General features: G+C 36.0%; 1 long non-coding RNA gene and 1 pseudogene across 1 annotated transcript; both read left to right on the top strand.

Moving 5' to 3' along the window:
• Nucleotides 1–19,252: 19,252 nt before the first annotated feature.
• LOC116662471 lies at nt 19,253–71,235 on the top strand. The gene is made up of 9 exons (XR_004318432.1): nt 19,253–19,566; nt 31,915–31,954; nt 36,499–36,619; nt 49,728–51,064; nt 52,073–52,154; nt 56,171–56,451; nt 67,693–68,581; nt 69,384–69,557; nt 69,678–71,235. It is a non-coding gene; the product is annotated as an uncharacterized LOC116662471 (long non-coding RNA).
• LOC116662470 lies at nt 64,268–65,358 on the top strand (annotated as a pseudogene).
• Nucleotides 71,236–72,089: the final 854 nt, after the last annotated feature.

Genomic DNA, 72,089 nt, shown 5'->3' with positions numbered 1-72,089 from the left:
AGAAAGGCCATGAGGTGTGGGGGTTGGGTGTTCAGATTAGAAGTAGGTACACACTCCATAGACAGAGTGTGGTCCATCTCCAAAGAGGGAGAGAGAGAGACCGCAGCCTATTTCCTTTTTTTACTGGAAAGTGCTCCAGTATAGACTTCTCTGTTGTAGGAAACATAAATAGATTAAAAATTACTAACTCTAAAAGTTTGTTGACTTTTTTTTCTTTTTGCGTAGTGTTATGTAGCCCTCAGATAGAAAAATGATGACTTTCTCTAAATGCCTAGGCTTGAAGTTATGGTTAATTACCTTTTAGATTCCAAACAATTTTATTTAAATGTATGAAGATGATATACATACCTAAGAATGGCTTAATAACATTAACTTGAATTTTAGCTCTAACTTTAGATCTCCAAATAAGCATAATAAGAAACATTAACTGTTACAATGACTTGTTTAAGTTTCTTTCTCTTTATATTTTTGAAAAAAATTTTTGTAGTTGGTGTATGTAAACTTTTGCATAGAACTAACATCAGTGACATTCATAGTAATAATTACTCAGTTAAACTGACTTTATCCCAAAATGTTATATAGCATGTTGGGCTTCCTCCCTTTTAATCCTGCTATTGATTATTTATATGTAACTGAAGAGTCTGTGGGTGAGCCACTCATTAGTCATTCCCAGAGCATCACAATGTCATATACAAAAATAGATGTTACATTTAGAGGTTTGCTAACTCAGAAGTTTTCCTGAGATGCCTTATGTTTACAACTTTAAAAGGCAGAATTTAAATTCTGATTTTATAGAGGCCAGTATAAGCACAGTTATCTAAATTTGGCTTTCCAAGTAAGTATCATTACCAGGAAGCCTGAATGCCCACAAGATAGGCTGATGACAACTTGATTGTGTTCAGACATTTCCCAAATTAGTTGCTGTGCTTGAAAACTTGGCCAAGTGAGATTGACACAAGCTTTTCAGGGAACAGTGAAAAAAAAAATAAAAAAACAGAAGGTAGATAAAATTTGGGCCTTCTAATCTTTGACAGGCTTGCTTTAGCTCTCTCTACATGATGTTCTTTGTCTTATATTCTCTCTGCCCTGAAATTGTGACACAAAGGTTATGAAAAGCATGTGAAAATAGCTAGTGACTTATTAATGTCTGCTGTGACTTGAGCTCACAGAAGAGCACAGGATGGCTCCAGTAATCACCTTTCTTTCTGTATGTTGCAGCCAATCTCTTGAGCTGTCCAGAAGTGTCATATTCCTTCAGTGAAATCAGATCAGTGCATTAATATGCTCCTTTACTTCGAAGCTCATTGTTACTTGTCAAAGTAATATTTTGCTTAAACCAACTTTCCCTGAATATAAGAATGCAGATTACTCAATTCTTGAAATTCTGTTGCAGACTCTTTTCCAACACCCAATTTACACATGCATTGAAGTGATGGACACTTTTAACAAATAGAGTTTTCATTTATTTATATTCATCTGAATAGAATTGAAAAGACAATATTGAAACAGGTTTTTTTTTTTTAATGAAGTGGATCTAATAATTAACAGCCTCTTTACAATACTAAATTTTGAATCTTAAAAAAAAAAACCCTCTTTATATTCCATTTTAGGACATGATTGCCTTTTTCTTCTACCCTTAGTTGCTTTTTTTTTTTTAAGTAAGATTGTCACTTTTGTTGGCTCATATTTGAGCACATACACAAAGACTGTCCTTTTAGAGCCATGGCTTATTTTGTTTTTCCTTCCTTCAGAAATTGAGAGCAAGGCATTGTCAATAACAATAGTAATACAAACTTTGAGAACAAGTCTGTCATTTTTGCACACCATGATGGTATTGAATTTAGAAGATAAATGAGAGGAATTTTGGGGAACAACTTAACATTCCTAGAGCGAAACAATTCTTAGTTATCTTTGTAGGAAATAGAAGACAGCAAATAAAATGATATCTTTACCTTTATTTTTATGTTTTTGACTCTTCACTCTTCTTTCAAAACTATATCATCTGCCTAATAAAGGTATATATACATTTTGATTCTATTTATTCTGGGATAAAATTTTTGTTCAATATTACTGTTTTTTAACATCTATATTACTATTAGGAATTTTGATTGTACTAATGTGAAATAGATTAAGAGAGCAAATCATTAATCCAAGTCTTATGTTTCACTCAAATTATAATGAAACAAACTGATAATGTCATGTTTCAATATATAGTTATTAATAAAAGTAGTAATATTTAAATTTATTGTTTTACCATGCAGAAAGCATTATCCTAAGTACTTTTTATATACTATTTCTTTTTATCTTCACAACAAACTCTGACAGGGTTTTATTATTATTCCAGTTTTGCAGACAAAGAAACTATTTCAGAGATATAATAATTTATATATATATATGTATATATATACATATATATATAATGTGTATATATATAACTAGTTAATAGAAGGTTAACATTCTAATATTACAGAACAACCCAGAATTTATAATCATGTTTATACCTAATTGGCACCCATGTGACTCTTAAGCATTTGAAGACTTTCACTCTCCCTTAAATACACGGTATCCTAAAAGTCTAATAACTAATTATTCCAAGCCAAGAAAATAGAATGGATTGACTTCCATGGTAAATATGCATTAACACTGACTTAATATCTCTGTAAAGTTTTATATTATGACTGAAAATAGCTGTCTTCTGAAGAAATGATATATCTTAAGCATATTAAGTTCACACAGCCAAAGATCTGTTGAGACACTGATGAGGGAATCAAATACTACATCACATATTTTGTATCCTGTAAGCCTCCTAATAATCACACATAGTAGGAGGACACATACACACACACACACTTTGTAAAATATAAGAAAACCAGGGTTCTCAGAGATCAGGTTGCTCAGTGCTAACACTTTAACACTTTGATGATGGAGAACCTCAGATTAGTGTCTTATCTACAAACTGAAATTTTAGCACATTATTTAGTATGGTCCTTAATGGTAGTATTTAATTAAAACAGAATTACAGAAGAGTGATCAGCATTTAACTGTTCCTAAAATAATGTGCTTTGCTGTGAACATGAATTGAGTCCCTTTGTCCTTTGTATAAAAACTATTCCACAAAATGAATGTTCACCTTCCATTTGGCAATTTATTGTGGTTTATTTGCAGCACACCCACACATGGAAGATCATTCTCTCTTTTTATTTTCTTTAAATCACTGTCATATGCCAATGTTCTGTTGGCTAGCCACCAAAAAATATGTGTGATACACAAAGAGAATTTCTTAGTCAGCGAAATTTCTGGAAACAGATCTGGATTGAGTGAACTTAAACAAGTCTCTGTTTATCTAATTAGAGAGCTGTGTGAAGATTAAATGAACACCACACACACACACTCAACCCTTTTCATGGAGCATAGTAAGTACTTGGTAAGTGTTAACTTCAGTGTTTTTATGTCAGATCTTACATAAAGACTAGATTATCTCTGTGGTTGCTTTCATAATTGAGACAAATTGTTATAATTTGTGCTATTTTGCTATTAACACAAACTATCTCTCAAGTGAAATATGAAACTGAAAATTCTCATTGGGAAATTAAATACATTAAAAAAGAGGATGTAAACATTAGGTAGTAAGATCAGAAATCAGAGTGGCAGAGTTTTAGAGTTACTGTCTAAATTATTTCACAGATCATTCATATTTTTCAGTAAGAAGTTAACTTTAAAATATATACAAGAAAGCACCCTTGCACTACTGATTTCTAAGTGTTTTGGCATCAAGATCTGCCTGCCTTAGTGGACCTGACCCTCAGTATATTTGTCAAAGCATTTGCTGTGCAGTGACCATGCATCTATATCCTGGGTAGATGTAAGACTTCCATTGACTTGGAAATATCAAAAAATCTTATTATATTCTGGCACTTCTGTGATTTCTTAGAACTACTTCTTAGAAACCTTGTGCTAAAATTTTATAAGTTCTTATATGTTTGTATTGCTGTAGAGTGTACAAAAATGTTCACATGAATTACCCATATAATCCTGCAGACAGCTAGAGTAAAATTTTATACTCTTTAAAATTTGATGTAATGAACATTCATTAAGAGGCATGAAGTGATCCTGTCAGGTCTTGGTAATAAGTGTGAGAACAAAGCCTAATACTTTCTGGCTTTATTCTCTGTGCATCTTATCTATATCTTGCTGCTTCCTAAAAAGACCTAGAATGTAAATGGGATGCCTAGAAGCCACTTAGAAGTTCAGAATGTTTTAAAGACAAAAACAGGGGCTTTGATTTATGAGTCAATTCTTTGCTGGTTCTTTATTGGAATTTTCAATGATCCCTGTTCTGTTGTCAGATGACATATACCAGGAGAACTCTCAGTTTGGTTAGCCGGATGGTGCAGCCAGGAGACAGAGGGAAGACCCAAGTAGATTAAGTGTGGAGCTAGAGGCAGGCATATGTTTAGAATGCAAAGCTTCTATTCTCCATCCATGTTTCTGATGCTGGTTTACTCTCTCCAAATGTTTTACTCAGTTGCCAAAAAGTCTGCATAGAAATAATATTCATTTGTGCTTGCAGCATTCATTAATTACCCTGCATTTTCTCTGAATATCAAATAAATGCTCAAGTGAGATGAGATATAAAAGCAGCAGGCAGTGCAATCTAATTACCCAAGGAATAATGCCGGTTCACAGAGTAGCAACCGAATGGCTGAACCACAATGCCTGGTATACATGTATTTCTAGTTGCTTATGATTTGGAGTTTGGTTTGGTCATCACCTTTATAGAACCTAATGAATTGCTTGAAACAACACTTGGCTTTTTAAAATTTTACATGTTTGTACTTTGAACATAAATCTCATCGATCTTACTCTGAATGTCTCCATTGTAACAATCCTTCCTTGACTTGTCCTGTGATCCCTTGTACATGACCTCATATTTAATCACTCACACATTCCTTCTTCTTCTATTTCCATATCCTGTTTCCTCCTCTCTATAATTCTAGCCAGCTTAACATTTATTCCTTAAGTGACAGCATGCCTCAACATATTTTGCATTGTTTACTGATTCATTTATCCAGCTGAGCTACAGGGTGTCAGTGAACTGACTGCCAGATGACACATGTAATGCTGGCAGGCAAGGCATGGGAAAAATCAAGGGAATGTGGGTGGGCATTCTAGGTTGTTCAGTTGAGGAGATCTGTGTTACTCAATCAGTACCCTTTGCTTTAAAATTGCTCCTGGATTTATACACAGTGACACTTTCCAGAGCCATATATTTCTATCTGTGGTTATAATTGCAATTTTGATTTTTTATTGGGATTATAAACCTATCTCAGCTGGGTTTTCTTGTGTGGCTTCATTCTTGATGGTTGAAATGAGATTGATTTAGTATTATAACAATATTGCAGCTTAAAAATTTTTTGCATTCTACCTTAGGGTAGGTGGCTTCATTTACATTTTTAAAATAAGGTATTAGAGGGTATTGATTATAAGTTGCCATGCAGTGCAGGCTAATTTCATTTGATTCCATAGACTGCAAATCTCAGCCTTTCCTCAATAGGTAGTTTAAGTTAACTAAGAAGATAGCCTGTTACAACTACTGCCATTCAGCTTCATCTCTAACAATACACTTCTTCGCTCAGTAACTCTTTTCTGGGCCCCTTCTAAGTGCCAGACTCTCTGCAGGCTGCTGAGTGAGTGCAGGTGCTCTAGATGCCCTTGAGCCAGTGACAACTTGGTTTATGGTTCAGTAGCTCGATAGTCACTAGTGCCATTTTCCAAATAGTCCATTTCTTCTGGGAGTGTGTCAGAATTTCACCTCCTGTCTCTCTCATCCTTGTCTGGTGTGTGAAACCAGTTCAGCCCAATAGGTTGAAGTACAAGTGTCACCTCAGGTTGATTTTTTTGTTATGACACTAGGCAGTATCTCCTTCTGCCTGCTGCTGAAACCAGCAATGCTCTTAAGTAGGTAGGGGCTGTTTCATCAGCCTGGTTCTTAGAGTGAGGACACTGAAAACACAGAGAAGAGCCCACAGTTTATAAATGATAGGAATTTGGTGTGAGAAGAGATGGCGTTTTGTTTTTTAAGTTGCTGAGGTATGGAGGAATGCTGGTTACAGCTGTATAATCTTGGTTATCCTGATTGACATAGAAAGAACACTTTCAAATTGAATTGCAAACTTTATTTCAAAGGTTCCTCATGATGACTAGAAGACTTTCTCTTTCTCTCTCCCCCTGCTATATATGTGTGTGTGTAAATATATATATTATGTATATTAAATATAATATATACTATATGTCAATACAACATGTATAATCATTCTCTCTATCCTGTTTTTTATACATTATGCACTTATCTTTACCACTTAACACTGTTAATACATTTCAAGGTAACACGTATTTAGTGAGACCATTGACTTAGGTAAGAATATTATCATTTGTTCCCAGTCCTCCAAAATTATAACCTTTTTTCAAATAATTCATAAAATAAACATTTATAAACAAACCAAATACCATTAATTTTCTTATTAATATATCACTCTCAAGGGAGAATAGATGAATCTTTGAAATACATCTAAAATATTGATACTGGTTCTTGAGTCCTACTCAAATTCTGAGTCACAATAGAGATGGACTGTGGTTTCTAGTTGTTTTGGAAGTTTTAAAGTTGGAGGCTTCTTTTCTTTTCCTTATTGAGAAAACTGCTAGTAGCAAAAATGAATATGTGTTGGGGGAGGGTATAGCTCAAGTGGTAGAGTGCATGCCTGACATGCACAAGGTCCTGGGTTCAATCCCCAGTACCTCCTCCAAAATAAACAAACAAACAAACCTAATTACCTCCCTCCCCCCACAAAAAAAAAGAAGTAAAAAAAAAGAATATGTGTTTATCTTGGAACTATTGTGAAAAAAAGTTAATGCAAATACCATGAATGGAAAGCCATGTGCTCATGTCTGTCAGGCCCCTGCTGGGTATTATATATGCACTATTTCATTTAAGTCTCAAAATTATCCTGAAAATTGATACTATCCCTCCATTGTTTGACATCTCTCAGCTAATATATAGACCACAGCTCCATGCCATTTCTGACTACAAAAGCTAGCCTCTTTCCACTAAGTGGGCCCAAATAACAATGATTTGTTATCATAATAGCATATCTGTCATCTAACTACAGAGAACTGAGCTTGTCTTTGAATGCACATTTCCAAGATTTTTTTGATTTAAGAAAATTAGAAATTTACAAAAGTTTGCTGTCTTCATGATACATATATTTTATAATTAAATAAATATAAATAAAGTCACTGAGCTAATATCAGTAATAGTCTCCAGGAGGTAATTTTAAATCACTGAGCAGACAAGTGGTAATGTACGCCGTGCTCCGTCATCCCAGCTACACATGACTATATGCTACTCCTAAACTCCATAAATTCAAAAAGGAAACTCAAAGAGTCCATTTTTCACACAACACCCAGCCTTCCTTTGCATAAAAGCAAGAGGCTCTAGGGAACCTTATACATTAATACCCATATCAGTAAGGGAAATAAAACTGATTTGGCTAGAAGCATACAAAACTAGGGACATCTGAAAGATTTGTATTTCTGCCCTATTAACTGAAAAGTGTCCAACTCATTTTCCTTCATGCTGTGAATGAGAGTAACTGCAGTGGAGGCTATTCCTGTAGCTGTCACCAAATAACTTGTCTCATGGTGTAACCAAGGGATGGGACAGGATGTCATACCTCAAAATGAAATTAAAATAAAGATAGGATAAAAATATAAACAAAAGGATGATTTTATCTACTATAAAATTTGAAATAGTTGAGTTTTATCCCCAGGCAGCTTTTAAATCAACCTGGTGAATTCTGAATTATTAGTACCAGAAATAGTATTTGGCTTAAGTTTTCAATACCCTGACTTAATTCCTGCCAGATCTTTCTGTACTCATGCTGTAGAGTTGTGTATGCTGGAACAGTAAGTGACAAGTGAGTGGGGCCTCTCCCTCCCCATCACTTTTTCTGGCCTGAGTAGCATTGCCATTAACTACATGAAACAAATTATAGTAGTGAAACAGAAAGTATCCACTCTTTTGTTCAACCTATTTTCTTAGTTTCTTTAAGGTTTCTCTTTTGTGGTAATAATATTTAAAAAAAGGAGTCACATATAAATTTATTTAATTAATTAAGTCAAGAGGTTTTCCATCTTAATGAAACAAAGCTCCCATAAATGAGACAGTCTAGTCACTTTTCAGTGTTTTTCTAATGTCACAAATTCCCCTGCACTGTAATGGGGTTTTACATCATTGACATGCTCATGAGATTTTTATAATGTAAATCCATAGACATGATGTTACAATGTCAAATGAAATAAGCTATCAAGTTTATGGAGATGTATATCAAAGATGCAAATATTTCTAACCTGTAGATGTTGCAATGTTAAGATGATGGCAAATAATACCAGGGGATTTCTGGGGATACTATTTTCTTGAGCAAAAACAGTGCAAAAAAGAATGTCAGTACAGTTCTGTTGAGACACTGATCTGATTATCTGATTATAGAGGCTATAAATAAAAGAAAGATTGCTAATGTTTGTGTTCATTCAAGTTATTTTTTCTGTATTTGGGGAATTGATATTTTAATATACCCCATTGCAAAGCACTTAAGAGCATCTTGTATCTTAAAAGGAAAATTTCTGGTCTCATAAGAGCCCAAACCGAGAGGAAGGCAGGTTGTCCTTATTTTAATATCAAGAAGGCTATATTCTTTTACTCTATGCACTTTTTCTGAGTCTGATTATTATCTATGAAAGCAATCATTAATGTTCTCTGCTTCCATGCTTAAATTTTGGGTGTGGTTCAACTTTGGCAAAAAATCTGAGTGTGACATGGTCAAATGTGTTCATAAAACTTCTGAAGTATGATTTTTAAAAATGATGCATGACCTTAATTGGATAAATGATGAAAGAGGGGGAAAAGTGATTTAGTTAATTCTTTAACTAATTTATTGCCTTGAATTTAAGTGTATTTAAGATAATGCTACAAGGAGAATAATTTGACCCTACTGGGTAAAAGCAGTTATTTTGGGTGCCATTCATTTAAGTTTCTGCACAAGGATACAGTCCAAAATAAAATATTGAAATTCATGATTTTGAATTATGTGAGCTATTCAATCTTTACTGCTGTAGCACCAGACATAAGGAGTAATTTCCAACAATGACATTAGTAGAGTGATAATGAAGTGGTTGAGAGATCCTGTTGTATAACACCACTTGAAGAAATAATCAAAATAATATCATAGCCCCTCAGGAGGAAGAGGGACTTATATACACAAACACATATACTCAAAGTACTTTCAAGCATGTTTTATCTTCTTTTATCATAATATTCTTGTGATAGAGATAAGATCAAATATTATTCTTTTTTTTTACATGGGAAGACATTGTCGTTCCTTCTGATAATGTATTTAAGTAGAATCACATAAAATTTGTATACTTATATCTAAAATACCCCAGTTTTTACTTATTTCAAAGTAGTTTGAATATGCACCTAAAATGAGACTACTTTTCTTGAATATTCTACTTCTCTCTTTATATTACATTTCTCCACACACCAAATTGGGATTAAGTCTAGTTTTTAAATACCCCTATTTAGTTTTATTTAAAAATAAAATTCCACTTCTGGAGGACTGACACTACCAACATCATGACTTACTATAAAGCTACAGTAACCAAGACAGTGTGATATTGGCAAAAGAATAGACAAATAGATTGATGGACAGAATAGGGAACCCAGAGATAGGCCCATATAAATATAATCAATTGATCTTTGACAAAGGAGCAAAGGCAATGCCATAAAGCAAAGATAGTCTTTACAACAAATGGTACAGAAATGACTGGGCATTCACGTGCAAAAAATGAATACAGACACAGACCTTACACCTTTCACAAAAATTAACTCAGAATGAATCACAAACCTAAATGCAAAATGCAGAACTATAAACTCATAGAAGATAACATAGGAGAAAACCTAGATGACTTTCTGTATGACAATGACATTTTAGATTCAACAGCAAAGGCACAATTCATAAAAAAAAGGATAATCTGGACTTCATTAAAATCAAAAACTTCTGCCATGTAAATTATAATATTAAGAGAATGAGAAGAAAAGCCACAGACTGAGAGAAAATATTCGCAAAAGACACATCTAATAAGGGACTGTTATCTCAAATACATAAAGAGCTCTTTAAACTCAACAGTAACAAACAACTTGATTAAAAACTGATCAAAGACCTTCATAGACACCTCATTAAAGATATTTGGACAACAAATAAGCACATGACAAAGTGTTCCACATCACATGTTCTCAGGGAAATGGAAATTAAAATAACAGTGAGATACCACTACACACCTATCAGAAGGGCAAAAATCCAAAACACTGACAACACCAAATGCTGGCAAGGATGTGGAGCAATAAGAACTCTTCATTCATTGCTGGTGAGAGTTAAAAAATGGCATAACCACTTTGGAAGGCAGTTTGATAGTTTCATAGAAAACAAAACATACTCAAAATGTGATTGAGCAATTGCACTGTGTATTAGTGTTCTAAAGTGAAAAATAACCAATAGAAGATAGATATAGATACAGACATAGACATATAAGAGGAAATTTATGATTGGAATTGGCTAAAATGTTTTGAAGGCCAAAAAGATCCAAGAGCTACAGTCTGCAAGCTGGAGAATCAGGAAAACTGGTGGTGTAATTCCTCCCAAGTCCAAAGGCCTGAGAACCAGAACTCTGATGACTGATGGCAAGAGATGGGTGTTTCAGCTCCAGCAGAGAGAATTTACCCTTTCTTCATCTTTTTGATCTGTTCAGCCCCTCAAGAGATTATATGATGTCTCCCACATTGGTGAAAGGGATCTTCTTTCCTTAGTCTACAGATTCAAATGCTAATCTCCTCCAGAGACACCCTTACAGACACATTCAGAAATAATGTTTTACTAGCTATCTGGACATCTTGTAACCCATTCAAGTTGATAGCTACAATTAATCATTATACACTCCTTGGTATTTACCCAAAAGTATTAAAAACTTTTGTCCACACAAAAACCTGTACATGGATGTTTATAGCAGTCTTATTCATAATTGCCAAAACTTGGAAGCAACCAAGCTGTCCTTCAGTTAGGTGAATGGATAAATTGTGGTACACCTAGACAATGGAATATTATTAAGTGTTAAGAAAAAAAAGAAGCTATCAAGCCACGAAAAGACATGGATGAAACTTAAATGTATATTACTGAGTGAAAGAAACCAATCTGAAAAGTTTATGTACTGTATGTTTGTAACTGTATGACATTCTGAAACAGACAAAACTAAAGAGACAGTAAAAAGTTTAGTGGCTGCTAGGGCTTAGGGGAGAGTGAGAGTTGAATAGGTCGAGCACAGGATTTTTAAGGCAGTGAAACTATTCCATATGATTCTATAATGATGGACTCATGTCATTATACATTTGTCCAAGCCCATAGAATGTCCACTACCGAGGGCGAATGCCAATGTAAACTATGGACTTTGGATTATAATGATGTGTCAATATAAGTTCATCAACTGTAGTAACTGTACCACTTTGGTGGGGGCTGTTGATAATGGGAAAGGTTATGAATGATTGAATTAAAGGAGTGAATGGGAAATCTCTATACTTTCTGCTTAGTATTGCTCTGAACCTAAAACTGCTCTAAAAAATAAAGTCTGTTACTTAAAAATTTATATTTTTGGTAATTTGCCTGCTGTAAACTAGTACAGATTTGTTTTTATTCAGTATTTATGTTCCAGATAATTTTATTTCTTATAATAATGCTCTTTAAAAAGAAGTTATAAGTGCTGTTTTATAGGTATGAAATCTAAGACTTGGAGATGATGAGTAAATTCCCAAAATCAAATGGGCATAACTGAGAATATTCAAGGTATGAGTCTTGTGTGTGTTGGGCTCCAGAATCTGTGCCCTTCAAGGAGACTCATTGCTTCATGCATTCATCCAGCGATCCATCCAGTAAACATTTTTAGTGAGGAAAATATTTACTCAACCTTCCATTATTAATTGTGTTTTGTTCAGGGTATGAACAAACAATTCCTGGACTTTCTGTCTTCTTTCTACTGCTTGGCAAGCTGTGCCATATATTGTGGACTGGAATTAAGAATAAGAGAACTGATTATGTCTTCTGTAGAATTTTTATATTAAGAGTAAATAATGTCATTTGCAGCAACATGGATGGACCTGGAGATCATCATTCTAAGTGAAGTAAGCCAGAAAGAGAAAGAAAAATACCATATGATACCACTTATATGTGGAATCTAAAAAAACCAAAAAACAAAAAACAAGACAAATGAACTTACTTACAAAACAGAAACAGACTCACAGACATAGAAAACCAGTGTATGGTTACCATACCAAGGGGGTGGGAAGGGATAAATTAGGAACTTGAGATTTGCAGATACTAATTAATATATATAAAATAGATAAGCATGATTATATGGTATAGCACAGGGATCTATATTAATTATCTTGTAGTAACACACGGTAAAAAAATATGAAAACAACTATATGTATTTTCATGTATGACTGAAGCATTGTGCTATACACTAGAAATTGACACAACATTGTAAATTGACTATACTTCCATAAAATATATATATATGAAAGTTAACCCATGTAAACCTACATAAATGCAGGTGGGTTGTTAGGCCTTGATACAGTATCATTTTTTTTTGAAACTGAGCTTCTTTATTTTTATTTTTTAACATTTTTTATTGATTTATAATCATTTTACAATGTTGTGTCAAATTCCAGCATAGAGCACAATTTTTCAGTTATACATGAACATATATATATTCATTGTCACATTTTTTTCTCTGTGAGCTACCATAAGATCTTGTATATATTTCCCTGTGCTATACAGTATAATCTTGTTTATTCTACAATTTTGAAATCCCAGTCTATCTCTTCCCACCCCCCACCCCCTTGGCAACCACAAGTTTGTATTCTATGTCTGTGAGTCTATTTCTATTCTGTATTTATGCTTTGTTTGCTTGTTTGTTTGTTTTGTTTTAGATTCCACATAAGAGCGATCTCATATGGTATTTGTCTTTCTCTTTCTGGCTTACTTCACTTAGAATGACATTCTCCAGGAGCATCCACATTGCTGCAAATGGCATTATGTTGTCAGTTTTTATGGCTGAATAGTATTCCATTCTATGAATATACCACATCTTCTTTATCCAGTCATCTGTTGATGGACATTTAGGCTGTTTCCATGTCTTGGCTATTGTAAATAGTGCTGCTATGAACATTGGGGTGCAGATGTCATTTTGAAGTAGGGTTCCTTCTGGATATATGCCCAGGAGTGGAATTCCTGGGTCATATGGTAAGTCTATTTTAGTCTTTTGAGGAATCTCCATACTGTTTTCCACAGTGGCTGCACCAAACTGCATTCCCACCAGCAGTGTAGGACGGTTCCCTTTTCTCCACAGCCTCTCCAGCATTTGTCATTTGTGGACTTTTGAATCATGGCCATTCTGACTGGTGTGAGGAGATACCTCATTGTAGTTTTGATTTGCAATTCTCTGATAATTAGTGATATTGAGCATTCTTTCATGTGCCTTTTGATCATTTGTATGTCTTCCTTGGAGAATTGCTTGTTTAGGTCTTCTGCCCATTTTTGGATTGGATTTTTTTTTTCTTTCTTATTAAGTCATATGAGCTGCTTATATATTCTGGAGATCAAGCCTTTGTTGGTTTCATTTGCAAAAATTTTCTCCCATTCCATAAGTTGTCTTTTTGTTTTACTTATGGTTTCCTTCACTGTGCAGAAGCTTGTAATTTTCATTAGGTCCCATTTGTTTATTCTTGCTTTTATTTCTATTGCTTGAGTAGACTGTTGTAGGAGAACATTTTTGAGATGTATGTCAGATAATGTTTTGCCTATATTTTCTTTTAGGAGGTTTATTGTATCTTGTCTTATGTTTAAGTCTTTGATCCATTTTGAGTTTATTTTTGTGTATGGTGTAAGGGAGGGTTCTAGCTTCATTGCTTTGCATGCTGCTGTCCAGTTTTCCCAACACCATTTGCTGAAGAGACTGTCTTTATTCCATTGTATATTCTTGCCTCCTTTGTCAAAGATTAGTTGACCAAAAGTTTGTGGGTTCATTTCTGGGCTCTCTATTCTGTTCCATTGGTCTATATGTCTGTTTTTGTACCAATACCATGCTGTCTTGATGACTGTAGCTCTACAGTATTGTCTGAAGTCTGGGAGAGTTATTCCTCCACCCTCTTTCTTTTTCTTCAGTAATGCTCTGGCAATTCTAGGTCTTTGATGGTTCCATATAAATTTTATTATGATTTGTTCTAGTTCTGTGAAATATGTCCTGGGTAATTTGATAGGGATTGCATTAAATCTATAGATTGCCTTGGGCAGTGTGACCATTTTAACAATATTGATTCTTCCAATCCAAGAGCATGGGATATCTTTCCATTTTTTAAAGTCTTATTTAATTTCCTTCATCAACGGTTTGTTGTTTTCTGTGTATAATTCTTTCACCTCCTTGGTTAGATTTTTTCCTAGGTATTTTGTTACTTTGGGTGCTATTTTAAAGGGGATTGTTTCTTTACTTTCTTTTCCTGTTGATTCATCATTAGTGTAAAGAAATGAAACTCAGGTTTGAATGTTAATCTTGTAACCTGCTACCTTGCTGAATTCTTTGATTAGTTCTAGTAGTTTCTGTAGTTTTTTTAGGGTTTTCTATATATAGTATCATGTCATCTGCATATAGTGACACTTTTACGTCTTCTTTTCCAATTTGGATCCCTTTTATTTCTCTCTCTTGCCTGATTGCTGTGGCTAGGACTTCCAAGACTATGTTGAATAGGAGTGGTGATAGTGGGCATCCTTGTCTTGTCCCAGATTTTAGTGGGAAGCTTTTGAGTTTCTCACCATTGAGTACTATGCTGGCTGTAGGTTTGTCATATATAGCTTTTATTATGTTGATATATGTTCCCTCTATACCCACTTTGGTGAGAATTTGTATCATAAATGGGTGCTGAATTTTATCAAATGCTTTTTCTGCAAAAATTGAGATGATCATGTGGTTTTTGTCCTTTCTCTTGTTGATGTGATGTATTACATTGATTGATTTGCATATGTTGAACCATCCTTGTGTCCCTGGGATGAACCCCACTTGGTCATGATGTATAATCTTCTTTATGTGTTGTTGGATTCTATTTGCTAATATTTTGTTAAGGATTTTGGCATCTATGTTCATCAGTGATATTGGCCCACAATTCCCTTTTTTGGTAGTGTCTTTGCCTGGTTTTGGTGTCAGGGTGATGGTGGCTTCATAGAATGAATTTGGAAGTATTCCCTTCTTTTCAATCTTCTGGAAGAGTTTGAGAAGGACTGGTATGAGTTCTTCTTTGTATGTTTGGTAGAATTCCCCAGTGAAGCTGTCTGGTCCTGGATTTTTATTTGTAGGGAGGTTTTTTATTGCTATTTCTATTTCATTTCTATTGATCAGTTTGTTCAAGTGGTCAGTTTCTTCTTGATTCAGTCTTGGTGGACAGTATGTTTCCAGAAGCTTGTCCATCTCCTCTAGGTTATCCAGTTTGGTTCCATACAGTTTTTTCATAATATTCTCATATGATATTCTGTATTTCTATTTTATTTGTTGAAATTTCTCCATTTTCCTTTCTTATTTTGGTTTTTGTGCTCTCTCTTTTTTCTTCTTTGTGAGTTTGGCCAGAGTTTTGTTGATTTTATTTACTTTTTCAAAAACCAGCTTTTGGTTTGATTGATTTTTTCTGTGGTTTTTAAAATCTCTATATTATTTATTTCCTCCCTGATCTTTATAATTTCCTTCCTTCTGCTGCCTTTTGGGTTTTTTTGTTCTTTTTCTAGTTCTTTCAGCTGGTGGGTTAGATTGTTTATTTGGGATTATTATTCTTTTTTGAGGAAGGCCTGTATCACTATAAACTTCCCTCTTAGCACTGCCTTTGTTGTGTCCCATAAATTTCATGTGGTTATGCTTTCATTTTCATTTGTCTCAGGGTATTTTTTAATTTCAACTTTGATTTGCTCATTGACCCATTGGTTTTTTAATAGCATATTGTTTAATCTCCATGCTTTCATTTTTTTCTCCTTTGTTTCTCTGTTGTTGATTTCTAATTTCATGGCATTGTAGTCAGTAAAGATGCTTGAGATAATTTCTATCTTAAAATTGTTGAGGTTGCAAAGGGTTCTTTTAAACTAAAGCAATCAGTCATTTAAAGAAAAAAGGTTGTTCATATACATAATTTTGCTTTGTATTAATCTACTTTTTGTTCTCCATAAATCCAAGTTAATAGGAGTAGTACTCAAAGTAGATGATTTTAAAATTTATATAGAAATATTTTTATGGACATGATACATACTGCAACTGCTGCTGTATTATGAGATGATGCTTTATAGGATTTCATGAGAGCTTAGTAGGAACAAAAAGCAAATATAAATGTAGAGTGTATATAGGAATTCTGTGTGCAAAGAATTGAGTGAAATTTTACAGTTATGTTTTGTTTATGTAAAGTCAAAACAAAACTAAAGGCTCTGCCTCATGACTCCATTAAAATTTTGAATTAGACGTTACCTTTTTGGAACTTTACTCAGGATTTTAAATGTCAAAAACTGATCAAGTAACTATATATATATATTTTATATTTGACAAAACATTACTTGCTGATATTGATGGTGTTTCTAATAATTAATATTACTTTGTAGCTTCTGCAAAGTATTAGATCTGTCATATTTTTGAAATGATGTATTTTATATGACTCTCTTACTTTTTTCTTTTTGAGGAAAATCAGTAACTATCTGATCACCCATTCATAACCCTAGTACTTATCTAATTATAATTTTTATAATAGTTGTTTTCAGGAAGTCCTACAAGTCAATCCTCCCTCATTGCTTTTGTTTCCTAGTGTCTAAACAGCCTCCTCCCTTTTCCTGAAAGCTTCCTGCTGTTGCTTCCAGACCTCTTACTAGGGTGGTCTTCAGAATCCCCTTCTCCAACTTGTCTGTTCCTTTTCCAAAGGAAATGCATTTTTTGTCAGCCTATTCTGGGAATGGGGCCCAGTGCAAAATCTAATATAGACCCCTTATTAGAAATTATTAGTAATTTCACAAAGGTGGCAGTAGAAAATTAAGCCAAGTGTAGAGCCCTTCTAAGCATGGGAACCTGTGCACCACACATGTTATGGACTCATGAAACTGGCCTTAACCTTTTCCCTTGGTGGTTATGCCCCAGAACTTTGCTTCTTTTTTGATGCATCCTTACCTTGACTGTATCTTTCTTTCCTGCACTCTGATTCCCTTTTTTTCTCCCTGTAGTTGTGTAGCCCCAGAGTCTTGAGCTGCAGAGAATTTTACATGCCCTCTTCCTGTTTTCATAGAAAGAAGGCAAAAAAGAGCAAATATTTGGGAATTTTTTTTGAAATAATTTTATCATCAAGAATTGCTCCAGATATTCTTGGTAATAAATCGTATTTGAGAATTGAAGTTGTCTAAGAATTCTACTATGAAATATTGTATTTTGATTTAGTTTCCTTGGCTCAATATATGATTAATTACTAAAGTATATATCTGTTCAATGCTTGGATATATACATGTAAAAATTAATTCATTTGACAACAGTGTCTATGCATGTGATGACAGCAGTCCCCGAGACAACTGTTTAAAAAACAAAGTGTTAAAATATTAGCCCTTGTCATCATCATTAAAAGGGCAATACCCTCCCTTAGGCTTGGCACCATTTTAAGGATTAAAGAGTTCTTAGCTGACCCTCCTCTTTCTGATCTGTGCCCTCATATCCTCTGGGAACCATCTTTTTCCTTATCTACTTTCTATCCTGGTTTGCTTTATGTGTTTCAGAAGTAATATTAATCTGATAACCCATTAGATGGTCAGAAGGTACCAAATCATCTACTTTGTTTCTCCCATGAGATAAATGGCATTTTTTTTTTATGCTGAATGTGCAGATGATCAAATGACATCTAGTTTCTTGGCTCTGTCAAAGGGATACTTGCAATTGTGACAATTATGAATTTTGTTCCAATTGAAAAGGAAGATTTGGTGACTAGTATTGGGGGATATGAGGAATATTTCTGAATAGTTTCCTCAAAGTAAAGTTGTATATATACTTAGTTGGGCCATCACTTATTTGGCTCATAATTTATTCTTGGGCTTACTTTTTCTGATGCTACTTTGTCATAGAATGTAAATTTTTAATGGGAGGACAAAAACCTTTTATTTGTAATAAATAATACAGTAAGTATACCCTACTGTATAATATCAATTATAACTATCCATTGCATATTGCACTTAAGAATTTTATTTGTTATGTTTTCATGAGTGCTTGTGACATTATTTTAGTTATTTCAGAGTAACATGTGCTTTCCACATAGAACTTTACAAAATATACAACTAAATATGTATATTTATAAATATATAACCAGGTTTTCAAAAATTTAAAATATTATGCTGCTTTTATCTAAATAATTTAGATGAAATTGTGTATGTGAGCATGTGTTTTGGACTTAATTATTTTAGCAGTTGCCATAAATCTTCATTTGTTATACTGTTGTGTGTGAACAAGTATAGTTCAGAATTTGAGGGTGCACTTGAACTTCCCTAAGTATTTATATTTTGTGAAATAGAATGCATATGAAAAAAACCATTAAATATGTGTGACTACATTAATATAATAATATTAATGTATGAAGGATGATAAATTTAAAATTATATACATATCAGAGTGAATAGGTGTAGCTATATAGCAAATAATGAGAGTAAGTTCATTTCTGCATCTGAATATAATTTTAAATTCCCCAAACTAAAATCTATTGAGAAACACTTGGTAATGGGATAAAACAAATTTTTATATATGTTTTTTGTTTGTTTTCTTTTATGGGGAATGCATAGAATAGGTTTGGAACCCAATGAACATATATGTCTAAAGACAGCTATGAAACATTTCAAATAATACTATTTTACCTACATGTAGTCAGATTGACAAATTATGTTTGAGTAACTTATTAGTAGACAGATTTGCATAAATATCTCATAAGTAGGCCAGCTAAGGATCAAGTTAATTGTATTAGATGATTTTATAATCCTTTATGTCTGATCAAATGGTATCACTGAAAATGTACTTGAAATTTGAAAATGAAATTTAAATTATCCTAATGTAATATGGGTCATAAGAGATACCATTAATCTCATAGGTTTAAGATGTTTTAATTTTTTGGTGAGAACACCTTAGTATTCAAAACCATTTTGTTTTAGTAAAACTTGTTATACATGATAAATTTTATACTTAATTTGAAGTGACTTTGGTGATTCAAAAATTTTTATAAAGTTTTTAAATGACAGTTATTATTCTACTTTAAACATTTTAATGAATCACTCTTCTTAACCTTAAAGGAAACCACATGATATGAGATGCTGAGAAAAATTAAATTGATGTATCTCCAGTGTACAACTTTCATTTGAAGATTGAATAAAGGTGGGTTTCATAGTCACAATTTATTGAATAGGTCTATAAATAACAGGAAAAATTCAGTTACATATAAAAATTACTTCTTCACATTGGCTTCTCCTATGTTTATATTTTGAATGATTCAGCTAAGAGGTGGTGAGAAATATTTATAATAGCAGGTCATCAGGATAAAATAGGGACAATGCAGTTTAATCACTTTATTTATTTTTTTGAAATGTGCTTAATGGAAAGGATGAATAACTGCCTTGCTTCAAAATTAAATTCTATTGCCTTGAGTGAAAGATTTGAGTGTTAGCATAACATTTTTTTATGTGAGTTATGCTGTAGTTTTTTTTGTCATTTTTTTGCATTACAGTGCAGGAAATGTTGCTGATTTATTGTTGCATTTTTAAAGGGCAATGCTATGCTGAAACTAGAGACTGAAGGAAGGTAAAAATCATATTTGTCAAAAACTGAGCCTTGACATGGTTTATGATCACTGACTACTTGTCCTATTTATAGGGCTGTATTTAAAAGTAAGCTAATCTAGCAAGATCAAATATGATTGATGTTTTCCCATTTATTGTTTTCTAATGTTTCATCTTTTGGTTTTAAGATGGTTATAAGAATCAAGAAATATGAAGTTAAAGAATGCGTAGTACTTTCCATTTTCATTATGCTCATTTGAAGAGAATTATTTTCTAAATATTCAGCTTGGGTCCTATCAGCACCCACTATAAACAGAGTAATTTTTAAAATGTCAAATGAATTATGAACACTCTCTTCAGCTATGCAAGTGAGACATTAAATGGTTGTGTGAGGATCTGAATGTTCTGGTCTAGTATATAAGGTAATTATCACCAATGTGAAAAACATTCCTGCTTATAAATTATAAGGACTTGAGAGATGGAAAGATTTACTAAATTATTTCTCAGTTGAACCAAAGGAAGCAAAGTCTAATTGACAACTTCTTATTTTGCCAAGCATTTGGAAACATAGTGAGTGAACTTAAATGTTACTATTCAAAAGCTCAAGAGTATGAATATATTTATAGTCTACATTAAAATTCTGAGTTCAGTTTCTTAGAATCATGAAAAGTAAGAGTAATAACTGTATTTCTTTTAGTTTTCAAACAAGTATTCATCAGTAATTTGTAAACAATAATACATTATTTTTATATATCTACAAATTATACTTCTTTGATATTCCATACATCACACAGTAATTATTCAAGGTATAGGAAGAGCAAAAAGATTTAGTAAGTGACTCAATTATTTAAACTATTAGGTACGGAGGCAGTGCAAATAGGTGAAAAATTAGTATAAACAGATCCAATGATTATAACCTTTGGGGTTAATGTGGATAAAAGATATCTAATATACTACAACCAGTTATTCTGAGTGGACTGGGTATAGTAAATTGCACTTACTAGAGTTGTCATTCCATGGAAACTTTATTCCATCATTTGGATCAAGACTGAATCTAAGCTGAGATAAATGTTCTAATGTCATAGATACCTAAGATATTATACTCCACCTTGAAAAAAATGATTTTGTGTTTATTGTGGATTAATTCCAGAGGTTAGTGTTTCTAGACTTCAAAATACAATAGAGCTAAGAATGAATAACAGAATTAGTAAAGCTTGATCTATAATTACCTTTTACACCAGGCAAGAGGTAAATTTAATTGCAACTGACCCTGAATAATGGAGTAGGATGGAAGGAAGGAAGTTTATTTACTTGAGACACCAAATGAAATCTATGAAACACAAAGGGGAAAAGGCAGTTTCATTGAGAATAAAATATTCATGTTGATAACTTACATAAGACAAAAATGGAGTGTTTTCTGCAGGGAAATTACTTTCTTTGATGAGTTCCATTTATGCATGATGGAGTTTTAAATTATTTGAAAACCCCCTTGGTTATTTTTTCTTACTTTCAATTCTTGTGGTTTTAATTTCAGACATAAACACATGTAAAATTTTCTTGCTAAAACCTTCTTACTCTGCTTTAAGTTGAATTTATAACAGGAAAAAAAAAAAAACCAGAATGCCTTCCAATGACAGTGATTAGGAAATCAGTATTTAAGGCATCAGTTTCATGAATTGCATGGTGAACAATGGCTCCATTCATTTTGAAGCCACCCTATGATAAAATACATCGTTATTTACTTTGCTTACTTTAAAGATTGTTTGTTTAAAGCATATTCTTGAGGGATGCTAAGTATTGTATCTTCTAACTAGCAGCTTGAGTTTGGAAGCAATTTTGTTTGAGTAAAATCCACTATGTAATGACTTTGAGTGGCCTGCAAGCTGCATGTTAAGGCTCACATATTTACTTCTTGAGGATAGAAAGCTATTTGTTTTACTTTGTAATTTAATGTGGGAAGCATTTAGAAGCTGCAATGGCAAGTGAGGATCTGAATCTTACATATTACCTATCACCCTAATCAAAAGAGAAGGGAAAATAGAATATACCTCATATCTAGAGACTTGGGTTCCAATAGTAGAATATGAAACTAGAGGGGAAAATAGATGTGTGGGTCTCAGTATGCAAACTTATTTGTCCATCACAGAGTCACCATGCAATCTGACAGTATTTGAAGGAGGTTGCTAGTATCAGCCTCACAAAAGGCTGAGACAAAAGTGGGCAGAAGAAGGAATGTTTATAAGTTGATGTACATTAGCTAAACATTCATGGAGCCTGTTTGCATGCAATTGCCTGATGCATTAGGAGCAAATCTTTAGGGAAATGTACTTAGTGACATAATCATAAACAAATCTCTATAGAATTACCAAGTGTGGTGAGTAGATACCTACACTGGTAGAATGACTGTTATTAGATTGGAGGGACCCTGAATTTGCTGCCTACTTCAAAATAGTTTGCAAATCTCTCTCAGTGGCCCAGTTCTGCAGTCCTTGATAGCAGGAATCTAACTCATAGAGTCAAGACTATGTTTTCACACTTAAAAATCTAACAAAATCTAGTGATTCAAACATGTTTTTGGACATTAAGAAATACTAAACAATAAATAACTACACACACTTGCAATTGTTTATATGTATATATACAAATACACACTCACATTTTTTTAACTCTCATATAGATAATTGAAAAATACGTGGATTCATAGCAGAATAATTCTTAAGAAATCATAGATTTTAGAATGTCTCTACCTTTAAATATGAGACAGTGGTTTTGCCAAACTGATGTATATTTGACAAATATTTATTGATTGTTAGTCCTTGGAGATTCAGAGACAACTGTTACCCATGTACAGCCTGAAAAAGCACACAGGAAGCTGAGGTAGACAGAGAAGTCAGTCAGATCATAGCTTAAAATGATAAGTATAAATTAAGTACAAGTTTTTATGCAAGTGTGCTTTACTCTAAGAAGTAAAAGGAAGTTTTTGAACTTGGTGATGTGGAGTTGCATTCTGAAGAGTAAATGAATGGAAGGCTTTGTTGGAGTGTGGGGATGTAAGGTGAACAAGACATGGAAATATAAGAAAACCTGAACCTTAAAGATAAGAGGACATGGAACTCTTAAGACAGATCATATGTTAGGTCACAAAACAAGTCTCAGTAATTTTAAGAAGATTCAAATTATATCAAGCATCTTTAGTGACTACAGTAGTATGAAACTAGAAATCAACTACAAGAAGAAAACAGAAAAACTCACAGATATGTGGAGATTATGCAACAAGCTACTAAACAGCCAATGGATGAACAAAGAAATCAATAGAGAAATAAAAAAAATACCTTCAGAAAAGTGAAAATGGACATACAACATAACAAAATATATGAGATGCAGCAAAAGCAGTTCTAAGGGGAAAGTTAACAGTGATGGATGCATACATCAAAAAACAAGGAAAATCTCAAAGAAAGAATCTAACTTCACCCCTAAAGCCTGGGGGGGGGAGAACAAAGCCCAAAGTTAGTAGAAAGAGGAAATTAAAAAGATCAGAGTGGAAATAAATAAAACAGAGACCAATAAGACAATAGAAAAGACCGATGAAACTAAGAACTGGTCTTTGAAAAGATAAACAAGATTGGCAAATCTTTAGCTAGAATTGCTTCAAATTAGTAAATATCAGAATTGAAAGAGGAGAATTTACAACTGATATCAAAGAAATACAAAAGATTGTAAGATACTACTGTGAACAATTATACACCAATAAATTGGACAATCTTTGAGAAATAGATAAATTTCTAGAAAACACAATCTTTCAAAACTGAACCATGAAGATATAGGAACTTTGAGTAGACCAATTTACTAGTAAGTAGATTAAATTAGTCAGAAACTTCCTAACAATAAAAAAAATCTGGAACCAGACAGCTTTACTGGTAAATCCTGCAAAAGATTCAAGGATGATTTAGTGTTATCCTTCTCAAAATCTTCCAGAAAACTGAATAGAAAAGAATGCTTCCAAATTAATTTTAAAAGACCAGCATTTCCCTGATACCAAAATGAGACATTTACACCTCACACAAAACAATTATAGGCCCATATCTCTAATAAACATAAGTGCAGAAATCCTCAACAGAATATTAACAAACCAAATTCAACAGTACATTAAATGGATCATACACCATGATCAAGTGGGATGTACTCAGGGACACAAGGATGGTTCAGCATTTGCAAATAATTCAGTGTGATACACCACATTAACAAGTGAAGGTTAAGGGGGTGGGAAGGGATAGACTGGGATTTCAAAATGTAGAATAGATAAACAAGATTACACTGTATAGCACAGGGAAATATATACAAGATCTTATGGTAGCTCACAAGGAAAAAATGTGACAAGGAATATATATATATATATGTCCATGTATAACTGAAAAATTGTGCCCTACACTGGAATTTGACACAACATTGTAAAATGATTATAACTCAATAAAAAATGTTAAAAATAAAACAAAACAAAACAAAACAAAATAACAAATGAAGGTTAAGTCATACTATCACCTGAATAGATGCAGAAAAAGCATTTGAGAAAATTCAGCACCTATTCATGATTTTAAAAAGCTCTCAATAAAGTGGTTATAGACAGAACTTATATCAACATAATAAAAATCATATGTGACAAGCCCATAGCTAACATCATACTCAACAGTGGAAAGTTGAAAGCTTTCCCTCTAAGATCAGGAACAAGACAAGGATTCCTGCTCTTGCCACTGTTACTCAATGTAATATTGGAAATGCTGTCCAGAACAGCTAGGCAATAAAAAGAAAAGGCAGCCAATTTGGAAATGACAAAGTAAAACCATAACTATTTGCAGACAGCATGATTTTATATATAGAAAACCCTAAAAACTTCACCACAAAAACTGTCAAAGCAAATTCAGTAAAGTTGCAGAATACAAAATCAATATACAACTATCTGTTGTGTTTTTATATAACAACAACAAACTATTGGAAAAAAGAATTAAGAAAACAACCCTATTCACAATTACATCAAAAAGAATAATACCTATGAATAAATTTAACCAAGGAGGTGAAGTCCTGTGCACTGAAAACTGTAAGATATTGGTTAAATAAATTGAAGATGGCACAAATAAATGGAAAGATATTGTGCTCATGAATTGGAGTGATCAATATCAGTTAAAAAGTCCATTTTACCCAAAGCAATCTACAGATTCAGTGTAATCCCTGTAAAAATTCCAATGTCATTTTTCACAGATAAGTCCTAAAATTTTTATGGAACCACTAAAGATCTGGAATAGTCAAAGCCATCTTGAGAAAAAAGAGCAAAGCTGGGGATATCACAGTCCCTGATTTCACACTATATTTCAAAGATGTCATAGTCTACACAGTATGGTAGTGGCATAAAAAGAGACACATAGATCAATGGAATAGAATAGAGAGAATAGAGAGCCCCAAAAGAAAGCCACATATATATGATTAATTAAAGGGTGCAAACAAGGCAAGAATATACAATGGAAAAATGACAGTCTCTTCAATACATGGTTTTGGGAAAACTGGACAGCCACATGGAACAGAAAGAAATCAGACTTCTCTTTCACCATGAACAAAAATTTACTCAAAATAGATTAAAGACTTGAATGTAAGACCAGAAACTATACAACTCCTAGAAGAAAACATAGTGGGTAAACTCATTGGCATTGCTTTTGGTGACTTACTTTTTGATTCTGATTCCAAAGGTAGGGCAACAGAGGCAGAAATAAGCAATTGAGATCACATCAAATTAAAAAGCTTCTGCACAGCAAAGGAAGTCATCAACAAAATGAAAAGGCAATCTACTGAATGGGAGAAGATATTTGCATGTCATATAATTGATAAGAAGTTAATATCAAAAATATATAAAGAATGCATACAGCTTGATAACAAAAAGAACAAACAATCCAATTTAAAAATTGGCAGAGGATCTGAATAGACATTTTTCCAGAGAAGACAATACAGATGGCTAACAAGAACATGAAAAGATATTATCATTAATCATTAGGGAAATGCAAATCAAAACCACAATGAGATGTCATTTCACACCTGGCAGAATGGTTATTATCAAAAGGACAAGGAATAACAAGTGTTGGAGAAAACATGGAAAAAAAGGAAACACTGTGCATTGTTGGTGGGAATGTAAATTGTTACAGTGACTGTGGAATGCAGTATGGAAATTCTTTAAAAAATTAAAAGTAGAACTACCAAATGATCCAGCAATTCCACTACTGGGCATTTATCTGAAAAATAGGAAAATGTTAACTCAGAAAAGTATATGTGCCCTTATGTTGACTGCAGCATTATTTACAGTAGCCAAGCTATATTTATGATGGGATACTACTAGGTCATAAAGAAGAATAAAACCTTGCCATTTGTGACAGCATGGATAGATCTTCAGGGCATTATGCCAAGTTAAATAATTCAGATAGAGAAAGACTTGATTTTACTTAAATGTGTAATCTATAAAACAAAACATGAACAAACAAAACCAAACTAACAGATACAGAGGCTAGATTGGTAGTTGCCAGAGGGCAAGGGTGTTGAGAGGCAGATGGATTTGGAGATGGGAGTTAAGAGTTACAAACTTCTAGTTACAAAATAAATAAGTCCTGGGAATGTAATATACAGCATGACCACTTATGTCGATAAAATTTTGTTGCATATTTAAAAGTTGCTAAGAGAGTAAATCTTGAAAGTTCTCATCACAGGAAAAATTTTGTAACTTTGTATGGTGACAGATGGTAACTAGACTTACTGTGATCATTTCGCAGTGTATATGACTATCAAATCATTTGGTTGTTCACCTGAAACTAATATGTTCTATGTCAGTTATATCTTACTAAAACAAAAGCAAAGCAAAAATATAAGAGAACGTACAAAAAGTTTTATATTCCTTCCATAAAGCAGCTGGGTAAGTGGAGAGGGCACTGGATTGCATCCTGGCTCTGTCCAGCCACTCTTGATGGTCTTTGCAAGTACTTAACTTTGGAGTTTCATTTCTTTGCCAATAAAATGTATGTAATAAAACATTGTCTTCCAGGGATGTTGTGAAGATACACTTTGTAAATTGTACATAGGAGTAGGGTATAGTATTTAGTACTATAAATAAATAGTACAGTAAATAAATAGTACAGTAATTAGTATTTAAAGGGATTACAGTAATCAACAATGACCTTAACCAGAGGTTCCCAGTCTTGGCTGGATATTTGAATAACTTAGGGAACTTCCAAAAAGGATTCTTAAGTGCTGATGTTTACATTTCACCCCCTAGAGATTCTGACTTAACTGGACATGGTATAGTCTGGATATGAAACTTAAAGGAGAATACTGGAAAATATGAGAAAGAATAAGAAACAGTAACAACAAAAAAAAAAGGAAACAGAAAAAGAGGAAATAAATGTAGAGTCTACCAATATGCTAAGGAATAGATTTCCTTCATTTTGTAGAACAGAAGGATTGCCACCACCGTTAGGTGTGGTTGAGAAGCATTTCCAGGTCTCACCTGTTCCAGAGCAGCTGCCTTGTGAGGAGGGCTCACCAACAGAGGAGGAGCTTCTGCATTCTAGAAGTCTCTTCTGTGGAGTGCGTCAATCCTATGCTTCTTATTATGGTGGAATAGGTCATAAGTTTTATTCCTTGGAATAGAAGCAGCATGGAAGAGGTGGTGAGGAAATCTAAAATTGAGGATAAAAATTCTTAGAGCTCTTTAAAGTACTTCAGTTGATCCTATCTAATTAATATGCATCTAAAAAGAGACTGAGGCCCTGCTTTGAAGATGTGAAACACAGCAGAAGCTTTCCTGCCTAAGCCTGTAGCCATAGGTGTGATGACTAGCAATGATATTTTAACTATGTTAGACAAAAAAGAAATAGGCTGAATTATAACAGAAAGAATTGTAAATATATACTAAAGAAAGTGAGAGCTCAGTTTGAATCTTAAAACCATTTACTCCTTTTTTTTTTTTTTTTTAATAAGCCACGATATTCTACCCTGGTTACTGGAAAAGACTGCATGGCAGAATCGTATTCTCTAATATTGAACATCAAAGAAAAGCCAAAAGAAGTAAAATTATTTTTAATAAATTCAGATTCCTAAGACTAGAATTTACTTTTTATATGAAAAACAACTATGTTGATATTTTGATTATGTGAATAATATATATTACACTGTTGTGATTGTTATCTGGGACTTCCAGATAAATGAATTATTTTACCCATGTATTGTTTTTCCCATGAAAATATTTTAGACTAATTGAAAAATAATTAACTACATTTATTTTTTCCCCATGAAAATCTTTTGATATTGCAGAAATATTTCCCCGTGAAATGTATAATTGCTGAAATATTTCCCACTTAAAATCATTCTAGTTACTTTGTGCCATTCTTAGGATAGAAATACTTGAAATCTCATCATCAAAAGAGATTTCACTACAGATCTTTAATTCAGTGCATGCTAAGCAACACCTATAAAGAATTTTAGGAATAGAAATTAAGTAACAGACTACAATTAGAACAGATAAGAATAGTCACTGGTGAAATGAATCCATTTTTGCTCTTCACATCAAATTCACATACTTGCAGACTTGTCTGTGAATGCTGTTTTCATTTTTGTATGCAGCGTTTATACAAGATCCCTTTACAGTCTGACATTTGCTTCAACCACTCAAATGGACTGTTTTTGTTGTTGTTAAACACACCAGCTATTTTCATGTAAACAAATCCACTAATCACTTTTCAGTCCCCATCTTATTTCACTTCTATCAGCATTTGATACAGGTAGAAGTCCTTTTTTGAGACATTCTCTTTGTTGAGGTCCACCAGTCAAAGACCACTTGTAGTTGAACAAATTGGACTTTTGGATACCTGGTGCAGGAGGGAGACTATATTCTGTAGGAAACTGTGAGGCATCTTAATTAGAGTGTGCCAAGAAGCTCTTGTTATAGGTTTTGGGCTTGTATTATGTGATTTGGAGGAAGGTTCAAGGAACAGAATCTGTTCTAGACTGAGTGCTTTGAGGAAGCAACTAGATTCTATAGCTGTGCATCTTACTTTATAGGTAGAAAGAACAGGATGAGACTAAAGCTATAATTGTGAAGGAGCAGCTGTTACTCTTATTAGTTGGGAGTTGGGAAGTTTGGTAATACTTGTAGTTTTCATAGTGTTCTTGTATTTGTCTGCAAAGAGTCCTCTTGTTTTCATTTCACGGCATCATGGTTACAGTGACCTCATCTCAAGCCAGTGAAGTTGTTCATGTTCAACTGGAAAACACCATGGCCTAGCTCTGTGCCAGGCCAGCTTCCATCTGATGGCTATCAGCATTGCCTTTTTCTTTCTCAATATCATGGTACCATATTCTCTTTGGTTTCTTTCTACTGCTTAACATGCTCCTTTTCAGTATTCCTCACACTATCTCCTATATAATTTTTAACTCTTAGAGTTTCCCAGGCCTTATATCTGAATCATCTTTTATATTATCCTACACTTCTTATGCAGTTTCATTTATTTTTATGATTTTAATTACTATCTGCTTTCTTCAGACTGGAACTATTCTCTGCCTAAAAGATGAGTTGGAAAACTATAGCCCATAGGTCAAATACAACCCAAAGTCTGTTTTTGCCCAGATGTGAGGTGGTTTTTATATGTTTAAATGGTTAGAAAAAAATCTAAATGTGAATAATATTTCATGACATAAAATTATATAAAATTCAAGTTACAATATGTAAACAAAAAAGAAGCAAAGTGTTGCTCACCACCTAGTTATTCAAAGGTTAAGTCATCAGCCACTCCATTTGCCCACCCACAGTGCAACCTGAGAGGAATTCAGGATGAAAAACAGGGTGAGGCACCTGTGCTTTTGAATAAGCAGGTCCCTTAGATAGATGTATATTTCAGAAAGAATTTTAATTACCCCACATTCTTGCATCTTCTCATACATAGAAAAGTGCTAAAGTCATTAACCTGAGATATCTGTTCTTTGTGAATAGCAGTAATCTTTTACCAAGAATGTATGCTTGACTGTAAGTATTTCTCAGCCAAAAATCATATATAAATTGGCTTCTCTCCACCTCTTTAGAGCAGTTTCCTCAGAGCTACTAAGCAGCTGTTTCCTGAGCTATAGTCCTTACTTAATAAGATCCCTGTATAAAACTTAAACTCATACCTCTCAGGTTGTACATTTTTCTTTAAGTCAACAAGTGTCCAAAGATAAAATTTTATTGGAATCCAGGCATGTCCATTTGTTTAGGTATTTTCTATGGCTCCTTTTATTGCTACAAGAGCAGTGTTGAGCAGTTGCAATAGAGAGCCAGAATTATCTACTTGCTGTCCCTTTATAAAAAAAGATTGCCAACCCTTGCTCTAAAATCATGTATTAAACTAATCTGTGAGATTTTTCAATTGATTATTTTAGTCATCTTAAAATATTTAAAAGAGAAATTTTACTAATCTCCAATCCATACCAGTGCCTGTTCATCTTAATATTTGGGGTCCCTGCCACACAGAAATTCAAATCAGAAACCACAAATCATCCTTAATTCTTATTTTTCCTCTACCCCATATTTTAGTCCTACTGGAAATCCATTGTTTTTGCTTCTGAACTATATCACAAATAGGTCAGTCAGTCTCCATCTTTTCTGCCATCATTCTGCACCATACCATCCCCACCTTGCAGCTGGTCTACTCAAACAGCCTCATCACTGGTTTCCCACTCATGTGACTCTTAAGTCCCTATCCCATGATGTTTTCTATCATTACATCTGCTCATAGCAATTATGATAATTTTTATGTAAATATTTGGGTTTAAATTCTATATATTTACTTATTTATTGTCTATCCAAACACATAAGTGCTACTGAGGTGACTTCATATGTTTTAGTTCAGTAGCAGATATAAACATTTTGAATAGCGACTGATGTGGAGTAGAAGGCCAGTAAGTATTTTTTTCACCAGTGACTGACCTACTTAAAGACCACAAAGATATAGGTACAGTTACCCCCTCACGTACACACATTTGCACACATTCCACTTCTAAGGGAAAAATATTTATATATTTTGCATGTACACATTTATCAGTTGAGTATGCATCACTTTACATTTGAACACATCTATGGGAGAGGAAGTTTGCTCTGGGAAGGATGAGTTGATGCTGATTTTATCTTGATTTTTAAGAATTACAACTTGGTCAGTTTCTGTTGTTGTTAGTGGTGATGATAGTGACCTTTTTGCTAGCAAACAAAACCAGCGATTTACTTACATCATTCTTGTGACTCAAAAGATATCTTAACTGAAATGGTTATTTACTTGATAATTTGTTGTCAAACAAACATATATTTCATTTTATACAGGAGAGAACTGTCCAGTTATTTTTATGTGGATTTTAAATAGGAATGTAGACTAACTGTATATAACCACTGTTTTTGAGTGTGTAGCAATTGGAAGAAACTGCTGAAAGCATGAGTTAGGGTTTAGGTGGAACCAACATGGTGAAACGGCCATAGGCTATGGCATGGAGCATCCATTTGAGAACAGTTTTGTAAAGTGATAGAGAAAGAGGCCAGACTGCAGGGCTTTACAGGTAAGTTACCTGATAAGAAAAAATATGGTGAATTAGCAGTAAAAGGGAGAATAAAAATGGGATGGTAGACAGATGTAGAATCAAATACAGCAGGAAAGGAGGGGGAAACACTCTCAGTGTTTGCAGGTAGAAGAAAAGAAATCTAGTTAAAGTGGAAGAAATTAAATTTGGCAGTGAGGAAAACATAAGAACCACACCACTCAAAAGCTTAAGTACCTTCCCACGTTTTGCATAATAATTTGGATTTCAAAAAATGTTTTTACACAATTTGTATCATATGACCCTCACAAAACTGGGTACATCTGAGTAAACTGAGACTGGTGGTTCTATTCCTATTTCACAGATTAGGAAAAAGAAGCTCAATTCCTGGGGTCATGCAGTGGGTAAGTAACATAAGGGAGAACAGAAGTGTCCTCATGCCTATGTTTTTATACTTTCCACTATACCATGTTGACAGTGTAGTGTTAATCTTTAAACAGAAGGAAATCAAAATCTGCTGTGAGGAAGAGAAGCATTTAAGGCATTGATCCAAAGAAGTGGTCTCTTTTCCCTCCCACCCACTTAAACTATTATCACACTTAAGTGAATTTCAGTAAGCCAGAAGTTTGGAAGGAGATGACTCATGAAGAAGCGTGGGTAGCATTAATTTATTTTTTAAATTAACTGGTCATACACCATGTACAAGTGTCAGAGATACAGGTGAATAAAAATAGCCATAGTCCCAGCCTTGATAAAGCTCATTCTTTAGTGGAAAGGATCAGCTTTTAATCAAGTAAGGAAATTAAATATTTGAGTACAAACTTAAATATGAGGCTGCGTCAACAGTACTATGAAAGAATGTTACATGGGGCCTCATTGAGCCTACAAGGGGGGGAAGTGTTTGCTTTATGAGAGGATGACAGTTAATCTAAACTCTAAAGGAGGAATAGGAGTGAAAAATCTGAGAGGGAGTAGTACTGGAGCCTTTTAAGAAGACTCTTACATATGAAGAATTCAAAGGATCTGGTATGACCAGAAAACTTCTAGTTTACTAACATTTGTGTGCCCTGAATTATAATCTACATATAGAATTATTTCATTGTAAATAATTATGCAATGATATTGAGCCATATAATTCTGATTCAACAGTTTTCTCAAGTGATGGCTTAAAAACAGAGAACAGAAATGACTGCTATATAATATTAATTTCTGGTAGAATTTATTTATGTACATATATATAATAATAGACTATGTATAATGATATAATATATATAATAATATTCTTGCAAAGGTCTCAAATAGTGTTTTGCACATGATAAGCAGCCATGAAGTAATGATTAGCTACTTTTTCAACATACGTTTATTGAAAACCTAGTAAGTATAATATGAACAAACACATTCCTGGATGCTGTTGTCCTCTATTTGACCAAAGAATGGTCAGGGGATGTTTTAAAGGAATACTTCTTACCATGAAAAAGCCATTACCATATGTGTTTGATGTACTTATAATCTCTAGATTTATGCAGTCTTTTTTGTCTTAGCCTCAGGTAGGACAGGACAAATCCATTCTTGCAGTGCTGTAAGTGATGAAAATATTAAAATATTTTTTATCTGTGCTGTCCTCAATGGTGGTCATTATCTACATTTGGCTGCTGAGTACTTGGAATGTGGCTAGTGCAACTAAGACTTGAATATTTTAATTTATTTTAATTTAAAAGCTGCATGTGACTAGTAGCAACTGTATTGAAGTGACACTTCAGAGGGATTTAGGAAAAGACTTTGAGTTCCCATTGCAATACTTTTGATACATTTGACATGAACTTGATATTTCTTGTATCTGGTGGCCTGGATCTAATTGAAAGAGATGTTTTGTTAGTATGAGGGAGAACTTACTTTAGTTTAAAAAATTTAGCTGTGAACAGAAGCTCATTTTCCCAACTCACTTGGGGAGTAACAACTGAACTTGTTTACATCAAAAAAATCTGCAAAACCATGTAGATGAAATTGCACAGTAAGTGATTTTTTTTAATGACCTAAAAGAGTAAACAGTTTCGTTTATGCTTACTGTTTGAGTAACAGCCACTTACAAAAGATAGAAATCATAAAAATAAATGAAATAAATTTATTTTATAATAAACATTCAGAAAAATCTAGTGGTCATCTAAAGAAGCAGATGGGAGCTTGTGGTTTGTGTAATCTGTGGTCAGCAAACTCACTTCTCTCCATCATATTCAATATTTACAGTCTCTAAGAGACATCCTTTCTATCTAAAATATTTATATTTAAATGTGAATGCATACAATTAATGTGTTCATTCAAAAGTTATAAAAAGAATATATAAAGTGGAAAGTATATTTCTCTTCCCTGTTTGAATGATAGCCATCTAGTACTGCTGCTTAGAGATTGTGTTTCTATCAATTTTCTTGTTTTGTAAAATTTCAGAGGTACTTAATTTACTCCTGCAACATGTTTACTAATATCTATTATATGCTAGGGATTGTTTTAAGTACTGCTTTACAAAAGTGGAAATAAAAAGCAATTAAAAATTTCTTTAAAAATTACATTCTAATGGAAGGAAATAGGCAATAAACAAAATAAATAATAAAAACATGTGATTTATTAAGTAGTGATAAATGCTATCAATTTTTAAAAAGATTTAAAAGAGGTGAAGGTGTTGAAGCAGGAAAAGGAGTAAGGATTGCCTCAGCTGGGGAAGGAGATTACATTTTAAATAAAATGAGCAGAGAAGGACCTTCAGAGCTTTATTTTCATCAAAGACATAAAGGAAATGAGGGATCGAGATATGTTTAGGCAGAGAACTGCATGTGCAAAGATCTTAAGGTAGGAGCTTGTCCAGTACCTTCCAGAAAAGCATCCTTACAATCTGGCTGGAGCAAGGATCACAAGACAGAGCCTTTTTATGCCAAGTAATTAATACACCATCTAATGATAGTTATAGTATTCTATGTTGTATGTTGTTTTTCCATCAAATGTTTGCTGTCTTTAGGTTTTGAATAGGGCCTCCATGTCTCTGGTTCCTGTCATCTCTATTAACTACACATTAACTTCAGATGACATAATTACATATTAGGGTGTGATTATTTCTCTTATGGAATGTATTATATAATACTTACAAAAATAGCTAAGCCAATTTCTGTTCCAGTGTTCTGTTCAAAGTCCAAGTTCAGTTTGTAATGTAAGATTCTGTCCTATATAAGACAGATTGTTTTGCACTCAATACAGTTTAATAAAAACTTACCAAATTTTAATTTACTTGATTATAATAACATTATTGCCATTATTTTTACAGAAAAATAAAAGACTTATGGAAGAGAACATTTCACTAATTTAGTTTATTAATGAGGACATCAAAGTCTAGTGTGAGGTAAAATGATTTGCCAAAGACACATAAATGAGGCTAGTTACAGCTAGCATTATTGTGTTTATAATATGTGTTAGCCATTGTGCTGAATACCGGCACTATGCAATTTTAATCTTCCCAACAATCTGAGAGGCAGTCATTATTACTGTTTTACTAGTGAGGAAACTGAGGGAAATAAGTTCTGTAAAGTAATGCAGCAGGTAAATGGTACAGCTGGGATCCTATCAAGGTCTTTATATCTCAGAAAGAACTCACACTGATAACTGCTACACTACTGGAGTTACAGGGACAGGAATATCCCATTAAAAACACAAGAAGCAGAGAGGTTTCTGGGAAAGAGAGCAAGTTTTCACTGTGATCAGATGTTGGATTGAATTTTGCCTCCACATAGCTGAATATTTTGGGGTAAGCAGTGTAACTTTCAGTATGTTTCTAGGTGTGAATATTGAGGGACCAAATTACAGTCCCATATTTGCTTATCAGGACTTTGGCTTTATCCAGTATGGGTAAAAGTTAGAAGCCATCAAGCTTCCTAATTTAATTTGTGAGTACATTCTTATAGAGTAAATAAAAGAAGCTGTTCAGTTGAGATGAAAACCTTTATATGCCAAAAAAACATAGATTATTATATTAAAAATAAGGCTCATAATTTAAAATGAAAGTTTGGTGCAATGCCAATAGAAAACCCATAGTATCTGCTTATTTTAAGGTTAAAAGAGAATATTGAAATTAATAAAGTGTTCATTAATTTGTCCCATGTTATCTGTTTGCTTTTCACATTTTTTCCCACATACATTTGAAATTTTACTTATATTCAATGAAGAAAGTCCATATTATCAGCATGGATCATTATGTATCGACATTGTAAATGGCATTTAAAAAGTAACTATTTTGTTTGCACATGTAGAGCTATAAACTGCCCAGTTAGGTTCATAATAGTCACTCAGTATTTATACTGCAAGTAATTTGATCTTTTTTTCAAATTTAAAATAAATTTACTTTATGGGTAAAATAGCTTTGAACAGGCTACTAATCTGAAGTTGTAACTGCTTTTATTGTGCTTACCAAGAAGCAAAGTTTCAGTTACCTTGATTGCTGTATTTTACCAAACATCTTTTTTTAACCTATTCTTTTGTATATGAAAATTATATGATTTACCCGCTATGAGTAGAAAAGCTTCAAGTCATTTTAACATTATTAGTAATGAATTTACAATAAGCATCCAACCTCCCACACCGAGATTTCTGGACAACCAGCTGAGATTACAAAGTGTAAGCTGTGGCTAGGGATCAGAGATTACTCTGCATAAATTTAGTTTACCCTTATGGAGATTAAAAGCTCATTAATACTTCATTCTTTCCCACTGAGATAAAAGTTTGAAGCAATTAGTATTTGAAAAAATATTTTCTCCCATTAATTTATTTTTTCACTATGTAATCTATGTTGGTTCCCTTTTAAGTATTGATAGAGTGTAGTTTAAAATAGAAATCTATGGACTATATCTTAGGTTTTGTTGTTGTTATTGTTTTGGATTAGTGTTCCCTAACAACTTTTATTCCCTAACAGTTTATATAGCAACTTAAACAACAGCAATGAAAAAGTAGCATCTAGGTGTTCATTTCATCTGCTTTCCAAATGAAGTGACCAAACACTTCAAGAGGATCTAGATTTTTCCAGCAAGGAAGAAGTGAGAAAACATTTTTAATCATTAAGACAAGAGAGTTTTGCCACTTCTCAGTGACGCAGACATTGTGTACTAGCTGCTTTATCCTGAAGGCAGTTTGTTACACAGATGTGTTAGAAAGAGGGCTCCTGGCAGGGTTCAACATGGCTAGTGAATAAATAAGTGCAGCTTTTATGTACTTCACCAATGTGTTGTGTTACTCTTACCAATTATTATATGCAAGTAAAATGTAAATCTGTGTGATTATACAGCTTCTTTTATATCCAAATATTATTCATAAAGAAAATATTCATGAATGGAAAGAGATGGTAAATATTGGTGGAAAACAGCCAAAGGTTTTTTGTTTTGGTTTAAAACTCTGACATAATTTGAAATTATGGTATATTACTCAGTCTTTTCATAATAATAGCAAGTTGACAAATGATACTGTGAATAGACAATCTGTAATGCCGGAAACCAAATATTAGGGAGACTTTTGTATAATGAGTTAGAATCATTCTTTCATTAATATCCCTCCTTGGTAGTACATCAGCTCTTTTGGCTCATTAATGCAATGTTGAGGATTTTCAAGTGATGGTGAAAAATGGAGTAAATAAAATTACAGTGGCCCTAAGACAGAATGTCTTTATAAGTGCTTTAGTAATACACTTCTAACACTAGTAAAATGGGAATTGAAAAAGTGATTAATTTGTAATTAAGGGTTTTAGAAAGTAAAAATTTTCAACTACTTTTGATATTCCTTTTCTTTAATAGTAGAGAATTGTAAAACATGTCTTAAGAAAATAACATATGAACTTTTTTCTCAGTGATAATTTATTTTTTTCCAGCTTTACTGAGGTACAATTGACAAATCAAATTGTATTATTTAAAGCATGGAACATGATGGTTTTATATACTTATTATGTATTGTGAAAGGAATCCATAGTTAATTAACAATACCACCACCTCACATTTTATCTTTTTTTAAAAATGAGAACCTTTTAAGGTCTACTCTTCTAGCAAATTTCAGTTAAATACAGTGTTGTCAGTTATAGTCCCCATGTTATACACTAGGTCCTCAGACTTTATATATATACAGACTTTATTTATCTTAAGTTGGAAGAACTTGAGACAATTAATTAAATTGGGGGCAAACTGGTGACACCATGAAGATGCTTTGCTACTTCAGAAAAGTTGCTAAGATCTAAACTAAGCTTATTTTCATTATATGAGGAAGCAACCTCAGAGACAACACACTACCTTCTGCCTTGCTCTAAGTTAACTACAGTTCATGTCTCTCTAAGACAACACTTAATTCCTTATTACTTCATCTCATTTTTGAGATATCCAGGGAGACATATAACCCCCAGCTTTTTCTATTGTGACCCATGATTTCAATATATTAGTTTGGGAATCTCATTGATGTCAAGTGTATCCTAATTCTGGTCTAAAATAAAATTAAATTGTTTAGCAATTGGAAAAGCTATGATTTAGCCACAGCCCTGTGGCACAATTTAGAAGAAATTTCATAAGCTACAATTTATTGAAGCTAGACATTGACCTAAACGCCTTATAGGCACTGGATTATTTACTTCCTACAATAAGCTAATTTATCAGGTAAATAAATGCCAGTATTTATCCAGTTTAGAGATGAGAAAATGGATATTTTGAAAGGTTAAGTTATTTGCCTGAAGTTAAACTAGTTATCGGCAGCATTGAGATTAAAATATTATAAACTCTGCCTTATTGTAACTACTAATATCAAATTTACTGTTTGGTTTTTTTACAAACTATATTGTCCAAAATGTAATCTACATATTTTTAATGCAGAGGCTTGACTGTAGACTTATTTTAACACTAGAGCATTAAGTCCCCAAAGTTTGAATATTTTAAATAAAAGTATCTAGCGTATGTATAGGGAACAGAAATTAACTGTGACCCACATAAACACATATAAAATAAAAGTTTACTCTGATTATTTGAAATAATTTTCTGCTTATTCTTTCCTTTTGAATAAATTAGAATTCATACATAATATAGAGAAGAAAAAATACTTTAAATCTAGGAAATATTTTATATTAATTTATCTGAAAGAGTTACATTTTACTTCTTCACAGCTTGTTGTCTATACTTGTCTTCAAATAAACTGAAACTTGAAGTAAAAAATTTCACTATACCTACACATAGTAAGTACATGATAAATACTAATTACTCAGTTGATTACATAGGATCAATTAGAGTAAACATTGTGTGCCAAGTGACTACCCAAGGAATTCTAGAAATCAGTTAACATTTTTATGTAGTGCACAACGCAAAGCTTTATTATGTGTTACTGTATCATTATACCTTGGGTTATTTATTGTGCTAATCACTAGGGTTGCAAAAAATAAAAATACACAAGAATCTCAAATATAGCAAGAGTTGCAACCAAGCAAATCACCTCACAAAATTATGTACGAATTTCAGAGGGATGATCTTGAAGGCAGTGAAGGATATTAAAAACCTCATAGAAGAGATAATGCCAAACCAAATTCCTACTCACCCTGGAACACCACACTGGTTTTGAGGTTGAGTAGGAATTTGACCAGGCCATATACAATTGAAAGTTATGTGATGTGTGTGTATATATATATACATTGTGTGTGTATGTATATGTATGTGTGTGTGTGTGTGTGTGTATAAAATGACTGTGTGTATATATAAAGTTATGTTGGGGGCTGGAACATTGTGGTAGGCAGAATAATGACCTCCCAAGATATCCAGATCCTGGATCCTGGAACCTGTGAATGATACCTTATAGGGCAAACAGGACTCTGCAGATGAGATTAAATTAAAGATCCTGAGATGGGAGGAATTACCCTGGAATACCCTCATGAGCCTACCTGTGATCACAAGTGTCCTGGTAAAAGGGAGGCAGAGGGAGATTTGACTACAAAAGGAGAAGAGGTGATGTGATGAGGAAAGCAGAAATTGGAAGATGTGTTTTGAAGGTGGAGAAAGAGCACAAGCCAAGGAACACAGGCCACTGGAAGCTGAAAAAGGCAAGGTGATTGGATTTTCCTCTCAGCCTTCAAAAGGAAGCATCCTTGCTGATAATTTGATGTCAGCTCATGTATCTGATGATTTCAGACTTCAGACCTCCAGAACTGTAAGATAATGAATGCATGATTTATTAATACCAATAAGTTTGTGGTAGTTTGTTACAGTGGCAATAGGAAACTAATACAAGCATGAGCTCTCACCCTGAAAAGCCTCAACTGAATCACAAACCTGACTCCAAAGAGCATGGAATAGGAAAGAGTTCCAGTTCCAGAATCCTAGGAAACAAACATTAAAAACTGCATAAAGAAGATCCAATGAGAGAGACTGAAAAAAAAAAAATCAAGGGAAAGAGCATAAAGAAATGATGATGTTGAACCCAAAGGAAGAATTCTGTAGAAATCTGCCCTCTCTTGCATACCAGCGAGAGAGACAGTAGAGATAGGTGATTGCAAAGCAGTGCTGGCATTCTAAATGAGATTATAATTCAAAAATCTGTATTTGTTTTTCTACCAATATTTGAGTTAATGGGATTAAAAAATCAAATGTAATGGGAATATGTACATCAAAAAGGGTATGAACTTGCAGGAAATTATAAAATGCTTCATATGCTTTCCCTTTTGTACTTTAGGGTATTCTAAATTTTATTTTATTATGATGATACGATAGTAAGTGCATTTAAACCTGGCCCTCAATTATGAGGCTTAAAAATAACTCTACTAATTCTTTATGATTAAAAAAATTCTCAGCCATTTGGTTTTATAGTATTCATGTATATTCATGGGTCTTCTCACTGCCTCTTATAAATAAAATGCTATTATGGTTTCTGGTTAGAGGTTAGGAATTTTCATTCTTTGGAAAATGAAATTAAAAGAGATGAAACACATTTATACACACTAGAAACAAGGATACCAGTTGATCTGTGAAATGTGAAGTTTCTGATGCAATCATGAAGAAAAAGGCATTTAGAAAGGAAAATGTTATCTACATTTGAGTGCCCTTTTAACTTGGTCATGATGTCACTATGGTTATTAGTCATGAGTAGTAAGGTTATTAATCTCCATTTGAATAAAAATAAGGAGCCAGACTTGTTTGTATGAAATCAGAAGGCATTCTAAAATTCGTATTTTTCTACTTCATATTTCTTAGATAAGGAGATTCTTTGATCAAAAAGCTAAAAAAATGAGTTTTCTGTAAGTTTTATTCACATACAAAGTTTAATTTTAGTAGACACTGCTTTTGAACTAAATATAGCCTTTCTTACTAACCATGAGTCACACCAAATTGAGCTGTTATAAAATATTAAATCAATTTTAATTAATTTCCTCTAAGGATGTAAAAGTGAGATATTTCTTTTCACTTATTTATTTATTTATTTTTTGGTGAATAGTCAGTTTACAGTGTTGCATCAGCCTCTGGTGCACAGCATAATGCCTCAGTCATACATATACATACATGTATTCCCTTTCATATTCTTTTTCATTCTAGGTTACTACAAGATATTGAATATAGTTCCTTGTGTCCTTTTCCCATTTTTAACATATTTATTACAACAAACCTTATATTTTCATGTATAGAGGACTTAGATCTTGTTTCCAGTGTTGAATCATGGAATTCTAAAGAGCCAGACACTTCTCCACAGCATTTCCTCGCCTCACCAATGACTTGGGCAGGAGAAGATCAGGGCTCAGTTCAGGATATGTGGTGATTCTCCTGGAGATTTCACTGTTTTTTCCATCAAGGCCCTCTTGATGCACAAGCACTGGTTATATGACTTCAGTAAGTGTCTCCTTTCATAAGATATTTAAACATACTTTACTGAATTAGAGACTATTGATAGGTCCCAATAGAGTGGGTGGTGAATGAAGAGCAGCTCTCTTTGGCTTTCAAGAAAGTTTTATAAAGATGTTTGATTTCCTTCTCTGACTTACTTTCTGGTTAGATGATACACTCTGAATGGTGATGATTCTGTCCCTGCCTATGATGGGGACAGTTGGCTGCTAGTGTGTTGTAATGGCTGCTGAAAGCTGGTGTTATAGATTCTCTTCAGATCCAGGAGTTGTCACTAACTATTCATGTAAATTTGGGAAAAAGTTATATTTTGTGTACATCAGTTTTGTCATTTGTAAGTGGGCATGGTAGTACTTACACATGAGTAGTTTAGAGGTTTATGAAACTTAGTGAAAATAAAGTGCTTAACACAAAACCTAAGTTAACAGCAGGCATTTAGTAAGTAATAGCTATACAAATTATTATATAATGATATGTGCATTATATGTTATATAAAATTATATATTACTAGTGATTTATGGAAATGTAGGCCTGACAAGTTAATCATGGAGGAAGCCTCCTTTATTTCTCACTATATTTCTTAATCTTCTAAGCCCAATGCCTGGTGTATCTGAGGACAGAAACATAGTAAAGCCTATTATTATTGCATCAGTTGACTATTTTGATTCTACTTTCACAGCATATAGTACAGTATTCTGATATCCCACCTTTTTAATGCAAAGCTTGGGAATGATTTCAGCAGTTAAAAAAAAGAAAAAGAAAAGGCAGGACATGTGCTAACATCTTTAGGTTCTTGTATCATTGACTGAAGTCTACAGATAATTGAGTACAGTCTTTATGCCAGAAAAGGTTGCAGGCACTAATATCATGTTGAGTGTTTTGTGAATTAAGTCACCATCACTTGAAATTAAAATCTTTTAATGTAATAGTACAGACTGGCCTACCATCATTAACAGTTACTAAAGAAATTTACAATCCACCCACATGAAAGACAGAAGAAAATACTATTGAGAACTTACAATGAGCTATGCATTTTCATTTATAATATCTCAACTAACTTATTTATTAAAAACTGTAATGTGATATTTTATACATTAGATGAAGTAACAGAAAATCATAGAAGTTAATGAACTTTTCCAAAATTGGACACATAAATGAATAGTGTACCTGGAATTCTTCCCAATATATCAATTTTTAGGCATTAAACATTAACATAACCAAACTAAAATATGTATTTGTTATTTTTCATTTTACATTCATAAAATGCTTGTAGCCAATTCATGACTGTTAGAAAATAAAATCAAATAGTTGGATATTAGAGGTAGAAAATGTTTTGCAGGGAGAGAATATATCATATCTCTTTTCTTTTTCTTCTTTTTTGTAGCTTCTTTTAAGAGGAATTAGGAAAACAGGATTTTAAGGTGTTTATCAGATTTCTAAATGATATCTTATGTCTCAAGAAATAACAAAGTCTTAGCAATTGTAGAATGTGTTAATAAATACAAATGCATCATAATCAGTAGTGTAAGAAAATCATGCTCCTGATGTTACATATTCTGAGGGTGATTGAATTTTTCTTGGAATTATATAGTCTGTTTAGAGATTTATGTTATAAGACACAAATTTTTAGTTTCAGTTCTACTAACTCCAACTTGGTGACTTAGAAAATAGACATATACATAGATAGATAGCTAGACACACTAGCCTCCTCCTCAATTAGATAGACACATAGACAGAGAGACACACTACCCTCCTCCATTAGATAGAGACATATATAGACAGTCACACCAGCCTCCTACTCCTCCTCTATTAGATAGATAAATAGATAGATACACAGAAAGACAGATAGAGGAACACACTAGGCTCCTCCTCCTCCTCCATTAGATAGCTAGACAGACAGACAACTTCCTCCTCTTTCTCTGTTAGACAGTTACAAAGACAGACAGACACAGACAGACACACTGGCCTCCTCCTCCTCAATTAGGTAGATAGATAGATAGGATAGATGGATGATAGATAGAGACAGACACACATACAAACAGACAGACACAAGAGCCTCCTCCTCCTCAGATAGATAGATAGAAAGACATCACACACACACTAGCCACCTCCTCCTCCTCAATTAGGTAAATAGACAGACACACTAGCCTCCTCTTCCTGTATTAGATAGATATAAAACAGAAAAACACACTAGCCTTCTGTTCCATTAGATAGACACATATATAGATAGATAGACACACTAGCCTCCATTGCTGGGTCCTGTGGTAGTTCTATTTTTAGTTTTTTTAAAGAACTTCCATACTGTTTTATAGTGGCTGTACCAGTTTACATTCCCATCAACAATGTACTAGGGTTCCCTTTTCTCTGTATCCTTGCCAACATTTGTTATCTGTAGACATTTTGATGAAGGCCATTCTGACAGGTGTGATGTAGTATCTCATTGTGGTTTTGATTTGTATCTTTCTGATGATTAGCAAAGCTGAATGTCTAAAAAGGAGCCTGTTAAACATCTGTTTATCTTCTTTGGAAAAATATCTATTCAGATCTTCTGCCCATTTTTTAATCAGTTCTTTTTATATTGATGGATAATACATTCTTATGAGTACCACAAAGCCCAATACACAGAAATTTGCCAGCTCTCCCAGAAGCTTTTCCATGTGCTCTGACTCAATCATAGCCCCTTCCCTTCCTTTAAGTAAGTCCTTTCCTCTAAGTTACTGTTACAGAAATCACTTCCTTTTGTTTATGATTCTCTTACCCAAGTATATCTCCCTAGGTTCTAGTGTTTAATCTTGACCATTTACAAGGAGAGTTGCTGTTCCTTGTAAGTCTGTTTTGGTCTACAGATTTATTTTTCATACCTTCCTTGAAATATACCTGTTTGACCTGTTTTTCATAGTCTGGATTTGACTGATTGCATACAGGTGGTACAGTTTAGCCTTTTTACTTCCTCAAACTGGCAACTGGATCCAGAAGCATGATTAGGCTTAATTTGATCCTCTGTCAGAGTGTGGTGTGTTTTTTCATAAAGAGTCACCTAGTGTCTCATCTCCTTTTTATGATGTTTGCAGCTATTGATATTTGATGCCTCCATTTATTAATTTATTAAGTGAAAAGTGTTATTAGCCTTTGAATTCTCTCATTTCTTTTTCATTTACTAACAGAAGTAATTTTATAAAGAGATGCTTTCCCTTATTTGCTATTTGATTCCTTAATGCTACAGTACAGTTCACTTAGGAAAATTAGTAATGGTGTATTATTCCAGCATTCACTAGTTTAGCTATTAGGGCCATATTTGAAAGCCAAAACCCTAAAAACTGTCGATGATAATTAAGCAGCTGTAATTTAAAATTTTTTTAATGGGAGAAATAAAAATTTGCCAAACACATCAAGAGTACAGATTTTTCCAAATAACATAACAGCAATTATTAAACTTGACTGTCTTATACAAAAGCCCTTCAGAGGTAGAGCTTGTAAATGCTATTCTCACCATTGGTATTTTTACACAGTAGAAACTATACAGCAATAAGAATGCATAACAACAAGTTATGCATCTTAGATATATACAGTTTTCAATTGGCTACTTACACATCAGTAAGGGGGGAATGTTCTTTTTTGTTAATTTTTTCAGGCCCTTTGCCTTTCCCATATAAATGTACTTTAGAACGGTATATAAGCATAGATATATGTTGAGGTAAGCCTACTCTTGTGTGTAAGAAGAAAATTATGCTTGTCTTAGATATATGGTTATGTAGTATTTATATGTAAATATTTATCTTTCTTTCATACAGATTACATATGATGTAAATATTTTATTAATGTAACCATACAGACTTCTCTATATTCATAATATGTTTTTCTTCTGTGTTATTCCAGTAGTGCTGCTTGGCTCATTAGACTGTTACCGAGGTCAGCCTTGATGAGCAGGATAAAGCAACAGCTAAGCCAAAGGCCCTGCCGGGTGTGACTGATAATGAAACCACAGGGATGGGTGAAAGTGAGAAACTAGCTGTTCTCTAAGTATGTAAGAGTCTGTGACTAGTTGACTTCTTTTCTAGGGAAATACATATAATACATAATAATATATATAATAACTATCAACAATAAAACTTTATATTTCATATTTTCTCCCTCTTTCTGTGTAAATAATCTGAAATTGCTAATGGTGACACTTAATGCTAGCAGTCTCAGTGAAGTGTGTTTTTAAATAAATACTTTTTAAAAAATGAATGAATGCTGTTGGTACAAAGTATAGCACTGTAGATGAATATTAACTAATTTTCTGTGCCCCCAGAGTATTCAGTTAAATTTGCCATGTGTAGGAGAATTGAGACTTTGGTTTTGGGCTTTTCCATAGTTCTCTCTGTATAGGAAAAAGCTAACTCACATACCCAAATTCTGAAATGTCTAGGACCATCCAGACTTCACGAATGTTTGTAAAGGTCTTTAAGAAAATGCCTTTTCAGACTTTTTTTTTTAAAGCAGTGGAACCCTTATCTCCAAATGGAATCTTAGATAGTACTCTCTTTACAGATAAAAATGATATTTTATCAGTATAAATATAAATGTTTACATTTATGAAATTTACTTAAAAATTAGTGATAGCAATTAAAACAGACCACTACTGTTAAAATTGGGAGTTATAGATATTTGTTATTTTCTTATATCATCAGACTTCCAATATGTTTATATATTTTGTTTTTGTTGTATAATACAAAAATATTCTTGGTTGATCCCTTAAATAGGTGCAAATGGGAACTTTTCAACTTTCTTTGCAAGTCCCAGTTGACTAGTTTGGTCAACTAAACCAACCCAGACCCTTGAAAAAAAGATCAATAGAAATGATAAATCACTAGCCAACTCTGAACATCTGCTTGCATTTTATTTTTATTTTATTATTTTTTTAATTCTTTAGTCAAACTATAATATGCTTGTAGAAGAATTCATGTATCATCATAGTGCAGATGATGAATTTTCAAATACTGAACACAGCCATGTAACCAGCAACCACATCATGAAAAACAAAACATGATCAAAAGCACAAAGTCCACACAGATCTCTTATTTCTAGTCACTGCCATTCCAAGAAACACCATCTAGTTTTATCCACTTCCATTTTAAAATGTAAATATAAAAGTTAATAAATTACAGCAGAAATTTTCCATCAAGACACATCAGTCACTTACTTGTTATCACCCAATTGAATATTCTGCCATGATGAAAATGTGTGCTGGGCAAGTGCTCCTCAGTCTCACCGCTGGTTAAGTACATGTCACATATGTTCTGTGATAGTCCGCTTACACTGTTCTCAGTGAGTAGATATGAGTTCTTGTAAAAGACAAATATAGAGCTATAGCTTTTCTAGTCAGTGACCCATTATGGGAGATTCATTTATGCACAGGACGGCCAGAGGAACTTGATTCTGTGATGTGCATGAAAACAAAGCTGGAGACCAAGTTACCATGCTGGTGGTCTTCAAAATATTAGTTACATAAAAGGCACATCTGAGTGTGCAGATTACTTTCTATTACAGTTTTTATGTTTTAAAATGAAATTCCAATGAAATATCTGTGGACCCCATGATTTTCTCTGAAAACTATCATTTTGTTAAACCCAATATGAAAACCACTGCTATAGATTATAAGAAAAACTCAGAAATAAAAATGCTGTTACTGAATTTGTGAGTTCAAGATTTGCAGATACTAACTACTATGTATAAAATAGATAAACAACAAATTTCTACTGTATAGCACAGGGAACAATATTCAATATCTTGTAGTAAGCCTATAATGAAAGAGGATATGAAAATGAATATATGTATGTATGTGTATGACTGAAACATGCTGTAGACCAGAAATTGACACAGCATTGTAAAATGACTATACTTCAATTTTTAAAAAAGTCAAAAAGAAGTATTACTGAAAGAAAAAGTCTATTAAGATGATCTGGGCAGCCATATAATGCTAATTTTTTAACCTTATTTCTTAAATGTTCTTGATTCTGAAATAATTTGATGAGTCACTTACTAGAAGAGTGTACAGTATGAGTTTATTGTCTTGTGGCCTTGGATTATGATTATTCCCAGCCTTGCCAGTTAGCAGCTGGGTGACACTGGACAATTAATGCCTCTAAGCCTGTTTCCTCTTCTCTAAAATGAGACCGTGGGATGATCAGCTGCATTAAGGTACAGTGCCTAGTATATTGCTGAGATTCAACAAACAGTGCCAGCTGTGTGGTTCTCAATATGTGCATCAACCTCTATTAATAGTACAGATTATGTCAAAGAACCTGAGAGCATGCATATAAATTCCTATTGGCTGTGACCTGTTAAATTTACCTAGTATTTCAAAAATACACTTGAAAAATCTTCAAATCAGTATATGAACTTAGTTTAAAAACTGAAAAGATCAGTGGGTAGGTTTTTTTTAATGATTTGTCTTCTGGGATTAAGCAGGCCTGGTTTAGGTGATATGTTGTCAAAGATTATCTTTTTTATTAATATGACTCATGAAATTCCTTGTGCTTTATTGTCTTTAAAAAGTTGATGACTATAAAATGAGGGCCAGATCTAGCCTTTTGCTTGTTTTCATCTGTCTCATGGGCAGGTGCTGTTTTGTGCTGTGGCCATGTGACTGGTGCAGTCACTGGATGTGACAGTATTCTACACATTGGGGCCCTTACCACTGCACAGTAGAATTTGACACTTCTCAACTTGTAAATGGGAAAAAAAGGAAGCTTTTGACCTGTAATAATACACAAAATAATGACACAGTATTTTCTCTTCTAATGTAAAAGGCGAGAAGTCAGTGCTTTATTTTTCTCTCTATAAAATACATGAATAGAGATAACATACATGACCCCGGGATTATTTTTAATATAGGTTAATGACTCAAATTAGGAGAAACATACCTTTCTCCTGCTCAGCTGTCTGAGCAGTCCCTGATGCCTCTCTGCCTTCCATTTCTAATTTCTGACTTTTAGGTCATTTGCTTTTCTGCATGTTTGCTCTGCTGTTGCTTTATGCTAGAACCCCTTCTTTCTGACACCTCTCACCTGTTAAATTAGGTTGAGTGCTCAGTACTGCTGTGCTAGTTACCATTGGGGTCACTTATTTTAACCATACTAAGCAATACTTACACCCCCTGGTATTTCTGTAGAGGAGAAAAAACACATTGTGCCTTTTTCTTTTGTTCATAAAATCAGTTCTGTCCTTCAGTCAGGCTACTCTGAGTCTGATCAAGTATTTAGGGGGCAGGCAAGATCTTTTCCCTAGAGTCCTACTGAATATCCCTGCCACTTAATTAGTGATTCTGCTCTGATGATATACCCTACTTTTTTGTTTTTAATTTTTTTTTAGCAAGTCTGTTCCTTTTTGGGCACGCTTCAAATAGCAGTGGTGACCTTGTTACTGAGTCCAAACTCATTCTGCTCACTGCAAAACAGGCCAGTAAATCTGGAGACAAGGTGTTGGGGCAAGGAAAAGTGATTTTATTCAGAAAGCCGGCAGACCAAGAGGATGGCCAACTAATATCTTGGAGAATCATCCTTCTCCAGTCAGAATACAGACTCCTTTTATATGGAAAAAAAATAAAACAACCCCACAGGGGAGGGGGTGTAGTTGGTTGTTGCAAACTTCTTGCTGTAGGAATTCTTTGTTCTTGCAGCTGTCCACGTGGGTCAGGCCATGGTGTCCCTGTAAACCTCCAACAATACAAAGGTTATTCTCTATTTTGCAACTTGCCATCTCTGCATAAGTACAGAAGTGCTGACATCCTTAAAGGTCAGAGCCCCAAGAATAGGCTCTCCTGTCCATTTCAGGCTAAAGGCAACATTGTTTCACAAAAGGTGCAGAGCTGGCAAGACTAAGCCTAGAAAACAGGGCACAGTGGTTAAAACTAAAGGAACAGATCTAATATGGTGTCAGATTTGTTCTCCTCTGTTACAACCTGAAGCATTAGATGGAAAGATAGCCCATTGTAAGGCATTCTTACACAGTCACATGTAGGAATTGGCTATGTCTTAAATTTAGAGTTGAAAGTAGTCCCTCAGAATTTTATACTATGCAAGTCACAGATTATGTAGAGGAAGAGGAGGCTGTATATACTTTTTTATTTTTAGGTATTAATTATGTAGTTATGGGTATCAGGAGAAAAGGAGACTGCTCACCCTGTTTCTCTTCTTTTTTTCCACTCTTCTATGACACTTATTCTTTTCCCTAACTTCCAAAATTCCACTGTTAGTAATGAAAGGTACAAAATGAGTTAAGAAAAGACATCAAAATCTTAGATCATTATTGTCATTAGGTCCTTTGAATTCTTTTTTCCGGAGTTTGTTTCTTGGTGGGAAGAGGAGGAGTTTAACAGGGATGGAAGAGTGAACAATGACTTCAGGTTTTCTCTTGTGGATGACTGGGTGAGTAATCATGCCATGGGTAAAACAGCAGATCCTGGGAGTAGAATTGGTTTTGTTGGGGAATATAATTAATTCATTTGAGGTTGTGTTAGATGTGATTTACTTATAGAACAGTCTGAATGTTTATTTGGAAATTTAATATTCAGAAATGAATTAAGGACAAAAGACATAGATTTGTAAGTCACATACATATGTGTAATATTTAAGTGAAGATTCTTGATGAAATTATCCAGCCCTCTTCCCTAAAATGAGATCTTTTAAAAAAGAGGGCTAAAGATGGAGTCCTGAGATGAGCAATGTACCATAAAAGATGGAGAAGTATCCATCAGAGTGGTGGGGAGAGGAAGGCGTTGTATGGGAGAAACAGTTCCCAGGGAAAGGGCTGTGTCAGATGTCTCACCAGGTGAAAAAATTACAACAGTTGAAGAAATGTAAAGGCAGGATTTGGCCACTAGGAAATTACTTTTTTGTTACAGCAGCTTTAACACAGGATATTGGAACACATATTGGATGACAAAGTTGGAGGATTGAATTTCAGTGGAAGAAACACAGAAGATGAGATGCTTGGTGGCATCAGGAGGCAAAGAGAGAGAGAGAAAGAGAGGCAGAGGAAAGAAAGAATCCTTGCATAATTATGTCAGTTTTAGAAATTTAAGAGTAGTTTTATCCAGTGCAGAGATTGATTACGGATGGTAGGAAGAGACAGTAACTTGTGGAGTGAGATTTTACAATGACCACATCAGGACACATCTCCGCCTGCTGACAGGGGTTACTGAGCCCGCTGTGATTTCATGCTCATGGGCTGTGCCACGTACTACCAAGGTTTATATTTCACCCTGTCTTTATCACATACTGTCCCACAGCCTTGTTCACCATTTCTGGTAGATTAAGGGGTGACATTAGTGTTTTATATTTTCGTGTATTTGTGTGGCCATGCTAGAGATTACATTTATTTCAACAGGTGTTTCTTATGGACAGAGCAGCAGTGACACTGAAGCTCTACATCAGACGTATTGTCATGTAGCCCTTTCTTGGGAAGATGCAGATGAACAAGGATCTGAGAGTGATGCAGGGGGACATACCGAGAGCTCAGTGAAAGAGCATCCTCAAGAAGATAAAGAAGAGGTGGTATATTTATACAATGGAATACTACTCAGCCATAAGAACCAACAACATAACGCCATTTGCAGCAACATGGATGCTCCTGGAGAATGTCATTCTAAGTGAAGTAAGCCAGAAAGAGAAAGAAAAATACCATATGAGATCGCTCATATGTGGAATCTAAAAAACAAAAACAAAAACAAACAAAAACAAAGCGTAAATAAAGGACAGAACTAGACTCACAGACAGAGAATACAGACTTGTGGTTACCAGGTGGGTGGAGGGTGGGAAGGGATAGACTGGGATTTCAAAATTGTAGAATAGACTACACTGTATAGCACAGGGAAATACACACAAAATGTTATGATAACTCACAGAGAAAAAAATGTGACAATGAGTGTGTATATGTCCATGAATAACTGAAAAATTGTGCTGAACACTGGAATTTTACACAACATTGTAAAATGATTATAAATCAATAAAAAATGTTAAAAAAAAAGATGAAGGGTCCTCTAAAAACATCTCTACCATGGAATGTGGTAAAATCTTATTCCTTTGAGACCCTCTCTAAACAGTTTCCAGTGTGGTGTAATTTAAATTCAATTTACTGTAGTGATTGTTTCTCAGTCTGAATTTATAGAGTTTGCTTAAATGGAATCAGGGAATCATCGGTTTAACTATAAAGTTAGAGCTGAACATAGGGTAAAATTTCAGTTCCTCCTATAATATATCTTCCCAAGTTAAGAAATCACTCAAGTATTTTCACATTATTTATGCTTTTCCATGAACATATGCTAAAGTTATTTTTTAAATAGAGAATGGTATTTGGGATCAACTAAATACATATTGTGTGTGTGTGTGTGTGTGTGTGTGTGTGTGTGTGTATACACCCATACTCATATATTTGATGTGTATGGGGGGAGAGAGAGAAAGTATATAGATATATAATTCAAATATAAATACCTAAGAAGATTTTCTTGTACAAGCAGGTTACAGTGGGAAACTGGGATTATTATATGTGCCATTTTATTAACTATGTCAATCGGAGACAGTGTAATTTTGGTGGTATTAGACATTAAATTAAGCAATTTACATAATATTTTTGGTTGCTATTTTAACTTTTCTCCCCTCTTAGATCTGCCCATGGTAGGGGAGCTGATGAAGCCTATCAGAATACATTCCTTTGGGGTTGGTGGTTTTGATTTACAACCTGTCAGGTAAGAGTTTTTTGGAATGGATTGTGCGGGGTGTTTGTTTATTTCTTTATTGTCTTGTCACTGGAAACTTTTGGCATCATTTGTTCTGTTAGCCACCCCTAGTGAATGATTAAAGGGTAGCTAGTATGAGTCTACCTGTGAGACACTCCTCTCTTCCCTTAATATTAGTCTTTATCAACTAGTTTCTCAAAATTCTTCTTGTGCTAATTTTTTTAAAAAAATAGATGCTAGTAAAAATGTTAGTACCATTAGGTAGGTAATCTTAAAACTTTTCACTGAAAAAATAAAATTTCATCAGCTTTAATAGCTCAGGGACAGTTGACTCAAATGGTAAGAGAGAACATGGATTTTATTCTGTATATGAGTCATCCATTTGCTTCTTTTTAAACCAGTTAGTTTTGCACTTAGTCACAGACCAGCCATCATCTCCTAGGGTGAGTTCTTTGGTCACAAGATAAACAGGCTTTGTGAAATTGTTCCAGCTCCAGTAGCTTTTAATGGAAGCTTGTGGGACCTTGCTGTCATTCACCAGCACAGGGTACCATGTCACAGTAACCTTGTCATAAGACAAATGTCACATCCATTATCTCATGAGATCCACACAATAAGTAGGTCAGGCATCTTTATCCCCATCATTCAAGTGATGAGACTGAGGTGAACCAACTTAGTGGTGGGGCTCTCACAAGAACCAGATGATGACAGCTAACATTTTTACCCCTTGCTTACTGTGGGCTTGATACTGTGCTAGGTTCTTTACATATTACATTTCATTTACTCTCACAGCAGCCCCATAGGGTATATATATACCATTATCACCACCATTTCATAGATAAGAAAACTAGGCTTAAAGAGGTTAAATAAATTGCTTAAGATCACATAGACATAACTCAGCAATGTACTTGGATTGTCAGGACTTTGATCTCTGTGAAATAGTTCTGTGAAAATCCTGTCATCCATTCTTGTATTATTTGTTCATTTGTGTTTTCAACAGACAAGTTTTTTAGCCCCTCCTTGAACCCTGTGCTCATCATGAGATCCACGTGCAGTGATTCCCTGGCCTTGTTTGTACTGCGTGTGCTAGTTGAGAGAAAGGGATGTTCTGTGGCTTATCCTAAACCCCATTTACTTGACTGCTAAGTCTAGCATTCTTCCCCTGACCTACAGTGCTAGTTGGTGTTTTTATGGGGCTGACTGAGCTCCCTTATCACTGCTGTTTGGGGCTACACTTGTGTCACTGAAGGAATTTTTCTACACATCTTGTGTCTTTGTTGGCATAACTGACACCATTTTTGTAATGTGAATTCTAGAGGTGTTTACATTTGTGTTTAAAAGCTGAAAACAAGTATACTTACATTAAAGGCATAACAATAATTATAGGAATGTCAGTAGTAGGAAGTTGAGTATGCATATCCAAAAACTCTTTAGTAAACCATAGGATAAGTAATCCTAGCTGCTGTAACAAATAATCCTTAAAATTTTAGTAGTTTAACATCATCAATTACTTATGTCTTGCTCACATCATAATTCCATGTGTCTCAGTGGAGTTGGGGGTGGGACTCTGCTCCACATAGTCATTTAGGGACCCAGGTGGCTTTCTGTCATCAACACATGGTTTTGAGGTCCTCCTGGCCTCATCAGTCAATAAGGAAAGGAAATAGATGGTTAGCATGTTTCCTTTTAAGTGCCTAATCACAGGAGTGTTAACTCGCTTCAGCCTACATTGTGTTGGTAGGAACCAGCACATCCAGCTAAACTAGGTCCAAAAGGGCTAGGAAGTGTGGTTTGCTCATGTGCCCAGAAACAAGTGTAAATGTGTTTGGTAGGCATCTAGCCAGTCTCCACCAGAAACTTCCCTTCTAACAGCCAAATATCCATTCCACTCTTCATTGAACAAAGACCTACTCAGCCCTTCCCCAAAGCAAACAGCCCAGGGTCCCATTCAGAACAGTATCCACCTGGAAGGCCAGGGTTTCCAGGTGAAGCACGTTCCCTTTGTCAGGTTTCAGTGTAGCTCTCCATTGTCTACTAATCAGTGAATTAAAAGGCAAGTTTCATCCTTCCTTTGCCACCCCAGTATGATGGTGAGACTAAGCCTACTCCTATTCAGAAAGGAGAAGAGTGAGGAAGCTACAGCAATCAGCAGTGCAGCTTTGAGACCCACTGAAAGGCCTTATGAAGACCCCCTACCTTCAAGGTGGGCATTTCCCTTAATTAGGCCATTATTCTGCTCTTAAGGAGGAACTACTTTATAAATATATTGTTCTGTGTAGCTCCTGGTTCCAGTTGTCTTGTGTTTCTTCACCACTGGCTTCAACTGAAGTGGGTAATGGGGGAGGGGACGCCCATCTTTGAGGATACACTCTTTTCTCCACCTGCTTTCTGCCTGCAGGAAGGTGGTTGTAAGGCTGCCAGACAAGTATCTAGCCTTTTTTTTTTTTTTTTTTATAAGTAGAGTTCTGGTTTCTTTGACATCTTTGTCATCTTTGTCATTACAGCTCCTTCAGAAAGATTTTTAGGCTTCTGATATATTTGGTTCCAGTCAGTCCCAAGTGCTAGTAACTGCATTTAAAGAAAATTAGTTTTTGTTGTTGTTGTTGTTTTTTCTCAGTTTAATTGCAGCTGCCTGGTTATTATGAGGAACAATAATCTGAAGGTGGAAGATGACACCTCTAACGTGATATTAGCATTGCCAAGGAACTGAGTCACTCTTCAATGAAGAATTCTCATGAAATCTTGCTTTTTCATAGCATTTTTCAGGGCTGAATCTTAACTGTTTGAGTCCAGATGCCGAGAGTGAACCTAAGAGGCCCTGAGTTTATAGACTCTGTTCCCTGGATTCCTTCTTTAAAGACCAGCCCATTCTGTCTTGAGCTCATCTGTTTCACGTAGTATCTTGTTATCAGTAGCCAGTAGTAGCTGGCACTTAAACACTTCCTGTCCTCTCCTGCTGTTCTCAGACTCTGCTGAGGACCCCAGACTCAGGAGCTAGTCGTCAGTCTTATTAACCTCTGTGTGTGACAGCTTAGCAAATATTTTGTCACTTTTCATAAAATGTGAGTTTGCCCCCTCTCCAGCCTCTAGTATCAGTTTCCTTGCCACCTAGAACCCGACCACTAAGCCCATGACACGTATTTTAGCTTCTGGTCACCGTCACCTCACATTCTAAAGGCCAGAACTGGTGCTGGTCTCATGTAGACTGGAGGTGGAGCGGAGTGCGGTTCAGCTGATGCGGGGCACGCATGGGGAGCAGTGTTAGTGAGCAGCCGGCCAGGTTCTGCCACCACAAAGAAGGAAGAGCTCTTATGTTTTCTGATGATTCCAGCTACTTCTCACAGTTATCTAGCAATTATTGAGAAGCCAATCTACCTTATATGAATTGGTAGCTTATTTTATAAATTATAAATGTTACATTGCATTTAAGTGTTTTAAGCCACAGAAATGATTTCATTTAAAAATCCTAGTGATTTTGTTTTAAGATTTTCCTATACTGTGATGAAATTCATGCATTTTAATATTTATATTTTATGCTTCATCGATATAAATTATGGTTGCTTCTTTACTTTCTACTGGAAATGTATGAAATATTTTTCCTGCCTCAAATGTATGTTGACTTTATAATATGGATAAAAGATATATTATAAAAGGGCCACTTAGAAATTCATTTTTTATTTTTCTTAAACAAGAGCAATCTCAGTCTTGTTTGGTTTGGCTTTCCTTTGAAGTAGTGCTTTGAGAAACCATGAAATCCCTTATATTATACTGTATTAAAATTATTATCTGAAATTTAAAACAATTATGTGACACCATATGAATATACTGTTAACCAGAATTGTAAGTAATATATTTAACATTAATGACCTAATTTGAGAGTTACAGGTATTAAATATATTTAATAGTATTATATGTTAATAATATAAATGTTTCCATGTATATCATGTGTATACATATATATTAATAAAACTAATATTTGAGGAGTCATATAGGGTTCACTCTCTGTGTCCTGTTTTGTTTTATAGCTACAAGAAACTGGCTGAGAAAAAAGAAACTGAATTTGTTAACAATTTACCCCTTAAGATGAATCCAAATGTTATGTCTCAAGAAACAAAATGTGAACCAATTTTTGGACAAAAATGAAGAGCATATAGTTTTACAAAATTCACCAATGAAGGTACAGAAAATAACTGTCCAAGAGTAAATACTGTGTAAGAACAAATAGATAAAATGTACCTTGATATTTTAAAGAAAAAAACACCTGTTGGTCCTTGATTATTACCTCAGGATGACAAAAATACATAAGGTAAGTGTTTATAGTTTATATCGATGGGACACAGTGATCAATGAAGTTACATAAACACTGCTGACAGGTATGTACTTCGTGAGCCAGCGGGACTGATTACAGAGTAACCTCCAAGTGGATCCTGGGCATCTGTGAGCAGTAGCTGTTACAACACCCTGTCGTCCCCAGATTTTAAAATGCCACTGTAGCATTGGCTTTCTTTTAGAAGCCATTTTTTACACTTTAATTTTTTTAAACACTCATAGCCCAGAATTTGAGTAGCATAAGAAAATTGTTTATTCTGGTGCTTTTTATTCAGCCTTATCAGTAGTCTGTATTGTGCAAAAGGGGGCAAGTTGGCATTTCATATAAATGCTGTTAGTGACTGTTGAGAAACTTATACATCTCTGTTCCTTGTTTCTGTTTTCTTGATTTATTCTGTTTTATAGACTCATGACCACAGTATTCCATTTTTATTTTATGGATTTGATTTATGTGTTTACCATAAACTAAACATAAACTATCTCCAGTTCCTTGTGGAATAAGGCAGGTGCTAAGCAGTTTTTACCTTGAGAAATCTGGAGAAAAAAGATAAAACTTTAAGTCATTTCAACTATGTTCTTCCCCACTCTCCTCCATGTTCATTCTTGTAATTACATGTCTTGCTTTCTGGCAAGCCTATTTTGTTTTATTATTTTGTTATTTTTGGTTCTGACTTTGAAGATGTGCTTCAAAGTACTAAAGTTCTGATGAATTAGGCTTGGAGAACTTGAATGTTGTGGCTCACCTTCTACAAAATGTGTTCTTCAGTAAGCACTATGGTTTTGCCATCTGTTAAATCATATTTACAACTGTCACTGATGTTTAAGTACTGAAGAATTTGTACTTGTGCACAGACTCTTAGATCTCAGATGAGTTACAGAGAAGCAGGGGCTGGTTGGTACATAGCTACCACACAAGAAGGCCAGAAGTGCCCCTCCTTTATTTAGAGAAAACCCCAGAGTGGATTATATGCATCAGTTAGGAGCTCAGGCTAAGGCAAACCCAGTTCACCATTCAAGACATTTTCTACTCTTGGAAAGAAAACTTCAAAGGACATTATGAAAAGCAAATACTTGAGATCCATCCCTGCCTCAAATCAAGCCATGGAAAAAGGTAATTATACACACATTTCATAATAAAATTCTGTACACATAATGTATTATTGCATTTTCCTTATTCTCTACTTTCCCTGTTTCCTTCTCTCCTTCTGAGAACTTTCCTTATTCGTAGAAAAAAAATTAATCTTAAGGTGCTACATTCCATCTCTGAAAGACAGATTCAGTTCACTTCAGTTCAAGGGGTTTGTCGTCATTAATTCTAGGTTTTCCTGAATGAGACCCAGAAAGTATGGGAGGTGAATATAAAATAGGAGAGCCAAACCCCTCCTCATCTGGTTGGCTTTGTAATATCCAAAATGTTTGCCAGAAAAGAGCTATAATTTAGATTGCAATGTACAAATGAAGGTGGATACAGAAAGAAATATCTGGTTGTGAGTTGAGTCTAGTGTTGGAGAGTCCGGATGTTTTATCAGTCACCTTCATGGATTTATAAAGCACCTCTGCTAGTTATTTCCTGGTGGAGTCATCCATCTTGGAGGGAGGAAATGGCGGTTTCCCATGTAGAAGCCCATGCCACTATTAATAGGAATAGAAACTCTCAAGTCAGACCAGTGTCTCTGCTGCCTTTAGACTCCGGCGGGGCCGAGAGAGCAGTAGAGCCAGAAGTGATTCATGCTTTCCTTTGTGGCTCAGCCGAGTAGGCATCCGAGCCCATCACTGCTGCCTGCTGTGACAGAGGAGAGCTAGCCTCACTGGGAAAGTCACTTCCAGCTTAAAGTGCCTCCCTGGCCTTTCCCTGCAGCAATCCATCCCAGGACCACTTGGACTGTATTAGAATTCTTTTGGCATTGAAGTCTCTCCTCTTCTGTCTGTGTGGCTGTGTCCGCTGCAGCAGCCTGCATGTGTCAGATGTAGGGCTCATATCTGTCCGTGTGCAGGAGAGCAGCTGGAGTGGTGGCTGTTCTGTGCACAGAGGAATCAGATTCTGTTGCTTAATGCAGCATCCTTTCCTCCTGTTCTTAACGTAGGGACCTCAGATCCCTTCCCCTAACAGGCGCCTTGTGTTCTCTTACTTTCTCTTCCTTTTCTGTGGAGCACCTGCTTGTGCTGCTGTCATCTGTTCATTGTTGTTAATAACTAACCCTCTACTGGATCTAGTGCTCAATGTTAAGAAAAACACTCGGAACATTTCCCAAATTTTAGAATCATCAAGAGGAGTGTGAAGGTTTTTCATTAATGTTTTAGAAGTAGTCATCCTGTCTGTACCTTTGAGAGCAAGAGAATGAAGTTTTGTTTTTAATATTATTTTATTATATTTATTTTGGACAAACTAACCCCTAACATTTCTGAAGTTTACTTTATCCAAATTCATTCATATAACAAGTGTTTTTGGGCACAGGCCTGGGTCTAGGCACTGTTGGACGCCCTCCAGGTACATTGATAAGCAAGGCAGCACCACCTCCCCTCCCCCATCTCATGGAGCTGTCATCTGATGAAGAGGGACAGACACTTAACAATGAGCATACAAATGAGTAAATAGTGTTACATGTTAAGGGGAAATAGAAAGCAGAGCAAGAGTGTCAGTGGTGGAGTCCTGCAGGTCACCATTTGAAATAAGATAATGTTGGCCTCGGTGAGAGAGCCCTTTGAATGCAGACTTGTAGGAGGAAATGGAATTGGCTGTGTGGGTGTGTGGGGGAAGCATATTCCAGAAAAAAGAAACAGTCAATGCAAAATTCCTGAAGAGGGAGGAATGCCTGGCATCTTGGGGATCAGCATAGAAGCCCACATGGCTGGGGCAGAGTGGGCAGAGAGGGGCAGGGGAGGTGAGGTCGGGCATCACAGGGACAGGCGCGGTCGGCTTTTCTAGGGCATTAAGCAGCCGTGGGCTTTCACTCAGTGTGGAAAGGTGAGCGCCTGCGAAGTTGTGAGCATGGCAGTGACTTCACCTGATGTATCCTTTAGACAGATTCCACGGGCTGATGCCATTGACTGAATGCATTCAAATATAGACCCACACCATAGGGGCACAGGAAGAAGCACAGAGACCAGTTAGACAGGGATTTGAGGAATCTGGGCTGGGAGTGATGGGGCCCGATCCAGGGTGGTGGCAGTGGTGGTAATGAGAAGCAGTTGGATGGGGATGTATTTAGGAGATAGAGCCGAAAGTCAAAAAGATTGGTCCGGGGTTGTGAGAGAGGCGTCATGGGTGATGGCAGGATTTGCGGCTTGAGCAGCTGGAAGAATGCAGTTCCTCTCCAGCTGGGATGGAGGGGGAGGCAGAGTTGGCTTGGGAGTGGAGGGAGGACCAGGAGTTGAGCTGCTGAGATGCTAACTTTGAGATGCCTGTTCTGTGTGCCAGTGGAGATGGCAAGGAGGCGGTCAGATGGAGGAGTCTGAAGTTGAGAGGGAGGTGTGGACTGTAGGTATCAAGTGTTGTGAAAAAAGAATATTTTTGAAGCCATGGGGTTTTTTTTAATCGAAGTATAATGGATTTACAGTATTGTGTTAGTTTCAGGAGTACAGCAAAGTGAACCAGTTTTTTTGCAGATTATATTCTGTTATAGGTTATTACAATCATTGGGTAGAGTTCCCTGTGCTGTACAGTAAATCCTTGTTGCTGAACTATTTTATGTACAGTAGTTTGTGTCCATTAATTGCATACCCTTGATTTCTCCTTTCCCCCACCTCCCATTGTTAGCCACAAGTTTCTTTTCTGTCTGTGAGTCTTTCTGTTTTCATATATGTTCATTTGTATTATTTTTGAGATTCCCCACGTAAATGATATATAGTTTTTGTCTTTCTCCATCTGACTTACTTCATTACACATAATATTCTCCTAGACTTGACAAAGATTATCAAGGGAGCATATCTGGAGAGAAAAGGCAAACCAAGGCCTGAGCCTGGGGCGTGCTGAACTAAAGAGGTCAGGAGGGAGAGGGGTAATCTGCAAGGACAGAGCAAGGTTGAGGCAACCTGAGCATGTGCGCTCCTGAAGCCAGGTGGGGAGAATATATAGAGGAGAGTAGATCTGCTGTGTCTGCTGCTGCTGAGAGAGAATGAGGATTGACAGCTGACCTTGGAATTTAGCAGGAAGGAGGCTGTCAGCATTGGACAAGCAGTTTCCGTGGGCAGGTGGCTGTGAAAGGCAAACTGGGAACAGGAGAAGTGGAATTGGCTACTTCAAGGTATAGACCCCCTGGAGGAAAGGGTGTAAAATTTGGGGGGGCAGTCGCTGGCAGAAGTGTGGAGTCAGGGAAGCCTTTTGTTTCACCTTGTTTTGAATTTAATGAGAGAAATCGTGGTACGAGTGAACAATAGAATGTTTGCACTTTTTGGAAAGATGCAGTAGCCAGGAAGAAGTGCATGATGAGGGGAGTCGTAGAGCAGAGTCCTCGAGTGGAGGGGATGTAATGGGGTCCAGGGCACAGTGGGAGGGTTGGCTTCAGGTGGGAACATGGACAATTAACCTGTGGAAAAGCAGAGAGGAGGGGAGAGGTGGGTGTGGGTACTGGTAGCGGGTAGAAGTGGTGAGAGATGGGGTAATTTCCTCCGGTTGCCTCCACTTCCTCTGAGAAGTAAAACATGTAGTGATGAGGCAGCAGTGAGGATGGGGCCAGGGTGCTGGAGGGGAGCAGGTGTGGGGAGCTCTCCTGGAGGGCTGGGCTCCCAGCAGCAGGAAGTCTGCTCCAGGTTGGTGACTGTGAATGTGAGCTGGGACCAGGCAGACAGGGGTGTGTGTGTGTGTGTGCACGCGTGTGTGTGCGCACATGTGTGTGTGAGTGTGCACAACCACGTTCTCCCACATGACTGCAGGTGTTGGTAGTTGTGTAGTTGGATTTACTAAGAGGAGTGGTTTTTGCCCAATGATTGCAGCGGACTGAGAGAGGAGCAGGAAGGAGCTGCCCTTGTGTATGGGACGTAAGTGGAGTCATGAAGGAAGAAGACACATTGCAGGTGTGGACAGTGTGAGAAACGCAGGATCAACAGAGTGTGTCCCAGAGGCCCGGGTGCTGTGGGCATCCAGGTGCCAGAGAGCATGCCTGGTGGGGGGGGAAGGACTGCCAGTGAGTAAATGCCTAAGACTGAGGTGCATCCACGGTTGCGTTACTGGTGACAGAAAAAGACCTGGAAAGCCAGTGGGAGAAAGCATCTGGGGCAGAGAGATGTGCATAGGGAGGGAGTTGAAGGGTCTCTGATGCGCAGTTGGAAATCACTAAGAGTGAAACCAGACGTCAGGTCACAGTCAATTGAAATGAGGGGTGTGGCATAGAGGTTGATAGGTGAAGGCAATAATATTTTTATTAGCATTATCCCTGATTTCAAAATTTCATAGTGTTTGCGACTGCCAAAATAAAAACACATCTCTAAAATTCATATTTATTTAAATACAATGGCAAACTATGATTTTCTGTTTTTGTACTGATCTACTTTTTCTCATTAGAGTCTCTGTTAAATAGGATTAAAAAAAAAAAAAACTGTCTTTTTGTTGGAAAATTGCCCAGAGTGATTTTAGTTTTATTCCAAAGAACTGGAATTCCTTGGGGGTGGTTGTTACTTGTGACAGGCTGGGTGTCAGAGAAGCAGCCTCTGAGCCAGAGGCGAGTGTACAGAGTCTAGAGACTGTGCTTGGCGTCAGCACTGGTTCCGAGGGAGCAGCCCCTCATGACTGGGGCTGGCGCAGTTTGAAGGCTTCTCTTTTTCACGCAACCAGGAAGCCTGGGCCAGTTAATTCAGAGCTGGTGCACCTGTGCCAGGAACCAGAGCCCCCCCTTCTTTCCTGCTGCAAAACCCCTAGTTTGTGACTTTAGTCTTTCTTGTCACAAGACAGCTGCACAATCTCCAGCCCTGTCAGGAGGAAGAGGGTGAAAGGTAAAAGGTTCACGCCTGTTAACTCAGCAGCTTAATCAGAGAAGTAGTCACTGTCCTGGAAGCCCCGTGTTGGAAATTTTTGCTTTCATCTTACTGGTCAGAATTTTGATCCTGTGCCCCTGCCCCCTGCTCCACCCCAGGTGCATGGAGTCCAGGGAGAGGGGTGTTTTTAACTGGCACATTGCAGCCCAGGGCAAAATTTTAGTGTGGAGGAAGAGGAGGTTGTCAGCTAGCAGTGTCTGCCATGTGGTGATTTTGCTTTTTATTCTAAATTAATTTTCTTTGACTGTCGACATGTATTTTTATTTTTAGATTAGTATGTTTATTGTCACAAAAGGAATAGTTGCTCATTATTTAAATTCGAAAATACAGAAAAGTAAAAAGGAAGAAATAATTTAGCCAGAAACAGCTGGTGCCATAGTGGGTGAGCCTCATCCCATGCCTCTCGTGTGTGTGTCCTTCTGCAGATGGAAGGAAGCAGGGATGAGAGCTGGAAGGAAGGAGACAGGCAGGCATATGGACAAATAAAAATGGACAAAGCATTTTATAATAACAGATCACACTTTATCAGTTCTTTTAAATAAAACATTAGGTTTCATTTTACTTAAATCTGTAAGAAGAAAAAGTAACTTCATCCTGAGAAATGTAATGTCCCAAAAGGTCCCTTCAAGAACATAGATTATGAAAACCCCTGAAAGACTGCCAAAACCGTATTGTTATTTTTAACTCCTTTTTCCAGTTTTATACATGATCAGTTTTCCCTTCTATTAAATATGTAGTGAAACTCTTACATCCCCTACTCGCATGACTCCTACCCATTTTTGTTGGTTTTATTTTTAATAAGTATGTTACTTATAACCTTATTTTATATACTATATATGTCATATCATATTATATATACTTATATATGATTGTATTATTTATAATCAATATATATATTATATTCTCTCCAGCAGCTGTAATTCCCTTAAGTGTTTGAAAGTGGATCTTGGTTCTGGTTATTACAGAGCCAGAATGCTTTTCACCAGTCCATTAGCCATTGTTCCTCCATTCTGGAATTATTTTGATTGCCTTATAATTTGACTGAATTTTTTGAAGCCATTTTTTTTAAAGAAGGGCTCAGAAGTCCCAAATTCTGCAGTGTTTTCATGTTTGAATTTTATATCTAAGTAAATTTTCTTTCCTGTATAAAAGGAAAAGATACTGTCCATGTACTATTACTGAAAACAACAACTTAGAGAGGTCAAAATTAAGAACCCAGGAAGGGAGAATTGTGGTGTAAAAGCACTGTCTGACTGCAGCTGGAGCAAGAACCACCTGCCACACTCCTGGCCGCCCAGTCCTGGTAGAATAATAGTGCTGGCAGGTCTGACCCATTCACTGGCCACGTTAATGGGCCTCCAGTGACTTGGAGGGATTAATGGCCTTATTTTACAATGACTCAAATAGATCTTTTATGAGTGCTTTAAGGGGTTTCTACAGAAAACCTACATCCAACTAGCCAATTAAATGTGATTACTACTCTATAAGGAAAACCTAGAAAAGATTTGAAGGAAATCTTGGGGTGAAGTACTTTTGGGGACTTGGCTCTTCTTTTGACTTTTCTGTAGTTTCCAAATCTTTAACAACCATTTATTTCACTTTTAATGAAAAAAGTAAACTTTGCATTTAAAAAGTTAACATCCTAATCGGGAGGTGGCGGCCCTGGCAGCCGTGGCACGGGGCCTGGGGGGGGGAGATGGGGGAATGAGGCAGCGGCTGCTGGCCACGGCTGAGCTGAGTAGTGGAGAAGCAGCTCCCCCTCGCTGCTTCCCTTGGTCGAGCCGGGGGAGTGCGCGCGGCTGTCTGGAGCGGGCTCCCCACCTTCGACTCCCGCGACCCGCACCGCACCCCCAACGGGGCCTGAAGGATGATGACGCTCAAGTCGAACAGACCCGCACCGGTGACGGCGCCGGCTACAAGAAGAGGGCCGCGTGCCTGTGCTTCCAGCGACAGCGAGGAGGGTGTGCTACTGGTGAGCAGTAGTCGCCATCCAGACCAATGGATTGTCCCTGGAGGAGGCACGGAGCCGGAGCAGGAGCCGAGGGTGGCAGCAGTCCGTGAAGTCTGTGAGGAGGCTGCAGTAAAAGGGACATTGGGAAGATTAGTTGGAAGTTTTAAGAACCAGGAGAGGAAGCATAGAACGCACGTCTGTGTGCTCGCTTTCACGGAAGTGCTGGAAGACTGGGAAGACTCAGCGTTGGAAGGAAGAGGGAGTGGTTTAAAACAGAGGCTGCCATCAAAGTGCTGCAGTGTAACAGACCTGTGCTAGCATCGTATTTTGAAACGTTGAGGCAAGGCTGCTCAGCCAACAGTGGCACCCCGGTAGCGGCCACCACATACTCAGTTTCTGCTCAGAGCTCGATGCCAGGCATCAGATGACTGAAGATTTCCTGTAAGAGAAACGGAAATTGGAAACTAGACTGAAGTGCAGGTCTTCCCTCTCAGCCTTGCTCTTTTCACCTCCCCTCACAGGCCTCCTCTTTCAAATAAGGCAAGGTGGGCAGCAGAGAAAGGGCTCATTGATAATGCTGCTGTTTGGTGTTACGTGATGGGGCTTTTTTTCCCCCTCCTTTTATTGAGCAGGCGGGGCTTGGGTATGTAATTTGTAAGTAAGTTTGTGCATGATCTGTCTCTCCCTTTTCACACCCCTACAAGTCTCTGAAGAGGCAAACAGCCTTTCCCCTGCCTTGGATTCTGAAGTGTTCCTGTTTGTCTCATCCCAGGCCTGGCCAGATATTTTTCTTTGATTTTTAATTGTTTTTATTAAAAGATACCAATATGAGATGAAATCTTTCAAGAACTTGTCCTATAATGTGTGTTAAGTCCAGTAGGTTGGTCACTTTTACTGCAGGACACATTTATCTACACATTATATACTGGGCATATAATATGTAAATAAATGACTTTTAGAAGAGGAATTTACCTGTTTAATTTTTCAAGGTTTTTTTTTTGTTTGTTTTTTTGTTTTGTTTAAATTTGGGGTGTTTCTCAAGTGGAGAGCCTCACAATTTACTTTTTTGTTTTTGATGCTAGTGGCTAGGTAAGTTTCCCTGTCCTTTCTCTTTTCCCCAGTCATTGAGTCTAGTTATGTAGGGTATGGGAAGAGCTTATTAGCAACCTTCATTGTGCTCCCAGGATTCATGGCCTTCTCTTCTTGAAGCTGTGTTTCCATGCCAAGAAAGAAAGAGGAAGAAACATATTTTCTTTTTTATTACCAAGCCAGGAGCAAATGGCCTCAGCTCAGATCTGGAGAAACAGTGATAGAAATGGAATGCCTCCCTACGTGTTGACAATAGGGATTTGAACTGGATTCTTGGGATTATTATCTAAAAGACTGGAGCATGGAGCACTGTTTATATCCTGCTGGTTTGGAATTTTTTCCATAATGCTACTTACCGCTGACAGCGGCCTTTTTGTGCATACATGTCTTACACCGTGTTGAACTGGATATTGTCCTTGTGCTTCAAAGCATCCAGCTGTACTTGGCAAGTGCAACTGTACAGTCCTGTCCCCTCTCTGGGTAACCATGTTAAGTTCCTGAAAAGTACACAGGAGGAAAATTCAGGTGTTTGCTTGTCTTTGTGATGTTACAGCATTTGTAATTGCACCATGAAGCATGCTCAGAAATACTAAATTTGTCTCCCACTGGGATGTGGAAGGTCCATCTTCTGCTGAGAAGTGGTATGGAAGAATGCTTAATCACTTACTAGAACAGCTACGTAATGCATTGGCCCACTTCAAACTGTCTTGTTGGTTTTTGATACATATTTGACGCTGGCTTCATTTGCCAGTTGTGTTGCTTATTTGGGAAGTAAGCAGAAAAGGGTCTTGAGACAGGAGGGGGAGGGTGGGGAGGGGGGCAGCACTGATCAGTCCCTGGCTTGGGACAGGAGTTTGTTGCTATACTCTTACTGGCATCTCCTTTGTCAAAACATAGCCAAGATGTGCAATTAAAATTGTAGTTCCCTTTATTTAAAAATTATAGTAAATACTCCAATTTTGAGAAAAAGTTAACATCCAGAAAAAATTATATTAAAAAATGTAAAATTTCAATTCTTCACTTACCTCAAAGGTAGTCAGGGAAATGATCACTGGGGGTCAGTTCAGGACCTGCAGGGTTTGAATATGGGCCTCCGGATCTCTTCTAGGGATTTCCCTTAAACTTTCTTTTTGTATTATTAACTGAATAATTTATTGGCCTTAGAACCATTTCTGCTGTTTGGGGATTTATGAGGTATCTTAAAAGCCAAAAATTTGACCAAAATATACATGAATAACATTTTTTCTAATGTAATGTATGATATCACAGTATTAGAGAAGGATTATCATTTTTAATCAAATTTAAAGTAGTTGTTATAGTTTCCATGCAATTTATATTATTCCAGTGATACTATAACTTGATATAATTTGTATAGAAAAATGTGCTTTAAAGCCCACTTAATCTGAACTAGAATGCTTCATAAAGTTATCAGCTGCTCTTTGATTCCTCTTTTAGATACTTTGTTATTGTTGTGAACATTTAAGAGTAATTTATTTAAAGTGATGAAACCTGAAATTATCCCGATCCACATTCTCCTCACATTTATTTAGCTCCATGTGTCATGGGACATGAGCCTTGGGTCAGTTGGCCTCCGTGTCAGATGGAGTAGAGACTGGTCCCGGGCAGGGGTCCCGCGTGCAGGGTCCTGCGTGCAGGGGGACAGCTGTGTGAGGGCACTTGTTACGCACCTGCCTGCTGTGAGATCCTCACTTGTCTTAGTGCTCCTGTTGTATTAGTGATTCTTGTTACATAATTGCCGAATACACATTCAACGTAGTTTGTATTTGCGGTGCTTTTATCCATTGTTCATGACATTTAGGAATATCTGGAGCAGGACTCACCAAGCCAGCAACTCCAGCCTCCCACGGGGAAAGCTGCGTGGCTCCCCGAGAAGTCTGAGGGCCCCTCAGAAACTGATGCCTGTGTTCAGTTTCTGAATGTAGGTGTTGAATTTCACAGTAATATTCATAATGGTTGTATGTCTTTAAGTATATGTAGAAATTAAATAATAATGAAATATATGAAATTTCTTCTGCACTGAGTGATACCGCACTCACTCACTCTTATTGAACATTTATTGATTTTTCTTGTGTAGTAGAACATTGTTAACTGTGTCATTTTCATTCTTTGTGGTTTTTTTCCCCTAACCCACTGTGTTCAAATCTAATATACAACTCTACATACTGAAGTAATGCTTTTCCTTAAAAGGGTTCTTCAGGATACGGTGGTGGGAACAAGGAAGCAGAACTATGTTTGAAAGAGCTCAGGAAGCAGAGGGAAAATGGAGCTGGGGGCGCAGGCCCTCGGGGAGTGGATTACAGTCAAATTCTTAGAAAAAAGAGCGAGAGCTTTGGAAGATAAGATGGAGGAACTACAGAGACAGCAGGAGAAGGAACTTTTCCAACTGAGTCAAGACAATTATATTCTTCGAGCCAAAGGACTAGACACATTGTCCTACTTTTCCTTTTATTTATGGAAAAAGAACTACTACTCTCCATTAAATGCACTGTCACCCTCTGTCCCTGTGGCTCTTTGACTTGATGCATTTGCTGTCAGTGACTTGGTTCCCAAGAGTGCCTTCTAACAGAAGAGCCTAAATCGAACCCCTGGGGGAAAATCAGAATTTAAATTGGCTCATATTGATCCTTCTCTTGTTAGCAGTCCTTTTTGAAAATAAATCCCTTAGTTCACGGTGACCTTCAAGGAAGACAGAGTTTCAGAAAGATTGCTGTAGAAGGGCTAAGTTCAGAGAATGACACTGTGTAGCATTTCTGAGTTAATGCCATCATCAGAACCATCAGCACAGAGCATCCTGTAATGAATTAACCGTCACTGGTGTTAAGCTAATTCCAGTGTGGTTGTAAGACAGTTCTAGGTCTGTGCGCCTTGTGTTTTCTTTTATTCTTCCATACTTCATCACTTCCTTTTCCAAATAAAACTATTTCTGCATTTTCTCAGTGAAGTAGCTTTGAAGAATCAAACAAAAATCAAAGGTGGTTGCAGTTTGAGGAAACATCGGATCCTGTCACTGAAGAAAAAGCAAAGCAAATCCAAAAAGAAATAGGAACAAGAGACACTTCTTCAGGGATGTCAACAGGTATGGTTCTTCAGCACATAATGGGTTTGCTATGAGATCTTTTGGTTTTGAAAATAAGGCATTTAAAAACATTTGTTTCCATTTAATAGGTAATGGGAATTCTGGCAATGTGAGGAAGTAATCATTTGACTGGTCTGCACATTTGTCATGGGCAGAATTAAAATGGTTAAGAGCATAGTTTCTGGATGGTTCTTGGCTTCACTGCCTGCTGTGCAGCCTTGGGCAAATCACATCCCCCCTCTGAGCCAGTTTTCCCGTCTGTGAAATGGGAATGAGACTGACAGTACCTGTCTCACAAGAATGGTTGTGAAATTAAGATAAGACAGCGCCCCTGTCTCCCGGAGCCTTGCAGCAAAGGCAGGCTGATTCTGCCCCCGGCCTGCCTGCTGGGGGGGAGCCCCCCTTCCCTAGTTGGAGTTAAAAGAGTGTGGATTAAGGGGGTTTTCACTGGTGTAGTGAGCCAGGGGCCCAGAGAGGCCCACGCCCCCGTGGGAAACCAGGCTTCTGAGGGTGCGGGGACTACGTCCTGGCTCTCCCTGAGGGTCACGGGGCATTTGTCACCTGCTGGTCAGGGCTCGGCTGGGCCGGCGGGGTCTTCCATGGGCTCGGAGAAGCCACTTGTGTGAAATTAATGCCACATTAGGAAGTATATATATTTAAATCATAAAAAAAAACAGTGCAGACCAACCTGAGTGCCCTCCACACAGTAACCAGTTAGTGCTTGTTGCCTGTGACTAATTTTATAACCATGTTCCCTTAGAAACTGTCCTATTTTTCTTTCATTTTCTATAATGTTTTTCAGTAGACAATATTGGCTGGTTTTGATATTATATTCAGAAATATGAATCTGAAATCAATTGCCAATGCCCTGAGATTGAAAAAAAATTTGACTTAAAATTGGGAGAAAATGTATGTGTCCTGTAGAAGTCAGACATTTGTTCTGTGTGATGGCATCTTGGTGGAGCTGACCTGACAGGTAGGCAGGACAGGTTCGGTGGTCTCCAGCTTAAGCTTTACCTTCATTTCCTCCCCACAACTCCCCCTTTTTTTTAATTCCCTCCCCCTTCTGTCTCATTATCTTTTTCTCCTTTGACAGTAGTAGCCTAAGCCTACAGCCTGCCAATAAGAAGCATTTTCACTGCAGGGATGCCTAGAGAAAGTGTTAACCACATCAGAGATGGCAGCATTTACTACAAATGGGGTAGCACTGATTTTGCAGGACACGCGGCCCTAGAGTTATTGAGAGCCATCCAGACCCTCCGCCTGCTGTTCTGCACTTGCTGCACGGAGCGTGGCACTTTAAGGAACAGACCTGTGAGTATTCCAGCCACCCCTCACACACACACAGAACACAAAACTTGTGTATCAACATATGTACTTATTTTTCTGGGTTTCAAGAATTCTGCAGAATTAAGCACAGACTATCTGCCAGGCATTAGGCCAGGTGTGGTGAGACAGTTCAGAGTTTCATTAGATTCACAAAGGTCCTTGGTTTTCATCAGACTCTTAATTTTAAAGAGGTTAATAGACCAGAGCATCTAAGCATAGATTGCCACTGATCTCACTGTCTAAGCCCCTCTTTAGCTCAAGCCAGGTGCTGAGCTGAGTCTAGGCTTTATTCTGCCTCATCCTGATCTTCCAGAAACACCGAGTCTCTACCTCCTTGCTTACAGAGAGCTCCAGAAAGAAGCCTGGCTACCCACTATGGCTCCATCCAGTTACCTCACCACAGAAAGTTGGGCAAAAAAACAGAAAAAAAGAAGGTGCAAATGTCACTAAGTCCAAACTCTTTCTGCTCACTGCACGAGAGGCCAGTAAATTAGGAGACAGGGTCTTGGGGCAAGGAACAGCGACTTTATTTAGAAAGCCATTCAGAAAGCCGGCAGACCAAGAAAATGGCCGACTAAGGTCCTGGAGAACCACCTTCCCCAAGTCAGAATTCAGGCTCCTTTCCTACTTGCTTGGTTGTTGCAAACTTCTTGGCATAGGAATTCTTTGTTCTTGGAATACTGTGTTCTTGCAGCTGGCAACGTAGGTCAGATCATGGTGCCCCTGTAAACCTCCAACAAAAGAAATGCTATTTTGTATTCTGCAACTTGTTATCTTTATGTGAATGGAAATGTGTTAATGTCCTTAAAGGTCAGAGCCTTGGGAACAGGCTCTCCTCTATATTTCAGGCTATTGGCAACATTGTTCCACAAAAGGTGCAGAGATGGCAAGACTGAGCCTAGAAAACAGAGCACAGGGTTAAAGTCAAAGGAACAGATCTAATATGGAGTCGGGTTTGTTCTTTTCCATCACACAAACAGCCCCCCTGGCCTTTCCATCCCTGATGTGCAAAATCAGGACGTGGTTTTTCCTGCAGTCACTCGCCCCACTTACCCCTGTGAAATGCAGTACATTATACTGCCAGGCTCGTTGGCTTTGGGAAGTTCTGCAACTTTTTTGTTTACTAAGCATTTGGAGCATTTTGGAAACAGTTGTTTTCAGCTAGCAAATTGTCTTCTGAGAAAATTGAAAGTTTGAAAAATGTTTTAAAGCTTACTCAAAAACAAGAAATTTAAAGACTAAAAATATTTAAAGGATGTATCTTTCATGAGCACATATGCTAATGTTATATAGGTCCTGCTGAGTGAACTAAAATGTAACTTTCTATTTATAAAAAGGAAAATGAAAAATTGTATAACCAAGTGAAAGATCTCCATGAACAAAACAAGAAAAATGAGAAGTGAATGTTCAAGGAAAACCAGAGCTTATTCAGCGAATTAGCTTCCTGAAAATAAGTCCTTTTTAAATTCTTAAAATCAAATCAATTCTTTCTAAGCATTTTATTGTTATATTAATAATACATTTAGTTACACTTGGAAATTTTAAAAATTATACACTGATTTAAGTTTTGTAACTTTCATGTTTTTACTTTTCAGTGGATTTTCTTTTGGCATTAGACGACTAATACATACTTCAGTATTTTCAGCATATTCATATTTGAATTTGACATCAGTTTTAGGAAGTTGAACAGCCCTCTTGATCCTCATTAAGCCTGGGACACTTACATTATGCATCTCAGTAATGATGCTTTTAGTAATAATAGTAAACTAAATATACAGTATCATTTACTGTCTTAGGTCAGGTTCCAAACAAGTAGAGCCTGAGCTGGGGGTCCTTGTGGAGGTGATTTCCTGAAGGATAACTCTCAGAGAAGGGAGTGAGATAAGCAAGGTGGGGGTGGGCAGGGGGAGGAGGGCAAGTGAGACCGTGGTCTCAGTCAGAGGCTGGCACATTCTTCTCTCACCATGAAGCTCAGGAGAGCAGACTGCACCCCAGAGTTGGTCCCCAAATAAGGCAAGTGGGGGAAAGCCATTTACTCCCCTATCCAGTCAGTCCCTGGCTGAAGTGTGCTGTAGGAAGTGGGTGGGGGTATCTCTAGGCCAGGGGGCAGGGACTGCCATTTGGTGAGGATGTTTCTCCAGAGTAGGGGAGCCTGCAAGTGGTGAGAACCAGCACTCAC

Source organism: Camelus ferus, unplaced genomic scaffold (genome assembly GCF_009834535.1).
Source record: "Camelus ferus isolate YT-003-E unplaced genomic scaffold, BCGSAC_Cfer_1.0 contig1219, whole genome shotgun sequence".
NCBI lineage: Eukaryota > Metazoa > Chordata > Mammalia > Artiodactyla > Camelidae > Camelus > Camelus ferus.
Note: the sequence above shows the minus strand (reverse complement) of the source record. Positions and strands in the feature narration are given on the sequence as shown.